General features: G+C 51.7%; 2 protein-coding genes across 3 annotated transcripts; both read right to left on the reverse strand.

Moving 5' to 3' along the window:
• Window positions 1-2,794: 2,794 nt before the first annotated feature.
• On the reverse strand, window positions 2,795-25,148 carry LOC119104645 (glutathione S-transferase 2). Of its 2 annotated transcripts, none has more exons than XM_037228365.1 (3): window positions 24,907-25,148; window positions 6,189-6,383; window positions 2,795-3,563 (listed from the first exon to the last, which is right to left on the reverse strand). In XM_037228365.1, exons 1-3 carry the CDS (start codon window positions 25,009-25,011, stop codon window positions 3,210-3,212), a joined length of 654 nt encoding a protein of 217 aa, XP_037084260.1. In that variant the 5' UTR covers window positions 25,012-25,148; the 3' UTR covers window positions 2,795-3,209. The 2 variants fall into 2 exon arrangements, with proteins under 2 accessions (XP_037084260.1, XP_037084259.1); XM_037228364.1 differs by lacking the exon at window positions 24,907-25,148 and adding an exon at window positions 6,960-7,214.
• Window positions 21,937-24,248, reverse strand: LOC119104646 (glutathione S-transferase class-mu 26 kDa isozyme 47-like). The gene is made up of 2 exons (XM_037228366.1): window positions 24,142-24,248; window positions 21,937-22,520 (listed from the first exon to the last, which is right to left on the reverse strand). The coding sequence occupies exons 1-2, from the start codon at window positions 24,241-24,243 to the stop codon at window positions 22,167-22,169; spliced, it is 456 nt and encodes a 151-aa protein (XP_037084261.1). The 5' UTR covers window positions 24,244-24,248; the 3' UTR covers window positions 21,937-22,166.
• Window positions 25,149-72,089: the final 46,941 nt, after the last annotated feature.

Genomic DNA, 72,089 nt, shown 5'->3' on the forward strand with positions numbered 1-72,089 from the left:
CAGCGCTGGTCTGGTGCCGCCCGACCGCCGCCGGTCCCTACTGACCAGCAGAGCATCAGCGGAGCTCAGCTGACCAGCAGGACTACTTCAGCCAACGGAACCGGCCGCTGGCCAGCAGGGCGCGGCGCGGCGTGTCAGCGGAGTGGTGCGGCTGAAGAGCCCGGCCCAGCAGACCAGCAGACCAACGGACCAGCGGACCGGTGGACCAGCAGACCAGCAGACCAGTGGACCAGCAGACCAACGGACCAGCGGACAAGTGGACTAGCGGGCCAGCGCACCAGTGTGACCGCGCAGTCCTGGCCGCCACACAGTTCACTGACCCAGCAGCAGGACCAGCGCGGCGACCAGTAGCAGCGCCGGCGGCCAGACGGCAGCCGCCGCGTTACACAGATCCGTGGAGCAGTAGCACGCCTTGTCCTTGCAACTGTCGCGCGCCAACGGGAAGCAGGAGCGCAAGGCGTTCTGGGGGTCCGCCGGGTCGGTGACGAAGAGACAGCCACGGTCTCCCGGCTGGCACGTCCGCATGAACCGCTCGTCGTTCTTGTTGAACTGCTCGCACGAGGGGAACGTCTCCAGCACGTGGGTGATATCAGCCGCCAGGGAGATGCCCGCGATTGGCGCCTTGCTCATACACGTGTAGCACTTCAGCGCCTGGGCGGCGCCCAGCAGCGGCAGCAACAGCAGCACGGAGGGCAACATGGCGCACGGGGAGCGGCCGAGGCGTGACTGACGCGGCGGCGGCGGCGGCGGCGCGCGCGGCTGCAGCGTGACCTTGGGCCGGCAAAACCAGAATTCTGACGACTTCAGGTTTACGACCTCATTACGTATACGCCACATTACTACCAGTGCAACGAGTAAGTTACGACGAGTTAGGTGACATTAGTTCGACGCAAAAAGCTTAAAATGTAATGAAAAACTTATCTTTAAAAAAGCCTTTGCCCGTCATTGTGTCTGCTGTAGAAGCCCGTGAGGTATAAAACGCGGCGTGCCCTGAATGTGACAAGCCTTCATACCACAGATGAGGTGCGGGTAGGGTCCCCGACTGAATACGAAAGTGCACTCCCGGCTTGTTGTTCACTCATATGCTACATTGTTTTTTTTGACGTTGACTTACGTGAGCTCTAGTTCTTCACGACAAAATTAATGCTTCAAAAAGAAGTATCCGTCATTGTGACTGCCGCTGATCTTCCATTGCTCACATGTTTATCTTGCCACTACGTCTTTGCATGCTTATTGCAAGTGATTGCACTTTCATGACCATCTGGACTTGGAAAAATTACCGCTATACGGTCTGCGGTGGAGCCAAAATTTCCACAAACAGGCCAACAAACAAGTTTAAGACGTTAATCTTGTGTTTAGAAGTCTTCAATTTAGTGTTCTTCGAATAATGCAGTTGGTTGCGGTGGAGCCAGGTATGTTTACGTCTTAGTATAGGAGTTATGGGATACAAATCGAGGCTTGACTCAGTTCTCGTTGATACCGCCAGCCGCGTGTGAGTGTGAGTGGTGTCACTGATGGTGCTGTCTTTGTTCTTACGGGGGGTGCATGGTATACCGGGAGATGATTCTAAGGGCGCATCATTTATCCAGTCCGGTAATGTGACAAGACCAACCAAAAAAAGTTTTCTGATCCTGTTCGCCCCGAAACGAGCCGCAGATTCTTCTCGTAAAACTTACTTTATCATCTACCACACATTCCAGCAGGAATGTCAATGCTTTGCAGTCCCCGCATTCTCCAGTTCTCGGCTAAAATACCCCGACATCGAAGAAATACCACCAGATGGTCTCCGCGTCCGTTGGTCCCTTAATTTTATAATATTACGGCATTTACACAAAAAGACCTTCCCTCCAAAAAGGCTTTCTTTGAATAAGATCAAATGATGCCAAAATAGAAAAGAAAGCAAATGGAAATAAACAACTCAGAGTAAGCCGTATGTTTTGGCACTGCCCACATCAGCGTGAGATGCGTGTCACAGGTGACAGGGACGGTGACCATCTTTTCAGCAGCCCTTTGGTGACCACTGAGTGTGTATATGTGACGGCACGCACAATAGAATCTCTCACCGCTCAAGTGTTTTTAAAACAGCTATTTACGTTGCTCTCCCTGCTCCAGTCATTTTAATGACGTTTCCCAAAGATATATTTCAAATTTGTAAGTAATCCCCGCTGGTTCTTTCAATATTTGGACGCATTTTCTTCGGAGCTGACAAGTCCGGAAAAATGCAGCCTTCAGTGTACCGCGCGGCGTTTAAAAGCTGTGTAACTACAAGGCTAGGATCCGAATAAGCAAGTCTTCGGTATGCGATAAATGTGAAAAGTCCGTGATAAGCCCGAGCGTTTTTGTAACCAATTAAATAACACGATAGCAAAATACCTATTTAGTATACCTGGTCATAGAGACCTGACGTGGAGACCTAACATGGTCGACAAGACTAGTACAAGCAAGGTACGATGCAACTAAATTTGAACATATGAACGGGTGATCTGTTTCGTTCTCTGGTGATCCGACAATGTCCGCGCTACAGAGTTTTACTCGGATCTGTAGGAATGAGCGGGCGTAATGACCGGGTGGTTAGGGCATCGGATTCCCTCGTGGGTGGCCAGGTTCGAATCCTGGTCGCGCCATGGCCCTGAGCGCTAATACGACGAAGGCAGTCGCTGGCGCCCCATGAAAGGACGTGACGGCGAGCGTCATATTCCCTTTAACAAAGGAATAATGAGTCATACGGTACTGTCCTCGGACGCCCTTGTTTCAGAGGGTTTACGGGCGTGCAGCCACATCCTCAGGAACGGGACTCAAGATGCTTTTCTTATTCGCAAGAGTATCGACAGAAATGTGCTACAGTGTTGCAGAGGAACATATTAAAGCCGTTTTACACTTTGGCATCGTATTGATTCAATGTAGCATGAAGGGGTGACAAACAAAGCAATTATATCATAGGTTCGGCATGCTGGAATTCATGTCCATATTCGTTTTTTCGATACACAATTTCATGCAGTTTCATTTACACATAACAAGATCTTTCACATAAACAGGAAGTCGACAAACGTAACACTAGAAGCCAATCAAAGCCACTTCCCTTCCTTCGGGCGGTCAATCGCGAGGCTGCCTCCTCCTCCCTGGCAGCGTCCCCATCCCACCCCCGGGTGGCCGGCGGCTCGTCCCCGAAGTCGGCGAGTGATCAGCCGTCGCGGCGATCCCGGCCAGCCCTACTTGCCGCCCCAGAAGGCGGAGGGAAGGTTGATGGGCCACTTAATGAACCGGTCCGAGGTCATGTAGCTTTTGATGGCGGGTAGAGCCTCGAAACGCTGGCGGAAGGTGCGCAGGTTCTCAGTGGCATCCAGCAGGTGCGAGTCCAGGTCGTGCCAGTTGGTGAACACGTCGTAGAAGAGGAAGTCCACGTAGGTGATGCGATCGCCGAGGAACCACTTGTTGGAGCCGAGGTAGTCGCTGAGCTGCTTGAAGCAGTTGGAGACGCGCTCTTTCATGGCCGGCAGCGTCTGGTTGAAAGACTCTTCGGTGCCGTAGCAAAGGAAGGCCAGCCACACGCGCAGGTCCCAAATCTGAAAAGCAACAAATTTTCAGTTTTACAATTGTTTTTTGTTCGTCAGCAAATACATCAACAACATTGCCGTATACGTTGGTTATTCTGAAAGCAGTCGTTTTTTTAATGCCTGTGGGTTCCTAAAATGCATGTGGTAAAATGCATGCATGTGACAGTGTAGGACAGCCTCCGCCCACTCCTCCACATCAACAAACACAACGACACAATGAAATCACTTTTAGCTCCGGTCGGGTCAGCCCAACCGAACCCATCACAATTGTCATGTTATTAGTCCTGGGAGAAGCTGCCTCTTTTGCAGAGGTCGTGCCGTCGACACCTCTTCCAATCCGCATTCCGGTAAACAGACTGGCGTAACTGATTATATCTATTCTCATTTATGCATACTACCCTGAAGAGCTAAGACATTGCCTGGCACTTCACAGCATATGTGTGACACTTTGAGCTGTTTTTTTTTTGTTAGGTCAGGCGGCGTGTGTGTCAATCGTATGATTTTATCATATTTTGATCATTTGGCTACACTGAGTAAGTTGCATACGTCGTGTTCGGACAAGTTCCATGCCTGCTGGAGCGTTAAAATGCAAATAGTGCACGAAACGTGAGATTCTGGAGCTGATACAAACCGACACACACGTATTTACTCGTACAAGAAGTATGTTCACACGGAAATAAGTTTTGCGGGTACCTACAACCCTTCCTTTCTCGGCCACTAAACATGTGCTCGGATTCGGCTTGGTCTGAACTGCCCGGACGACGCACATGCGGCAGCTGACCTAGGTCAGGGAGGAGGGCGTCACACGACATTAACATCACAAGCACACTAGCGTGTCGTTCAGTTGGATCGAGTTCTCGTCACGGCCTGCATCGCATGCACGGACGAACGACCTGCATCGCATGCACGGATGAATGGCCTGCATCGCACGCACGGATAAACGGTCTGCACCGCGTGCACGGATGAACGGCCTGCATCGCATGCACGGATGAACGACCTGTATCGCATGTACGGATGAACGACCTGCATCGCATGCGCGGATGAACGGCCTGCATCGCATGCACGCATGAACGGTCTGCATCGCACGCACGGATAAGCGGTCTGCATCGCGTGCACGGACGAATGGCCTGCACCGCATGCACGGATAAACGGTCTGCATCGCGTGCACGGATGAACGGTCTGCATCGCATGCCGACCTGCTTCGCACGCACGGATGAACGACCTGCATCGCGTGCACGGATGAACAGCCTGCATCGCGTGCACCGATGAACGACCTGTATCGCATGCACGGATGAACGGCCCGCATCGCATGCAAGGATGAACGGCCTGCATCGCACGCACGGATGAAGGGCCTGCATCGCGTGCACGGATGAACGACCTGTATCGCATGTACGTCTGAACGATCTGCATCGCATGCACGGATGAACCATTGCATCAACTTCCAGCCGAAGATGCAAAACAAGTTGCGAGTCAAGTGGGTTTGTGGCCTTGGAAAGACACTGGGCTCCTGGACCAGTGGCGACGGGCTGTGATCATCGAATGGGCGTATTGTCGGGCCCATTCGATCCGCTTCGCCCCGTCTCACATATTCCCGGCGGCACAGTTCGGCCAACATATCCGTAGACGACGACCTCTGACGCGTACTGCATTGCTCTTGGTTAGCCAGAGACGCCAGCGTCAAGTCCCAGCAGCAGATCAATCGGGGATGGATTTGGGTGTCGGGGTGAGCGGAGTATAGAAAAAGCTGCCAAAACTACAGCGTTATCATATTTGTCGTGCCCCAAATGCAACGCTGTCAGCGCTGGCAAAGTGGACGGGGTTTAGCAAACGATGGCGAAGGCAGCCCAAGCAGCGCCTCAGCAACCGCGTTTCTTCAGCGCAAGCGCACAGATCCGGCGATAAGCGAGATTCATGCCCGCAGTGTTTTGCTTTTCTATCGTATTACGCAATCAAGCGCGAGATGCTGGTTGCCAGGCAGATCAGATATGCTATCCGACCACCGATCCGGTCCAACAGTCGTCGCTATCGTTGTCAAAGTGCAGCCATGGCTGAGGGTATTTCAGAGCGGAATTGATGCCGTTCTGGTTACGTCACAGGCCATACGAATGAATCCCGAGTTCCATTCAGCCGAGCTGCCAATGAAATCAAGTGCCAATCCGATTAAGTCCGAAGCCTTGCAAGGCTTAACAAGCGTAGTAAGGCGGAATAACCTCGGAATCTGATTCGATTCCGCCTAAAGCCAAGCAAAGGTTTGACGGGAACGTAGGAACGTGCATGTGCGAAAATACGAAGCCCATTTTGAAGGGAATTCTTCCCACGCATCACGTTAAGGTTCGATCAACTTCCACGGCAGACGTTAGCTTTGGCTCTTTCACCCCACGCCCCGACTTTTCCTGCGCCTGCGTCATTCAGTCACACTAACCAGGACCACCGCCTGCACACACGCCTGCCCGCACTGCCGCACACACACGTACACACACGACAGACCCGCCGCCTTCGCCACACGTTCCAGCCATTCGTACAGCCAGCCAGAGGCACGCGAAGAGTAAGGCCCCGTCGCAATCCTGTCGCCGCCGCCCAAGTCACGAGCCCACACATCTGGCCGGACCAGACCAGGGTCACGCTTTCGCTCACCACTCCCTCGAGCATCTCCAGCTGCCGGGTTTCGTGGTCTGAGGTGCCGACCATGTCGTTCTTTCTCGCCAGGTGGCGTATGATCGCCGCACTCTGCGACATCTTCACATCGCCGTCCACGTAGTACGGCAGGTTCGGGAACGCAAGGCCGTGTGGGTTCTTGGTCTTCACCTCCTGCCACTTCTCAGGGTTGGTCTGCAAGCCAGGCGTAAAAAAGCATAAAGGAAAAGGTTATTCCGGCATTGCAGCCCACTAGAGTCATGATCATACGGGTGCCGTAGAAGCTCGGGCGCCAAGGCTATGTATCTGATCTTACACATTTACCTTTTCCTTCAACTACATTTGTTATCTAGTCCCCTTCCTGAGCAACTCGGCACAAAAGAGGGAAAGCTGAGACTGCTAACATAGGCCTACGTTACAACCTGAGGTGAGCCACATACTTGCCGCTAACGGGCTTTGTGCGTTCATACTTTGCATGCAAAACCGCAGACCTCGTATCATTTTTGAATTGTTGGGGATACAGCGCAAAGCCCACTTATCATACCTCACTGACACAGTAACAGCTAACTGTACAAAGCAAACAGTTTAACGATAAAGTTCAAAACTGTCACACCGCTCTTGAGAGCTGTGCGAAACCACGATCGATATCGCGCTAGCGCGGTGGATAGCCTCATTATCAGCACAGAAAAACAGCGACACAAGAGATCAAGTCTGGATGGCACCGGATGGCAACACGTGGAGCTTAAGGGAGCACAGTATTCTCCGTCTTACCGCGTCATAGCGGTCGTCCTGGTACTCCTCGCCGGTGTACTCCAGCATGAACCTGCAGACCTGGCCCAGACCCCGTATCGTCCAATATCCAAACACGGACGGCATGGCTGGAGCGTCAGACACGAGCACGGATCAGCAGAGCTCAGCTGGCACCAGTACCGGTGAGCAGGCGTCGCACGGCGTCAGCACAGGCCGACTCCCCACAGCTAGGAGCAGCTAACAGCGGCGCCTGCCCTCACGCCCCTCGTCCACGAGTGTGGACCTGGGCCGCGCGGCGGAGAGCGGGCGCCGCTCAAGGTCACCTTGGCTCTCGCCTAGCACGCCGACTGGCTGTTTCGACTCCGCGAGCGGGAGATACGGCTGTCGGCAGGAAACGATGCTGCTCACGTGGTTACTTTCCCCAGTATTTGAAGCTAAGAAATCTCGCTCACTGGCTGTGCGCCCCAACCAATGACGTCACGATCGCTTGGACGAGTCTATTTTGCAATATGGGGAAATTTTCGCCAGCTTTCGTCCAGCACTTTGACGTCTTTCTTCGCAGGCGGGGAGCCATTGACGGCGTATTCATTTGGCGTCGGGGATCATAGGACTCTCAGTGTACCCTGCGCGTAGCAAAAGAAAGAAGCTCGCTCATTCCACGATTTCTTCTCAAGTATCTATGAATGTCTTCGCGCTTTTTGCGATTTATCAACATTTCGGGGTAAATAGGTCATTCAGAGGCCCAATAGGTCATAGGTCATTCACCATATCTGGACGGTGAAACGACACAACCCGAACGGTATTTTTGTAAGCGTCCGCAATGATGTCCGGGGGAGGTATTCCAAGTCCCAGCGCGCCAAAGTTCGCCGTTTAAGCGTGTTTCATGTACATGCTGATGTGGTTCTATCAGACCGACCTCGAACGGTATGGTTGAATTCACGATACCCAAGCAAGAGTCCACGCTTTTGGCGGAAAGTTGGCAGCCATGCACGCATGCACACCAGTGAGCTAACCCTCTTAGCTTCCTGGTACCGGAGTGAATTATGATGCTCCTGACGGCTTAAGACAGATGGAGGCAGACACAGGGCAGGTGCACGGTACTTCTAGGACACAGCAGGTGCTGGCTTAAGGGCCTAGTATCAAAGGGGTGTTGATTCTGTTCATCTGTGGGCTGATTTATGCAGTATTCTATGGATGAGGTTTTCTGTTTGTGCGCGACCAGAGTCAAGCATCAGGCCTTAGCTCTCCCTCCCCCCTCCCCCCCCCTCCCATTGCTCGTCAGAATGAAGCGCAGCTTTTCGCTCACCACGGCGAACAAGTCACATAAGTCGGTCTGTTGCTCACCACTTAAGTAGGTCTATTACCCACCACATAAGTCGGTCTATTGCTCACCACATAAGATGGTCTATTGCTCACTTCTGGTGTGTTGGTATTTGCACAAAGCTGCCGCCAGTTGACTTTCCTACCATCGTCAGGTGTTATGGAGTCCTGATCACCTGTGGATGATGTTTGGCTTTAAGACATGTACGAGTCACAGCACGAATTTTTCCTCATCATTGCTGACATTCGAACCAGGGTCTTCTAAAACGGTCCAGTGCCTAGGCGTAGGAACGCTCAAAAAGTGTGTTGGGGGGGGGGGGGTGCAAGCTCAGGGTGTACTTCAGGAACTTTTTCTGGAAACCGTGTCCGATGGCCGGGGGAGGGGGGGAGGGAGGTAGGGATGGAGATTGTTATCGCTCTTTATTCAAATGTCATGGCTGCTATGCTAGCTATGCATCTAGAGCTGTTTATCACTGGTGCACAATCTTGCCTATTCGACTCATCTGTCATTTGGCAAATAACGCTATCCAGCTTCCCTAGATTATCCGTCCATTTTAACATTGTCTTTCGTGGCGAGACGAAATTCCACGAGCGGGTAGGTATCTTGGGTCATTAAGGAAGCATTTGTCTCCACAGTGTAGATGCCAAAATACGGCATGGATATAGGCTGGTGAGAATTTTGAAAGTGGATCGATGGCTCACAGTTCGCCAGGTTTTTCATGCGCCTTCATTTCGCTGGCTGCTTTTCAAGAAATAAGACTTGTCGCAGCATTTTAAGCGGAAACAACTTCGTGAGCTTGAAACTGCTAGAAACAATGTGACAAAACCCACAAATCTGGCGATTCTCTTTTGAGAATCAAGCCACATTGTTAGCGAGGGTCCGTACCATATTGTCCAAGGTACAGAATGTCCAAAGGTACATAATGTCCAAAGAACGAATTGTCCAAGGTACAGAATGTCCAGAGTTTATAATGTCCAAGGTACAGAATGTCCAAAATGAGAAATCACTTCCAAAATGGCTCGGTGTGGAGGTGTTCATATCGTCCAAGGTACAGATCGCCCAAGGTGCACAATGTCCAAAGTACACAATGTCCAATGTACAGAATGTCCTAAGCCTATAATGTCCAAAATACACAATGTCCAAAGTACGTATTGCCCAAGGTACGGAACGTCCAAAGCACACAATGTCCAAGGTACACAAGGTCCAAAGTACACAACGTCCAAAGTACAAAACATCCAAAGTGCGTAATGTCCAAGGTACAGAATGTCCAAGGTACAGAATGTCCAAGGTACACAATGTCCAAAGTACGGAATGCCCAATTTAGTTTCCAGGAAGACCGTCAGGATCCGAGCCCTTGCCCTTACTGACAGGCAACAGTATCCTGGGCTTCGTCGGTTGCGCATATATAGTCAACGCCATTACCGCCACTCGGCGTGTGATCAGCCGTCTGCCGCCGGCCGGTAACGTGCGCGGTAGGCAAGATGACGTAGGAAGGTATTTATCCAATGAGAGGTCGGCTGATGAGGGGCGGCACACCGTGAGCTGCTGCGAGCGGGCGGCGCTGCATCGCTACCGACACCTTCAGGACCGCTGATCGACACAACGCCGCAGCCCTGGCGTCAAGAGCAGAGCCGCCGTTAGTGAGCGCCTGGGTGGTACCCAAGCCCGTCGTATCCATCGCTGTCCATTGTGCATCATGTTCTCCTCCGCCCCTCCCTCCATAACAGCTGCTCGGCTTTTGCTGCCTGGTTATGATCAGCGCCATCTACCGAAGGGCATGAAAATACAAGTGCACAGAAAGCCCGGCATGCAGTCCGGCTGTTCATACCCAAGGTAACAGGTACCGTTCATTTCCTTTTCGACTCTGCGTCACGACCAATATGTGGGGAGGCCTGCAGCGTGCCGGCCCGCGCTTTCTGCATTCTCGTTGCGCCTATGTGAAGGCAGTCGTGGATCGGTGGCCGGAAAGGGCATAGCGCCGCTCCACGCACACGCTGTGTGGGATCCACCTTCATCCAATTGGGTCGTATCTACGTGCAGGGTCAAAACGTCAATACATGTGCAGTAAGGATATCTGGTTAAACGAAGAAAGACGCAAGGCCCCATAGTGACACGAGGCCGGATGTTCAGTTAGCAACGTATTTGTTTCCCCTGTTGGGACCTCTTGACTGAGCTGAACCCTGCATGTTCTTACTGCTGGCCATAACTCCATGTTGTCTGATCAGGCCAGGGAGGGGGCACGCACGTCCTTTCCCTGGCGTCTCTCGGTCATGACCTACCCCGATCCCTTCCGACCGGTGGCAGGACCTCGGCGCGGCGTCCACCATCCGGGAACCAGCCACCAGTCGGAAGGGACCGGAAAGGACAGGCCAGCAGAGCTGAACTAAGTAAGGCATAACTTTAAGGAGACACACGACAGGGGACTGGTTTACAAAAAGGCAAACCAAGTAAATTCAAATTTGTCCGGAGCACGCCGGCTGCTGAATCAAGCTGTGGAAGTGCTAATCTTTACACGGAGCTGATACAAAACTAAGTGATCAGTGCCGCGGCGGATGATGAATGCGCCGCTTCGGGGGATCGTTCGCCAAGCCTGGCCAGTTTTGAGTAGGCACGTCAGCGGTCAACAGCCCAGGCCCATCGCGGGGAATGAATCCGATTCATCCGTGGGTCAAGCCGCAGCGCAGCCAGCAGCTGCGGCCACACCTGTGGAGGCCAAACCGACATCCATCGCACGAGCCGCGATCATCAGCTGTGTGCAGTGCTGCAGACAGCCAACATTGTGTTACGGGCGGGAGCTGCTGATCTCATGGTGCGGATAAGAAATTCTGTCCGCGGATTTTGCAACTTCATTTATCCGCAATGGTGACGGGCGTCGATACGCATTCTTGAGTGATTCACTTGCCTCCCCAAGTCCAATGTGGCCTCTGCCCTGGCTTCTAGTGATAGAAAGAAACAGGATATTAAAAATTGCACGTCAAATTATGCCAAATTTCAATAAGGCTTGTGCTAATGGTTTCCAGCTAAAATGAACACACCAAATTATGACTGATATGTTATGTTCAGTTTTGTGCAGCTAGCCGGGGTTGTTACACTTTAAGAGCTCCGCTCCTGCTCTCGGCTGCGGCTGGCGGTCGTTCCTGGGTAGCCAGCACCCGCTCCAGCATGAAGGTCAGCCGCTCCTCCCGTTGCGCTGCCTGCTCGGACTGCTGCATCATCAGCGCCGCCGAGCGCTCGACCTGCTTGCCGTCACTGATCAGCTCGGGCCCACGGGATGGGCTTGGCTGGACTTCGGTTGGCTTGGCCCGCCTTAGCGTGGTCTGCCTTACCTTGGTTGGGCCGGGCCGGCGCCAGAAACATAACCGGGACTGTCACAGTAACCGTACGTCTGGACCGAGAGCGGACTGGAGCAGGGCCGCGGGAAGGCCCAGGCCACGTCAGCTCGGATCGGATCGGTTCGGATCAGATCGTATCGGATCAGGTAGGATTGGATCAAATTGGGTCGGATCGGATCGGATCGGATCGGATCGGATCGGATCGGGTTGGATCGGGTCGGGTCGGGTCGGGGTAGGGCGGGGCGAGGTAGGGCGGGGCGGGCCGGGCCGTGTTGGGTGGGGGCCGGGGCCGGTGCCAGAGCCAGGACTAGGATGGCGACCGCGACGACGGCCGGGACCTGGGCAGGGTCAGGTTCGCTCCAGAGTCGGGGCGGGGACGGCGGCTAGGGCCGGGCTGTGTTGGACATGTAAGATGTGATTTGATCTGTGGTCAGACCACTTCGTGTTCGATGCTCCAACCAGCCTTGGTCATATCCCCTGTCAACCCGCTTCTGCCTAGTTCTGCAGATCACACACCATATCACAACCTGACTTGATCTGATCTGTCCTGACCTGTCCAGCCTATCCTGCTCCAGCCCAGTGTAGTCCAGCCCCAAGTTCAGTCCATCCCCCATCCAGCCCAGCCTCAGGGCAAGCCTGTCCAGTTCATCACCCATTCCAGTCCGAGCCCCCAGTCCAATCTAGCCCCCAGGCCAGTCCAGCCTCCGGCCCAGTCCAGCCCTCAGTTCAGTACATGCTAGCCCTGAGATGTTTTGCATGCAGTATGGCATCATCATGTTTGACTGATGCCGTTCAGGGAAGGAACACCCTGAGACTACCAATTGTCCCTCCGTTGCAGGAGCGCCGTTGTTACGCGCTGGCTGCTGTTGGCGTCCAGAGTAGAACCCGGCAAAGGGCGCTAGTTGGCAGCCTTCCCCTGCCGGCGGCCGGCTGTCACCAAGCACACGAGCACCGTCGCTGGCCACCGCCCAATGCAGAAGTGATGCTGTTGAACGCCGGCGGGTCGTTCAACAAAGGGGCTGGCAAATCAAGCTGAGAATGTGAACGCGACTTTGACCAGATGGCAGAGCTAACTCCGTGAGACTCCGATCTGGCATGGCATGGTCGTTGTAGTTATGATGCTCGGTAAGCCGGATTGATACGTGATAATACAGATCGCCATAGTTCGGGGACGACTTGTGCCAAAGGTTACGTGCTCTGTATGATATCTGATTAGCCTTAATTGTGTATTTTGTGCCCGGGCTTGCTAGCGAAGCGGTCTTCATTCATAGGCCGATCCTGGGGGGGGGGGGGGGGGTAGGGGGGGCACGGGGCCACGGCCCCCCCAAAACTCTGAGAGTATGTTTTGCCCCCCCCCCCTAAACGTTCCCAGAACCTCATAAAAGTTTCCTCTACTTAACGTCTCTTTAATTTTGATGGTGCGGTATCAAACATTTCTTTGCCGTTTGTGAAAAAACTTGATGAGGACAAGTTGGCAGCGATTTTAATATCAAACAAAACACATGCTGACGCGGCTTAGTCATACTCCACGCAAGCATCGTGTTTGATAAGTGCGCTGGACCTCGGATCCCACACCAGCCAGCTGGCGACAAACGGTTGCCCCCCCCCCCCCAAAAAAAAACAACTCTAGTCCAGATCCGCCGTCATCTTCATTAACGTTTGTTAATTGTTGTATGCGAGGGCGCTTGGCGTTATATTTTGTGTTGTTTTAACGAGCGCGCAATGAATGAGCTTCATAAAAGTTACGGCGGGAATATGGACTGTGAAGGTGCATCTCGTGTGGCAGCTCCCATCTTAACCCATTTTCTTGTACGGTTTCCCGCGTCCTTCTCCCGATCGGAGCATACAGCCAACTGGTCGTTGCGAATCATTATAAAAATAATTCGGTGTCTTAGGTTAATGCTGGTTTCAGACTGGCGCATAGAGCGTCGAGCCCGCGCATGAGCCATACTTACGTAGCAAGTCTGGGACCTCCTGGCACTTCCAACGGAACACATACGCTTGTCATCCGGAAAATGCCACCTGTGTCGTTTGCCTCATGGGTGTATACACCTTGGTGTATATGGAACATCTTCGGATCGAATATACGCTTACATACATACATATATATATATATATATATATATATATATATATATATATATATATATATATAAATACGTGTCCTTGTGACTTTATTGCGATGTAAGTCAACGAAATACCAATAAAAAACTGCTGGGAGACATGTATAGCATGATTCAGAAACAGTCATGCTTCACGCCACTTCGACAGTCTCCTGGGGAGGTGAAATTCTGCAAGCAGGCAGGCATTTTGGGTCACTGGGGAGGCATTTACCTCTACGGTTTCGATACCAAAGTACGCTCTGTGCCCGGCTACTCACAGTTTGCAGTGTTCATAGTGCGGAAAAGTTTGTATGCATCAGAAGTTCACCGACTTCTTTTCAAGCTCCACTTAAAGGGAAGGTTTTACTGTTGAGGATATTAAAGCAAGCATCAGATATGAAATAGGCTCACTTATAACTACTGTTGTACTTTGAAGTGGAGGACTGCTCTAAAGAACAAAAAGCTACTTAATGTGCCCGCAATTACGTCAGTGGTTGATTGCGTCTTTGTACATTGGACAACACTGATTGAGCGCCAAATGACGGCCTTTGCATTTAGAAATTGTGCCCACGAACACCAAAAATGAGCGACTCGACACCTAAATGTCTTTTTTTAAATCTTGGTGGTCTCATGGTCAATGGAATGAGAGGATTTCAATGAAATTAATATAGCCTCATGGATGCCTGTGTCACCTTAGAATAACCTATACCAAGCAGTCTGCTCGACTGTGCTGGCGCGTAGCTCAGAAACTAGAGAGGTTCTTGTCTTAAGAAGGACAAGACTGTGAACTGCACCGAATGATCTTCAAGACGGCTATTTCAATTCAAAACCCCAGACAAATATGGAGCATCCCTGTTAAGCTAGATAAGTTTTTGTTGCAGCATTACTGGCAGGCAAAATTCGTAGGTGTGAAAGCAGACATGTCCACATGTCGTCATAAAGTTGTAGGTGTTTCTCGTTGTCTGATATTTTAGGGAGAAGCTAGCGTTTCTTAAAAGAATGGCTTTCCATGCTAGTTACGTAAAATGCACACAATTACAGCATCTGACGTGAACCTATGAAGCACCCTAAATCGAGGCCTGACGGAATTACAACGATGAAGACAATTTTCAGCGACCGAGAACCACATGGTGGTTAAAAGGAAAATTTCAAAACTCACCTTATATCAGCATGTCTGCCGAAATATATTGAACTTTGTGACCAATTTATTGCATTGCCTGAAGTTCGAGACTGCAACCGGTAGTGTACGGTATAATGTTAGTAAAGACCACCAGCCACAGAGATGGTGTTCTGTGAATACATAAGAATAAAGTGGACTTTACTGTGCGCAGCCGGATCTGAATTGCCACCTAATTTTTGAACTATATTTAATGATCAATATTCGGTGATGATGACACTCATCACTTTCAGTGATATTTCGCCGCATAGGATAGAACGAAATGCACTCTCTCCTCAGGCTTCGACCAGTGGTCGCTCATCGAAGTATATATTGTCAACATATTCATATTCATACTGGTTCCCCCAGTCGTGTCCGAGTGGTTCAGACTCCCCACTCAAACATGTGGTAGGCACCTGTGGTTGGGTTTCTGAAGCAGAGTGTGCGACGCCGCCCTTCCAACGCCTCTCTTACCTTCACTTTGCAACTCTTTGACTAACAGCGACTCTTTCTTTTCAACGTCTGTTTTCGAATCAAGTCGAGGGGAAGGAACATTCTGGTCCTCCGGGCCGGATGTAAGTGAACTGGTGAACGGGTTACAGTGTTCAGTGACGACGAAACGCAGTGTTATCAGTGATGTCTGACAACCGGTCAGGACAACACGGTGATGCAAGATCACAACGAAGCAGGACGTCCTACCGCACCCGGAATGAGGCAGGTGCCAGTACAGCCTCCTCTAGCGTCGGCGAAGCTCGCCGCCGAGCTGCGCTGAGCAAGCTCCAGGCGGAGCAGGGGCAGCGCGCGGTGGCAGTTAAGGCGGAGCTGGCGCTGCAACAGGCGGAGGCAGAGGCGGAGCTGGCGCGGCGACAGGCGGAGGCAAAGGCAGCTCTCGAAGCTCAGGAGCTGAAGGATGAAGCGGAGCGCCGCCAACTGGAGCTGGAGCTGCTGGAGCAGGAGGAGCGTGGATCTCTGCACGCCGGCGACGCAGCGTCATTCGTCAGAGGCCCAGCGGCAGCTGCAACTAAGCCGCCCGTGCAGCTGCGTGAGCAGCCGTAGTCGGACATCTCAGCCGCACGCATCAGGGATTGGCTCTCCTAGCTGCAGCCGAACGTGCGACCAGTCGGTGCAGAGCCTGCCAATGCCTCGCCTGCACCGGCACCTCTGCTGCAGCGCCCGACCGGTGCTGAGAGACAGGCAAATCGCTATCTGCCGCGGATAACGCTGGACAAGTTCAGCGGCTCCGCTCTCGAATGGATGAGATGGGTCGCCCTGTTTAAGGCGCTGGTGCACGAACGCGCCGACCTCACAAACGTCGAGAGGCTGACGTATCTGCAAGCACACCTGACCGGGCCGGTAAGAGAGGCGGTACGTGAAATGCTCTGTGACGCCAGCCTGTACGGCGCAGCCCTGCGTGAGCTGGAAGAGGAATCTGGCGACGCAGCGCGTGTGATACGCGCAACTATGAAAAAACTCCTCTCGGCACGACCGGTCAGAGATGGCAAAATATCTGCTCTGGCCGAGCTGTCACGAGACCTGCGCACTGTAGTGAGCGTCCTGCAGAGTTTGCAGTACGAAGCAGACCTCGCCACCGCCACAAACGTCACGGCTGTTGCCGGCAAACTTCCTGCCAGTCTGGCGTGGAGATGGGAGAATATGTCGTGGAGAACGGCATCACCCGTCCCACTCTAATCGGCCTCGACGGGTGGCTGCGTCGGCATGTCACTGCTGGTCGTGTGGCCTCGACACAGACGTGCCACAAGCCGTCACCTAAAGTCGAGTGCAACACCCCAGGAGGCCGGCTGAGGCGAGTGTTCGCCACAGCGTTAGCTGTAACGGCCGTAAAATCGCGGAAGATTGCGACCATAAACCCGCCACCGGCCGCGAGATGTGATGCGTGTGCCATGTGCCAAGGTACGCACAACATACAGTGCTGTGACGCATTCCTGGCGTTGACGGTGAGCGAGAGGGCAGAGTCTATCGGCAGAAGCGGACTCTGCTTTAACTGCCCGTCTTGCGGTCACATCAGCGCCAGCTGCCCGCGTAACAAAAGATGCGAAGCCGAGCGCTGTGGAGGACGGCATCACACGCTGCTCCACAATGGCATGCGTGTGTTCCCACGGCGCAATAAGATTGACAGCTCGCCGCCGGCTACAGACGCTAAACACGTCGGCACAGCGGTGACTGAGCCACGCAGCCAGGTTCTACTACAAGTAGTGCCCATCACCGTGCACTGTCCCTCAGGGAGTCACACATCCACGCGCTCCTGGATCTCGGGAGCCAGGTCACGCTGGTGACCGACGACCTCTGTGACCGGCCCGGTATCTCGGGGCCCTCGGACGGGCTGGTCCTGAGCGTCCTAAAAGGAAGTGAGCGACTCCAATCACGACGCGTGTGTTTCTCAATCCAGCCTGTGGGCAGCGGCGACAAAAGGCACGTTATTCGCGACGCTCAAACGACGCCCACTCTGAATGTATCGAATCATTCAATGGACTGGTCAGTCGAGAAAAACAGTTGGCCTCATCTCACCGAGCTCGACATTCCGATAACGACCCACGGAACGGTGGAAGTGCTGCTGAGCACAGACATGCTCGAACTAATCGTGCCGCGGGAGGTCGTAGAAGGGACGCCAGGGACGCCGAGCGCGGTGAGGACTCTGCTCGGCTGGACTGTGACCGGCCGCACGCCGTGGCGGTTGATGTATGCACCAGGTGATAAGCGTGTGCACCACGTCCGAATCAGTCACAAAAGGAGTGCTCTTCCGGACCTTCAAAACCAGGTCAAGCATTTCTGGACGACAGAAGCCTTTGGCACAAGGTAGAAAGCACAGCTGCACTCAGAAGCGGACCAAGGAGCGATGTCCGTCCTGGACATCCGCGACACCGCGTCCGTCCTGGACACCGCGACACCGAGCGATGTCCGTCCTGGACACCGCGAAACGGGCCAGCGATCGGTATGAAACCGGTCTCCTGTGGCGTGAAGACGGGGGGCAACTTCCAGACAACCGTGAGGCAGCAGCTACCCGTATGAGAGCGTCAAAGGTGCGAGTCGCGCCCATCAAACACAACAGCGGGAGCCGGTGGTGCAACATGTTCGTCGCCAACCGCATCTCCGAGATCCAGGACTCGTCTGAGATGCCCCAGTGGCGTCATATACCAGGCTTACTGAACCCAGCTGGCATCCGCCGCCGCGGCTGTGCCGTTACGAGCCTGGCGCCCGGCGGCGTATGGGTTCAAGGACCCGCCTTCCTGTGGCGCTGCCCTGATGACTGGCCAGACGCGCCTGCCTGCCTGACAGCCCGCCCCGGAGACGAGGAGGCGGCCGAAATGAGGGTGACAGCGTGCGTCACTGTTCCGGCGGCGCCGGCTGTAAACGCCAGCTGGTACTCATCGTGGCAGAGACTGCCGCGCGTGACAGCGTGGGTAAACCGCTTCGCCCACAACAGCCGTACCAAGACGGATCGACGATCGGGGCCACTGACCGTCCACCAGCTGCGTGACGCTGAACAAGTCTGGCTCCGCAACGCCCAGGCAGAGCAGTTCGGCCCCGAAATCGCCTCTCTGCAACAAGGAAAACGACTACCAACCGGCAGCCATCTCCACCAGCTAGTGCCCTTCATGGACTCGGGCGGCCTGCTGAGAGTCGGAGGGCGACTGCGTCATTCCCAGCCCGACTACGAAGCCAAGCATCAGGTAATACTACCTGCGAAGGGAGACGCCACACTGCTGATCGTCACCAACCATCACAAGAAGCTAGCACACGCGGGCGCCGAACACGACCTGACTCACATCCGGCAGCAGTTCTGGGTCATCTGTGACCGGGCGCCGTAAAGCGATACACCCGCGCCTGTATGGTGTGTCGTAAACGGTCAGCTCGGGCAATGCCACCATTGATGGGCGACCTGCCAGCCGCGTGGACTTCTTCGGACCTTTGGCGATGAAGAGACAGCGTAAAAGGGAGAAGAGATACGGCTGTCTGTTCACCTGCCTGTCCACTCGAACAGTTCACATCGAGCTGGCTCACTCGCTGGACATCGACTCATTCATCATGGCGATGAGACGCATGATGGCGAGACGCGGCAAGACCAAGCTGGTTTGCTCGGACATCAGGACAAATCTCCGAGCCGGTGAGCGCGAGCCGCGCCAGTCACTGCAACAGTGGAACCAGGCCAAGATTGCTGACACGCTTTCACAAGAAGGCGTGGAGTGGAAGTTCAACCCTCCGGCTGCGCCCCACATCCGCGGCGTGTTCGAGCGTCTGGTGCGCTCAGCAAAACGTGCCCTGTCGACCGTGCTGAGTGACAGGGTTGTGGATGACGAGACGCTTCGGACGGTGGTCACCGAAGTCAAGGCGCCCCTCAACGGCCGACCGCTGACGCATGTCAGCACCGATTCCGACGACTATCAGCCACTAACGCTGAACCACTTGCTCATCGGAAGGGCTTCTCCTCAGCTGCCTCCTGGCGTGTTCGAGGATGGTGACCTGTGCCGCCGACGGCGCTGGAAGCACACACAGGTGCTGCCAGATCACTTCTGTCGGCGCTGGCAGCGAGAATATCTTCCCACGCTGACCACGAGAGCGAAGTGGTGCAGAGACACGGCCGACATCGAGGTCGGCGAACTCGTGCTGTTGGCGGACGATAACGTGCCCCGTGGGCACTGGCCAATGGGACGAGTGGCCCGCGTGCTCCCTGGCGCAGACGGTCGGGTTCTCGTTGTGGACGTGGCGACACCCACCGGGCAATATAGGCGGCCTATCACCCGTCTCTGCCGCCTCGAGCATGACGCAGCCGAGCGCTGATGTGACGGGACGGTGACCGTGCGCGCCCCGCCTAGTGAGTAGTTCATGGCGGTGCCGTGCGACGCTGCCGCGCTGTGACCATGTGCGCCTCGATACTGCAGTAAATAGTTTATGATGTCGTTTGGGACATTGTGATTCCTGTTCCACGCGCGCCGCGAGCGTTCGTGCTGTAGAGTGTAGACGTAGTTATAGCCTTAGTTTATGGCCGTTCATTAGCTCTAAATGTAGCTGGTGCAAAAAGGCCCGCCTGCCGCGGACGAACAGTGCTCGTTAGTTAGCTGCTGATGTTTATAGTGCTATAGTTATAATGTTACGTTTATTCGACATGTGTGAAGTTTATGACCATGGTTTGCTCCCCTGTAGTTTGGATTTTCCGTGAATGGCGCGAAAAACCGGGCTGGCTACGTTAGCGGACAAACGGGCCGTCGCTGCCGACGCGGCGGCGGCGTCTCCGCGTTGGTGTGGGCGGTCCCTCGGCCGATTGGTCCCCACCATCCGGAGCCCATATGTGGGCCACGTGGGTTTATGGAACACGCGGGCAGGGACGCACGGTCTCTGCCTGTCAGCCCACGTTCAGGCTCCAACGGCGCGGCTCGACGCGAGCCGTGTCAGCGCTTACGACGACGACGACATCGGAGTGTGCGACGCCACTCTTCCAACGCCTCTCTTACCTTCACTTTGCAACTCTTTAGCTAATAGAGACTATTCCTTTTCAACGTCTGTTTTCGAATCAAGTCGATGGTCGTCCGGAAAGCTAACAAACTCTTTCACACGAACACATAATAAGGTACATCCGTCATATGTTCCTTATCTGGACCCTGCTCCTGTCCGCCGTCGGTGGTCACTGCCCTGGCCTGGATGTCTCCCGCATGACTGACTGCGAGCTGATCGTGTGGCTACTTTGTTGCATACTTTTGGATCAGCGTTACTTCTACATGGTGTATGAAACATGTGATGGACACCTGCAACAGTATTTTCCCGAATTATCTTCCCTCATACCACACCATCGCAGAAAAATAGCCTTCGCGAAGCTGTCTGCCTCAGGAATGGAATGGGCAAACGGACACTTCACTGCCCATCATGCGACGTACGCGACTGGATCCGCTTTTGTGTGTAGGCAGGGGCGTAGCCAGAGCCTTGCCATGGGGGAACACAGGGTCGACAAAAGCCCACCTTATGGTGAGCCCCACCCCCCCCCCCAAAAAAAATCTCCGGATATCGCTTACTTCTTAACAAGAGACACGGTTTTCTTGGACTTATTGTTATTTTTACCTTGTAACCACAACAGAAACCAGGAGCTACCATAAGCTCAATTATGTTTGCATTTTGAGGTCAATAAGCTGCAGAAGCCCGTCCTTTGAACCAGATTTTGACCTTGAAGGTCACATGATATAGCAAAATAAAGGTCATTGTTGGTGTTCTCATTTCACAATTGACCCCAAGACCGTTTTTCAGGGAAATCGGAACTCGTCACTGACAAAATCGCTGAATAAATCGTTAACTTCACGGACACGGACTAGACTAGACTAGCCTCTAGTGTACCGGGCCGCACTTAAAAGCTGTGCAACTACAGGGCTAGGATCCGAATGAGCAAGTCTTCGGCATACGATAAACGTGAGAAGTCCGTGATAAGTCCGAGCGTTTTCCTAACCAATCAAATGAGACGATGGCAAAATGCCAATTAAGCATACCTGATCATGGAGACCTGACGTGGAGACCCAACATGGTCGACACGGCTAGGACAAACAAGGTAAGATACAACCAAATTTGAACATATGAACGGATGAACTGCTTCGTTCTCTGGTGATCCGACGATGTCCGCGCTGCATAGTTTGACTCGGATCTGTAGGAATGAGCGGGCGTAATGACCAGGTGGTTGGGGCATCGGATTCCCACGTGGGTGGCCGGGTTCGAATCCTGGTCGCGCCATGACCCTGAGCGCTAATATGACGGAGGCAGTCGCTGGCGCCCCATAAAAGGGCGCGACGGCGAGCGGCACATTCCCTTTAGCAAATGAATAATGAGTCATACGGCATTGTTCTCGGACGCTCTCGTTCCACAGAGTTTACGGGCACGCAGCAAGATCCTAACAAAACGAGGCTCAAGATGCTTTTCTTATTCGCATGAGTATCAACAGAAATGTGTTGCAGTATTGCAGAGGAACATATTAAAGTCGCTTCACACTTTGGCATTGTATTGATTCAATGCAGCATGAAATGGTGACAAACGAAGCAATAACATCATAGGTTCGGCATGCTGGAATTCATGCCCATATTCGTTTTTTTCGATACACGATTTCATGCGGTCTTTATTTAGACATGGCAAGATCTTTAACATAAACAGGACGGAGACAAACGTAACACTAGAAGCCAAAAGAGCCACCCACCTCTCTTCTTTTGGGCCGTCAAGCGCGGGTCTGCCTGCTCCTCCCTGGCAGCTTCCCCACCCCACCCCCGGGTGGCCGGCGGCTCGTCCCCGAAGTCGGCGAGTGATCAGCCATCGCGGCGATCCCGGCCAGCCCTACTTGCCGCCCCAGAAGGCGGAGGGTCCGTTGATGGGCCACTTAATGAACCGGTCCGAGGTCATGTAGCTTTTGATGGCGGGTAGAGCCTCGAACCGCTGGCGGAAAGTGCGCAGGTTCTCAGTGGCATCCAGCAGGTGCGAGTCCAGGTCGTGCCAGTTGGTGAACAGGTCGTAGAAGAGGAAGTCCACGTAGGTGATGCGATCGCCGAGGAACCACTTGTTGGAGCCGAGGTAGTCGCTGAGCTGCTTGTAGCAGCTGGAGACGCGCTCTTTCATGGCCGGCAGCGTCTGGTTGAAAGACTCTTCGGTGCCGTAGCAAAGGAAGCCCATCCACACACGCAGGTCCCAAATCTAAAAAAAGTTCATTTTCACAACAGTTTTTTTGTTCGTCAACAACTACACCAACAACATTGCTGTACATGTTGGTAACAACGAAAGCAGCTGTTTTTTAAATGACTGTGGGCACCTAAAATGTCCGTGGTAACAGCGTAGGAGGTCGGCCTTCGCCCACTCCTCTACATCACCAAACACGACACAATGACAGGACTTTTAGCTCCGGTCGGGTCAGCCCAACCGAATCCATCACATTTTTCATGCTCTTAGTCCTGGGAGAAGCTGCCTCTTTTGCAGAGGTCGTGCCGTCGACACCTCTTCCAATCCAAAACTGGTAAACAGAGTGGCGTAATGGATTTGTTCTTTCTTTTCTCATTTCTGCATACTGTCCGCAAGAGCTAAGACATTCCCTGGTACTTCACAGCATATGTGTGACACTTTAGGCTGTTTTTTATAATCAGGAGGAATGTGTGCCAATGGTGTGGTTATATTATATTTTGATCACCTGGCTACACTTATTCAGTTGCATACGTCGTGTTCGGGCAAGTTCCATGTCTGTTGGAACGCTAAAATGCAAATAATGCAGGAAATGTACACTTCTGGAGCCGATGCAAACCAAACATGCGTATTGAATCGTACAAAAGGCACATTCACTCCGAAAAAAAGTTTTACGGCTACCCACAACACTTCATTTCTCGGCCATCAAACATATGTGTTCGGAATTGGCTTGGTCTGAACTGCCCGGACGACGCACATGCGGCAGCTGACCTAGGTCAGGGAGGAGGGCGTCACACGACACTAACATCACAAGCACACTAGCGTGTCGTTCAGTTGGATCGAGTTCTCGTTACGGCCTGCATCGCATGCACGGACGAACGGCCTATATCGCATGCACGGATGAACGACCTGTATCACATGTAGCGATGAACGACCTGCATCGCATGCGCGGATGAACGGCCTGCATCGCATGCATGGACGAACGGCCTGCATCGCATGCACGGATGAACGACCTGCATCACATGTACCGAGGAACGACCTGCATCGCATGCGCGGATGAACGGCCTGCATCGCATGCATGGACGAACGACCTGCATCGCGTGCACGGATGAACGGCCTGCACCGCGTGCACGGATGAACGGCCTGCACCGCGTGCACGGATGAACGGTCTGCATCGCGTGCACGGATGAACGACCTGCATCGCATGCCGACCTGCTTCGCACGCACGGATGAACGACCTCCATCGCGTGCACGGATGAACGACCTGCGTCAACACACACACACACACACACATACACACACACACACACACACACCACACACACACACACACACACACACACACACACACACACAACACACACACACACACACACACACACACACACACACACACACACACACACACACACACACCACACAACACACACACACACACACACCCACCAACACACACACACACACCACACACACCACCACACACACACCACACAGGCCCGCCGCCTTAGCCAAACGTTCCAGCCATTCGTACAGCCAGCCAGAGGCACGCGAAGAGTAAGGCCCCGTCGCTATCCTGTCGCAGCCGCCCAAGTACGAGCCCACACATCTGACCAGACCAGACCAGGGTCACGCTTTCGCTCACCACTCCCTCGAGCATCTCCAGCTGCCGGGTTTCGTGGTCCGAGGTGCCGACCATGTCGTTCTTTCTCGCCAGGTGGCGTATGATCGCCGCACTCTGCGACATCTTCACATCGCGTCCACGTAGTACGGCAGGTTCGGGAACGCAAGGCCGTGTGGGTTCTTGGTCTCACCTCCTGCCACTTCTCGGGGTTGGTCTGCAGCCAGGCGCAAGGCAAACACAGAGGCAAATGTCATTCGGGCACTGCAGCCTACTGCAGGCATGATTCACGGGTCCCGCAGAAGTTCAAGCGCCAAGCCCATGCGTCTAACCTTACAATTTACCTATTTCATCAACTACATTTCTTATCTAGTGCCTATCCACTAGCAACTCGGCACAAAAAAGGGAAAGCTGAGGCTGCTAACATAGGCCTACGTTACAACCTGAGGCGAGCCACATACTTGCCCCTAACGGGGTTTGTGCGTTCATACTTTGCATGCAAAACCTCAGACCTCGTGTCATTTTTGAATTGTTGGGGATCCAGCGCAAAGCCCACTTATCATACCTCACTTACAGTAACAGCTCACTGCATAAAGCAAATGATTTAACGATGAAATTCAAACCTGTTTACCGCTCTTGAGAGCAGTGCGAAACCACGACAGACATCGCGATATCGCGGTGGATAGCTTCAATATCAGCACAGAAAAACAGCGACACGACAGATCAAGTCTGGATGGTGCCGGATGACATCACGTGGAGCTCAAAGGAGCACAGTATTCTCCGTCTTACCGCGTCATAGCGGTCGTCCTGGTACTCCTCGCCTGTGTACTCCAGCATGAACCTGCAGGCCTGGCCCAGACCCCGTAGGGTCCAATATCCAAACACGGACGGCATGGCTGGAGCGTCAGACACGAGCACGAATCAGCAGAGCTCAGCAGGCACCAGCACCGGTCAGCAGGCGTCGCACGGCGTCAGCGCAGGCCGACTCCCCTCAGCTAGGAGCAGCTAACAGCGACGTCCGCCCTCGCGCCCTTCGTCCACGAGTGTGGACCTGAGCTGCGCGGCGCTGCATCGCGAAGCGGAGACCAGTCGCCGCTCAAGGTCACCTTGGCCCTCGCCCGTCACGCTGACTGGCTGTTTCGACCCCGCGAGCGGGAAATACGGCTGTCGGCAGGGGACGGTGCTGCTCACGTGGTTTCTTTCCCCAGTAGTTGAACCTATGCGAACTCGCTCATTGGCTGTACGGCTTTACCACGGTCGCCATGGTCGCTTGGACGAGTCTATTTCGCACATATGGGGACATTTTTGCCAGCTTTCGGCCGGTACTTGGACGTCTCTCTGCCGGCGGGGAGCCATCGACGGCGTTTTCGTTTGGCGTCGGGGATCATAGGACTCTCAGCGTACCCTGCGTATAGCAAAGAAAGAAACTTGCTCATTCCACGATTTCTTATCAAGTATCCTTGAATGTCTTCGCGCTTTTGCGATTTATCACCATTTCGGGGAAACTAGGTCATGCAGAGGCTCACACGCATTTGGTCGGCGAAATGGCGCTACCCCAACTTTATTTTGGTGAACATCCGCAACGACAGCTGGGGGAGGTATTCCAATTCCCAGCGCGCCAACGCTCGCCGTTGAGACGTGTTCCATGTTCATGCTGATGTGGTCGCCTCAGACCCACCTCGAACGGTGCGGTTTAATACACGATATCTAAGCAAGAGTCCACGCTTTTGGCGGGAGCGTGGCACGCATGCACGTATGCACACCAGTGAGCTAACCCTCTTAGCGTCCTGGTACCGGAGTGAATTATGATGCTCCTGGCGGCTAAGACAGATGGAGGCGGACACAGGGCAGGTGCACGGTACTTCTAGGACAGAGCAGGTGCTGGCTTAAGGGCCTAGTATCAAAGGGGTGTTGATTCTGTTCATCTGTGGGCATGTTGGCGATTTATGCAGTACTTTCTGGATGAGGTTTTCTGTTTGTACGCGACCAGAGTCAAGCATCGGGTTTCAGGCCCCCCCCCCCCCTTCCCCATGGCTTGTCAGAATGCGGCGCAGCTTTTTGCTTGTCACGGCGCATAAGTCACGTAAGTCGGTTTACTGCTCGCCACATAAGTCGGTCTGTTGCTCACTTCTGATGTGTTGGTATTTACACAAAGCTGCCGCTAGTTGACATTCCTACCACCGTCAGGTGTTATGGAGTCCTGATAACCAGTGGGTGGTGTTTGACTTTAAGACATGTACGAGTCACAGCACGATTTTTTCCCTCTTATTGCTGAAATTTGAACCAGGGTCTTCTAAAACAGTGCAGTGCACCGCCAACTAAGCAAACTGGAAAGACGTGTCCCCTTCTTGTTCCTGGAAAAAGTAGCATCTAAGGTAGGCCTCGGTTTGAATGCCTGCAATTCCATGAAAATAATTTTGGCCGTGACGTGAACATGGCTGAAAGACGAACATCAACCCAAGACTCCGTAATATCTGACAACGTCTGGGCAATCAACTGGCCGACACGTAGCGTAAATACTAAAACACCAGGCGAAGTCAAAGGTCTGAACAATTGCTTACACTGTGGTGCAATGCCTCGCCTCGATCCTTCCGTAAAGTGACTGCGATTGGGACTACGATCCTAGCCTTCCCTCGTCGCCTGTGTTGGTAGCCCCCCCCCCCCCCCCCCCGTCTCAAAGTCTGGCTGCGTCCCTGGCGTGAATGGATGGCAACATGGGTTCAATTTCTACATTCCATCTCTCTATTTGCAGTTCGTACTGCAATCTGGTGGCAATGACGCATGGTTGACGATGGGCTGTTTAGTAGAGGGGTGCGTAACTGATGTCCTTGAGGAGTGTATTAACACGCGCCCGGGTGGTTGGTTATATACCCTCTGTTCGGGTGTGGGTTAGTTTAAGCCCCGCCGAGATCTCAAAAACTAAGAGAGCTTAAGACACCAAATTCACCGGGTGTGTTGGGCTGTACGTGAACTCATTTGAATCAAAATTGGAGGTTCCAAAGTCATTATCTTCAGGTCAAATAAGGTCGAACAAGGTTAAAACTCTAAATTGGTGACTAAAGTGCCCCTAGGCCATCTCATGCTACTACCGTGAACCTAGATGCCTGTTCTTAGTAAAACATCACTCGTGCTTATGTAAGGTAAATGGCCTTGTTTGACATTTCCAGAGTCATGGTGACCAAAATAATAAAAGACTGCCTTGTTTTTGTTTTTTTACTTGAATGAACGCCAAATATTACACTTAACAGTGTGCTCCAAAAACCAAGCTGTCGACCTGGGACATTTTAGGTCAATGACCTATTCTGACCTTTACGAAGTCCATAGAAGATGTGTGATGTGGTTCTTGTCACCAATAAATTCAAAATATAATACAATAAGCTGCAGAAATATAAGACAGGTTTGGTTTGACCTTGACCTGACCTTCATACCTGTCTCTAGGTCAATGGAATAGGTTCATTCAGTTGTTGTGTTGCCTAAGAAACTATCTCAGACATGCATGGCTCCGTCTAACCCTTAGTTGTTGCATCAGATTGAACAATGCCCTTGAAATTTTTTTCGTTAAATCCATGGTCTGACCTTAACCTGCTGAAGGTCAGCAACCTTACAAGTTGCCCTTAAATATTCGATACCAAACGACTCACTGTTCAATTGTTTGCATGTGTGTAAAATTTGGCGCGGTTACGCCGCGCAATTTGGAAATCATTCCGGATAAACGATCTTTAGGGATAAAGAAGAAAGGATAAAAAGGATGAAAAGGATAAAAGAACCTTTGGGGTATCAAATTGGCCCAACTCCACCTGAGCGCATATAAAGCTAGGTATTGCACGCGAAGTTGCATGCATGTAAAATTCCTACCAAAGGCGGTTGTTTCACGGAAGGATCGAGACGAGGCACGGGCTCCGCGGAGTGAGTAATTGTTCGGACTAGTGTCTTCGCCTGGTGTGGTACTTCTTACACGTTTCAGCCAGATAATTATTTGGCCGTCGTCAGCTCAAATTACCTCATTGGAATTGCTAGGATTCGAGCCAGGGTGTTCTGATCGGCAGACCATTGCTCTATCAGTTGAACTTACCAGGACGATGGGTCATGGGTCATGTCACCATGCAGGCCGAGGTGAAGGGTCATGGCCCGGGGCAGTGCGTCGCTGGTAAGTAGGTTTACTGGCGTGCCCGCACAGATGCGTCCACTCAGCATGTCCCCCGCACCATCTCTCCCGCGCCGCAGGCCGGCCCGGCCAGCCCAGGCGGCTGCCGGGGGCGGTCATCGGTCACAGAGGCGCCTCAGGTTCCAGATTATCACACCTCGCTCAAAAACGCTGTGACGCTACCATTAAGGTACATTTTTATGGGCAAATCATGCACGCCACATACGCCGCATACACATTACAGCGAACTGTTACGCATGTTGAAATACTCAACATTTGACATGCATACACAGAGAGCGATAACAGGCTAGTAGATCACAAATACAAACTGACTACGACCTACGGTCGACCTCAACAGGGTGACAAAAGCGTTCGGCAGGCTTGGAAACAGACGTCAATCTTGGCCACCAAATCAGTCGCACGATTGCAGTCGGGGATCCACAACGAGCCGATGGGGGGCGCGTCACTGCACTGCTGCTGTTTCTGTTACTATACCGCTACGTCACTGCTGAGTCTTTCACCGCGGAGTAAAGACGCCGGCACACATGCTTTGTTGGGATCTGTGGCACGGGGAGCCACTGAACCGTCGAGATTGAACGTCACATGCCGTGGAACTTGACCGTCACGGCCGTGGCGCGGACTTCCGCGCTCTGTAGACGGGTTCGCACTCACTAGGGGTTTCCTTGCCATACAGGACACACGAACACGGTAGCAGGGGGCGATAAACACACAGAAATCGTCAGTTGCGCCAAAGAATGCGCCCACGAGGCATTTTCACGAGATGGCCATGGTGATCACCAACCCCGATGACCGCACCAGTCCGGTCCCACCGGCCTGTGCGTGGATTCATCACCGTAACATCACATGTCACACCACATGTCACATCACTGGCAACTCCGGCCCGAATGCTGTACGGGGGTTTTGCCGTGTTGTCGTGCCGTTCACGAGCTTGTTGGGCTGCTTGAGCACGGATCTGCTCGCGCTGTTCGGCGGCTCTCCGCCACTCAGCGGCAAAGGCTCGGCAGCGAGCTGGAGCTGACGGCTGCAGAGGATGGCCAAACGGTATCTGAGCTGGGGAACGCCCGTGCGTGCCAAGGATGTTCCTGAGCTCGAGAAGACCCCTGGCGAAGCGGTCGCTGTCGTGGTCGCCGTGCTGCGTCGTCTCCACAATGAGCCGCTTGACCGACCTCACTGCAGACTCAGCGTATCCATTACTTCGTGAGTAATTGGGGCTAGATAAGACAAGGGATGCCTCCCATCTGGACAAAAAAATATATCGTTCTTTTGGCTCTGAACTGAGGGGCACCGTCAGTTTGGCACCCAGTCGCCACACCGGTGCCAGTAAACACGTTACGCAGCACACCGATCAGCTGACGTGATGTCGCCTCTCCCCGACACTCAGCGACGATGGGTCAGCTGGATAAACGATCAACATGCACAAGGTAGGTCCTGCCGACATGTTGAAAGCAGTCAGCTGAGACGGACCCGAAAACCCTGCTTGGTAGTGGGTCCGTCATCAGTGGCTCCTTCTGGTGGCTGGGCAGCAACGTCCTGCAGGCACGGCACAAACTGACGATGTTGGGCACGTCGTTGTCGATGCTTGGCCAGTACTCGGTTTGTTTCGCTCTCATTTTCGTTCCATTGATGCCTTGATGACTGCTATGTAAGCCACGCAGGAACCCCGCCCTCAGGCTGCGAGGGATGACGAGCCGAGGCCCACACACAATGCGGTCATCTTCCACGATGATGACCGCATTGTCGGTCGCGAACACGCCAGTAGGGTCGCATTGCGACACTTAATTTTCCCTTTGTGCCAGGCAAGCCAGTGGCAATGAGTGCCCACAGCTCTTGGTATTCAGCGTCTTCCTCAGATGCTTCGCGTACCTGCTCTAGCGGAACTCCGTGCAGAGGCACGAGACGGGAGCCGTCGTCCGTGACTGCGCTGACAGCTGTCATGAGAATCTGACGGACGTGCTGACCCAACTCCACTGCTGCTTCCTCATCCTCGAGAGTCGGATCGTCGACTGGAGCTCTGGAAAGCGCGTCCGGTATGGCGAGAGCAGTACCGGGACACCATTCAGCTGTGAACTGGTACATGACTTCTTTCTCACGGAGGAGCAAAACGCGGGATTCTCGATGTCGCTGAGCGATCAGAAGTTGACGATCGGGATCAGCGGTCTATGATAGGTGATCAAGGTGAAGTTGGGGCGGCCTGTCAGATAGACACGACGCTTCTTCGTCGCCCATGCTATCGCCAGTATCTCCAGCTCCATGACAGCGTATCTGTTCTTGGTGTCGGTCAGGAATCTTGACTCGCACTGAATCAGCTTCCATTCTGCTCCATGTTGCTGCATAAGGGCGTACACGAGACCCTGTCGCCCGAAGGTGTCTGTTTGCAGCGCTGTTGGTAACTCTAGTGTAAAGTACGCCAGAAACGGTGAAGAAACTAATGCCTTCTTGACCTGGGCTAAGGCCTCTTCGTACTGAGATGTCCACAGCCACTCATTCTTTGGCTTGAGAAGAGCGCGCAGTGGCTCTGTGGCATCGGGTATCCATGGTGAAAATTCGTTTAGCTGTCCAACCAGTCCCACAAAGCTTCGCAGATATGTGATGTTGGTTGGTGTCGAAAACGATGCGATGGCTCCCACCTCCTGACTGACGGGGACGAAGCCTGCTGGGCTGAGCTTGTAGCCGCAGAACCCAACCTCCGTCCTGGTGAACTCCACCTCGGCAGGATTTAGTGTGATGCCGTTTTCATCACACCTCTCCAGTATCGTCTACATGTGGTCTAGATGAGTAGCGCAGTCGTCATCATGCGCAAGGATGTCATCCACGACTTTGTAAGTCCGTAGTGCACCGTCCAGAGCCTGGTCTCCTCGTCGGCCGTGCTTGTCGCCACTCGTAATCAGTTCCTGGGGAGCCCGATTGTGCTGCTACCGTTTCCAGGGCGTGACGAATGTTGTGAGATGCTGATCTTCAGGTGTGGTGGTCGCCTGGAAGTATCCTTTCTTGGCGTCAAATTTAGATAAGAATCGTGCGTCCGTATTGATACCGGACACGGCGTCGTGCGGTGTGCAAACGGGATGAGGTCTTCTCTTGACATACATGTTCAGTTCGGTCAGGTCGCAACAGATGCGAACATCTTCCAAGTTCTTCTTTGGGACAACCACTATGGGATGGCACCACTCTGTAGGCTCATGTACAGGAACAATGATACACTTGTCCTCAAGCTCGTCCAGCTGCCGCCTTACCTTGTTTCGCCAGCCCAACTGGATCTTACGAGCAGCAACAAGTTTGGATAGCCTCTCGGCTTCCCGGAAATGCATTTTCATTGGCCCGCCTGCCATCTCGCGGAGTTTGGATGTGTCAAACACACGCGGGAACGCTGTCTTCATCTGCGCCAGATGATCTGTCCGCTGCTGTGGCGAGGGGTCACCCATGTCGGGAGACCACATCTGTATACACGTCTTGTCACTATGGCTGGTCGTGGATGCCGCTGATCGGTCGCAGGCACTGGCGCGCGGGTTCTCCAGCGCAGCCCGCTGCGCGCTGATGACATTAGGTGGCGCCACCCGTTGCGAGTCCTGGAACATAGGCGGTGTTACTTGCTGCCCAGTCTTAGCCGTGGGCAGCGCCACCCACGATCCGCAGCTGGTGGATGGCGGTGCCGGATGCGGTTGTCATTTAAGGGATAGAGACGATCGTCGGTGCGCTGAGAACAGGGTGGGCAGGGGCATAGCCAGAGCGCCTCCCGTCGGATGGTGGCCGGGGCTGTACATTAAAGTCGGCGTTGGTTTCTTCAGCTTGCACGTATGAAATCTGCTTTGGAATACACGCCGGAAGGATACGCAGTTCCATGGAACGAAACCACGACAGGAAAGCCACACGGAGACCTTCGATAACATAAGTGTCACTTACAGCTGCCTGCTGACCAATGAGAGGAACGGGACTGAACAATCCGAGACGGTGAGGTCGCTTGCCGTCTGCAAAGAAACAGACATTTTTTTGCTGCGGCCAGGTTGCAGAGGTCGACACCAATCGCATTTGCATTTTCAGGACTGATGACTGTGGACTCAGCTCCGGATCAGGGGTCCATGACAGATGGTCACTACCGTGGAAATGCTCAACGGTGGCTTGAATCTGCGGCGTCTTACGAGGCGTGGTGTCTGATAATGATGCATTATGATACAGTTTCCGAGGGGTTAACTGCCATGGTGGTACTATTAAAGCAGGTGGCACGGAAGAAGCCGGTAAAGCAAGCTGGAGAGTGGTACAAAAGACAGTGGTTCGAAATGCCATTGTAAGTTCTCACCGACGTTCTGCCGGCCCTACGTAGTTATGGTAAATGTGAGGTAAGATATGTATAGATTCAAATGCTGGGTAATTGGGATTTTGCTGCACTTCTGTTATGTATCTCAATGTGTGCTCCATTCGTCGAAGGGCAAGAGGCGTAACGTGAGCGTCCACTTCAAGTGCTGACATCGGGGAACTACTCAGAACTGCTTGGGCAATTCGCAAGAACATATTTTGTATGGTGGATGGCTGTTGCAGAGTTGGCTGCCTCCTGCATATGCCACGGAACGACAGGGTGCTGTCTTCACGCTTACAGCGTCTACGTAAACCCCGGTCTGTCTCACGGACACGTGTAATAGCATGCGTTCGTTTGAACGGCATACACATTACACATTCACCACGCGCATTTGCATCGGCACACCAAACAGCAGCACACGCGCAGACGAGTGAAAATCTCCCGATGTTGAACGCGACAGTCACCAACCACTGCCTCGCCCTCCAAGCCGCGCCCACCCGCGAAAGGCACCGCTCATGAGAACGTACCTCTCTGGTCCACCCGTCCCCCGCCCCGACATAAGCCCCGCCATAAGGCCAGCAAAGAAAAGTTTCGTTTCCACCGAATCAGCTCCTAAGCCACTGTACAGATCGGTGATATCAGACCGCCAAACACGAGACACCTATCGCGTGCCCTCGTCCTCGACTGCATACACGCACACCACACTCTGCCCGCCGCGGAGAGCCAGAGCCTCGGGCGCAATTTTCGAGCATGCCCACACACGGCGGCCGTCACACGCCAGCGACCGTCGCACGGCGACCGTCACATTTCTGAGAGCGCACCTCGGCGCGGTCAAACAGCCGGTCAGCGCGAGCGCGCGCCGGGGCGTGGCGCCTCTCCCACGGCACTTCGGCGCGGTCAGACGGCCGGTCAGCGCGAGCGCGCGCCGGGGCGTGGCGCCTCTCCCACAGCACTTCGGCACGGTCAGGCGGCCAGTCGGCAGGAGCGCGCGCCGGGACCTCGGCACCTCTCCCCGCCGCCGGGCCGGAGCCGCCCGTTGGGACCCGAATCGGAGCCGGAGCTGTCGGCGGCGCAAAACCAAGCGGCGGCCGGCCGCGACATACGACGCTTAAAGGTCAACGCGGCGCTTAACGTAATCGCCGGCGGCCCGCCGTCGGCCGGCCGCCGGCGCCGCTGGCGGCTCAGCGGCCGCCCGGCCCGCTGACGTCAGCCGGTCGCTCGGCCCGCTGATGTCAGCCGGTCACTTGGCTGATCCGGAACCAGCACCGCCTTCTGGCGGTTGATCGCCTAACGCTGCACTGGAACACGCTGGCCGGATTCCAACGACGGCCGCTGCTGTTCTGGGCATGTCTTTGCGAAGCGATCATTACCAATGGCGGATCGCAACGATGCTGGGTCTCATTCACATACCTTTTTCCAGCGATGCCGCCTGCGGTACCCGGAAGACTGGGTGATGCCATTCGCATGGACCTGCCGAACGACCATGCCTTTAAAAAAAAGCCCGCATCTGCTGGGCGAAACTAGTGCCTAGGGCACGGCGGGTGTTAGACCGCGCGATACAATCATTTCCCCTATTCCTGGGCAGCTCGTGATAATCGCGGCGGATCTGAAATTCCATATAATGTGGGTGAGCTACCGTTACTGGGTGAGCATCATTTATGCCTGTTTTGCTCAACGCAGCACTGGATCAAAGCAAACGAGCTCTCCGAGGACCAACACAGACGCAGGAGTCATACTAGGCCCAAGGCTACTAGAGAAGACTACGCAGACGTGACGTCACCATGGAACTGAATCTTGGTAGCCCGCAGTGTGGTTTTTGGTTGCTACTACGAAAAGGTTGGTAGATGCTAGTCACATGATCTAAAACGGTGATTTCACGATTGAACTGGATGGCAACCCTGTTCTACACCTTTATTTTAATGTTCTATGAATGAATATAATAGTTTTGCATTTCAACCCTTCTAAATACAACTCAATACCAGGCTCTGACTGCAAAAAAAATCCTACCAAACCACGTTTTCTAGTTGCAGCACCCACGCCATATTCGTTGAGGCCAATGCGCGTGAATATCTATATGTGAAGCGCTTTTGAAAAAGGAAAGTTAAAAGGTAAATTAGTAGATATCGTATGTAATATCTGCATTTAATTAATTAATGGGCAATGAGACAGACCAGCCCACGGGAACGTCTTTATTAAAAACGGACAAGTGATGAAAAAGAGGTTCAACACAACAGCAACAGCCTACAGCGTTTCAGCGAACATGAAACACCAAGCACAATGAACACTATGGGGCCGTACTGAGCCACCTCAGGTGTTGAATCTGATGCACACATTTCACTCTCCTCACTTGCACATAGTCCCACGAATCATGAGCGATCACCAGTTTTAAAAACGGTGGGGCAACCCGCTCCCACGCCCGAAACATGAGGCCGGTGCATCAAAGTGAGCGCAATAAAGACGCAAATTAAAGACAAGACGGGATGCACTGTTGCACGTGACCCCCTTCCTGTGACCATGTATTTTCATGCACGCTCAATGGATACGATAGGATAATCAACACATTTACTCAGATCAGCGAACCATTTTAGCTGTGCGATGTGTGCAAGATTACAGCGTTCATGATGTTTTCAGTTTCTACACTCACGCTGACGCTATTTCAAGGTTTTCACGCCATTTCAAGGTTACGCAGGCACTCATAACGCCATAACAACGACATTCAAATCCTACTTTTCCACTGGCCATGCAGCGTGCAAGGTCAAGCACAACATAACTGTCAAGTCGTCCGTAGCTGGTGCTCGTGAGCACGAAATCCAGGTGTAACGGCCGTCAATGGGGTATCAAGCACTGTTGTGTAAACTGTGTAAGATTCTGACACGATGATTAACTGGTTGGATTAGGGGCCTTTTAACCAGACATGATCACTCTAGAGTCGTGGAATGAAGGAGAATGGATGACGGATGACGGGGGGCAGGATAACATGTTCCCGTGGGGGGGGGGGGGGAGGGAGCACCCGCCGAGCCTAAGCCCGCGCACGGAGCCCTAGAGGCGTGCGCTGAGCGCCCAGTCGGGGTCCCACTCCAGGGTGCCCCTCGGCCCACTCGTGGCTGACGCATGCAGCCTGCCTCTGATAAGTGGGGTGTCGCGAGGACTTAGAACAAAGGAAAAAAGAAAAGAAAAAGAGAATAAGTGGACCGAAACTTTAGCGCGAATTACGTTTCGCGTACATTACATTTGGTGCTACATTATACACAAGGATGTGCATTCTTCCTTGTGATTACAAAAATAAGACTTGCAGTCGAATATTTTGTTCAGCACACATCCAGCACCACTGCAGGCCACCTATCAGTAGATTGAAGAACTACAAGTGAGCGCTGTCATGCAAGGGTTCCATGTCGCGGTCAAACAATGACGCGTTGAGGAACATGCTTTCTAAAGAGATAGATGGTGTTCTTTAGAGCAGTCTTTTACACCTTCAAATATAAGCTCTGCAAACTGAGTGCAAGATACCTCAAGTGCGGCGAAACCGCTTACGAGGCGTCCACGTGCACATCGTCCATAAAATGTGTAAGGTGTGGAAGTGCTGACAACAGCGCCAACTATTCCCAGTGCCCGACATGGAGAAAAGGAAAAAAAATCTGCTCCGAAATGGCCGAGACGGGTGTCTTATACCAACAAGCACGACGCACTGTCGAGGCAAAAGTGTCTTCGTCTTCCTCGAAGTCATACGCGCAAGCAACAAAAGTAAAAGTAGCGGCATGTGGCACACAAACAGAACCGATTCCCAGCTACCGCCGTTGAAAATTCCCGCTCCAGTCAAGACTGTCTCAGTTACATCAGACACACAAACCCAGGAAACTTGTTCCCTCGAGCCGACCCTGGCCACGCGTTCGGACGCGCAGCCCTCCGTGCCCTCTCGTCCCCAAGTGCGCCGTTCTTCATGACCAAATGGAAGCCCATTCCTTACTTCGAGTAAGCCCAGTCGATGGATGACGTAGCTACCGATTTACCTATGACGTCGCGACCCGAGCCCATTCCTTACTTGGCCGAGAGGCAAAGTAAGTGCGGTTACTCGTGGTTATTTACATAACAACGCATAGCAACGTCCACGACGCACGTGCGGATGGGGTAGGGTGGATGTGGAGGGTTTTCTCGAGCTCCCTAGATATGCCATTTATAAGTAACGCTATTGCCATAGAGTAGTGAACTACTGTTAGTTGAAAAATGCATCAGTCAGACTCATTCGCTTTCCCTTAATGATAGTTCGTCAGAGGTTGCAGGTCACGACATACCTGGTCGAGGCGCAGTAGGTACACTGATGTGTCAGCCATCATTGCCTGCCTAGTGATTCGATCGCAAATGCACACTTACATGCATTGTTACCTAACTCCTATGACCAGGTGCTACTGCATCAGTGAAAGTATTCCTGTAATGCAAGCTGATTTGTTTCATAGGTCTGATTGATTATTTTTAATAATCAGACCATAGGCATGGGGTGGTAGAGGTTAACCAAACAAGCTTGCAGTTGTGTGACCTGAAAGCATGATTGTTATGCTGCATGCAAATTATATTATTGATATGGTTGCAGTTATTTCCCATGTCATTTCTTCACTGACCTGGGCCTTCACTGCATGCCTCACAGATTATGAGCAACATGGGGAGGGTGGAGTTTTGGAACCCCAATGTTGAACAGCGTGTCATGGTGACATTACCTAAAATTTGTGTTAACAGATAAAGGACTGGTATGTATTTCAGCATACATTTTTCACAGGTAACAGGGATGTGAGGTTAATTTCACTGATAAATTGCTAGTGGTATTGAAGCATGTGGAAGTACCAGACAGGAGTATAAAATTGTCATAGTTGAACATTTTTAGTGATGATAAAGGTCACGTTCCGTACAACTCTGCCTTTACACGGTTCCCCTTCTTTGTGAAATGTCTGCTTTGCTGTCCCGTCTCTGAGCTTCTGTTTTATCTCCATTTATCGGTCCCCTGTCGAGTTTCCCTTTAGACTTATGTTTTGTTTAGTTTACTGTCCCTGCGACCCCGGCCCTACGGCCAGCCCGGAAACTGCGCCACATGCGTCGTGTCCTGTGCGGGGCCGCGCCGCCCGGTAACCGGGCAGTCGTCTCGCGAGCGCCGCCAGGGAGAGGAAGCGCATATCCTCTTCCTGGTCCGATACCCAAACCTCAAAATACGGCATCAGCCAACGGATGCGTGTTGACGAACGACCGAACGATACCGAACAGGTCATATGCATAACTTTGAGCAATTTGTTCTCTACACATGAAGCTATGGTCTGTCCTTATCTTAATTCCATTGAATCTTCTTAATGTGTCCATTATATATGCATACTTTGCCAAGGAAACATTCAATATGGTCATGGTCTTGTTTTCTGTGTTTGGCAAGGTGGGTGCACGGTAAAAAATTGATGCATGTCATAGATGTCATCATTTTGTATTTAAGTATTGTTTGAATGAGGTTTTACCCTTATGATGTAACCTAAATAATCAATTATGGAAGGCAGTGAGCGCTGAATTCTTAAAATGCTATGTACCAAATGCTAAAATGCTATGTGCCAAATGTTAACACCTGTGGATGAGATTTGACATGCACTAGCCAATCAAATAATGGAATTGCCATACTGTATGTTGCCCAAAGTAGTCCCAGTAACTGGGAATGCACAACTCGCTGTCTTTCTAGATGTGGAGAGTCTCCAAGGTTTTCAGTCTATGTTCCTTTCAAAGACACCCCTGCTGCTCACTAACTGTTGTTTCCCAAAGTGTGTTTGTGCTCATTTGAATGTAATGAATTGACTGTTCTTTCTGACCTGCTTTTATCTTTCTCAATCTTCACATTACAAGATTTAACTGGAGCAAGCTGCATGCATCATCTTTCCCATGAGGTGGTCAGCCATGTGCTGTCACTTTGTGATGCCCATGCACTGCACTTGCAGGTTATGTATGCTAGAAAGCAACAGCGTACCTATGCCGACCGGTTCCACGGGATCTGCCTCATGGGGCTCTGCAGGCACTATGTCATCCCCCACCCCATGCTCATGATGCACAATGCAATGATTGATGCATGATGCAATGATCAATGCAATGCTAACCTCAGGCGCATTGCCCATGTTTTTCATTTCTACATGTTTTAGGTGCTGCAGTTTGTTTTTCAGCATGCTGAAAGCATTTTCAATTTCGACGTGTTTTTTTTTTGTATGGTCTGTTGAAGTCACGCTGAGTGGGGTTGAGACGATCGTTGCCTTGGGAAGGGGTGATGATCTCCGGGGAAAGGGGAAGCTCCTGTCCTCGACGAGGTGTGTGTTAGATGGGAGAAGCTGCCGCCGACGCTCCCTGAGGTCGCAGCAGAGGGGGGCCTTCTCCGAAAAAAACACGAGAATTGTGGGCGGATCGCGGAACCCTGCAAGTACATCAGTGAGTGCGCCGTGGCGATCACAAACAGCCCGTAGATGTTCTGTTTGGCGATGCTTGTGTATATTATGAGCAGCCGCTATCTCCTTGCTGGGTGCATCCATGAAGAGAAAGAACCCGTCGATGGCTGCAATCATGCCAGGGGAGCCGGCGCACGCTTCAAAGAGTGCGATGGTTTGATGTAGCCGCCCTCCTATTGGCCACGCGATGGGGTCACCGCGCGCGGCGGCAACGTGCTCGCAAAATGTTGCCAGATACTAGTGTGACCCACATTTTGAAGCTCCAAAGTTGTCGTCAATAGAGTGTTGGGGTAATGGCTCGGCAAGATATTGCAGCACAGGCATGACATTTTCCAACGGACGCTTCTGGTTGCCTCTACGCTGGCCATGATTGTCATAATAAGGAGTCAGCTTTGCCTATAGATTTCGAGGAGAAAACTTGCGCGAGATGCGAAACTGTGATTTGAAATATTTGTCATTATGTGCTGAAACCACGTCATGTACATAATTTTCTGATTTATTTAGGCGACGTTGGCGCTTTGGAAAGGCCAGAAGCGCTACGTCGGCGAGTGCACCAATGTGTTAGTCACTTTCTGGATCCCGTAACATAAATAGTTTGTCTAGACAGTATGATAATGGGAATGTTTAACTATGCCTTGAATGCTTCGGAATGTAAATATACTGCATAATATGACCTCATATGTTTCCATGGAGATTGTTCGTCTGTGTGTCTATACGTAGAACTCTCCTTCATGCGACTTGTCACAACATGAGATTTCTTCCTGGACACGTGCTCCGAGCAAAGCTGTATCCCGGCTTGCAACCACACGCGCCAAAACTCGTTCATGCGTGACAAAATATATAGACGACCTCAAGATACACTCATGATGATCTTAGCTAGCATAATGCGTTAATTTACCGGTGCCTGTTTAACTTCGTGTCCGTCGGATGATCGATTGCCTGTGGTCACGCTCGCGCAACACTTGAGATAATGCAACGTCTTTCGGAGTCGAGGGCGATGATCTGCCTTTCTCTGCCCATAATATTATCGTTGAGGTAAGTCGTCATGGTGTAGGCAGCTGTTGTGATAAATACACCTGAAGTATTTGTACATTTGTACTTTGAAGCACATTTGACTGTCCCGACTCGTCAATATCATCTCTGCTGCGCGTCCAATATGTTTGTTGGGAAACAGCCGAATTTACTAGCCACTATGTCGAGTTACTTGAGGCGTTCTCCATGACGTAGATGACGTACCCGTGGAACGTCATAGGTTGTTACCTGAGGTGGCGGAGCATCTGGCAGCATTTTCCCATCAAGAACGAACCCCAGGCCGGCCGGTGTTCCAGCCCTCCGGCTCCGGCTACGAAAAGTTGGCAGCCGGGTCCCTCTGGCCGCAGCACGAACGGCCCCCCTCCCCCTCCCCTCCCCCGGAAGAACACCTGCTGCAACACGCCCGAGCGAAGACCGCCAGTCCCCCCCCCCGTGAGGATGGCCATGAGCCGACCTCGATCAGGTTCGTTCGGCCGATTCCCACCTGCCGGTGGGGATGGGTCAAACCACCATTAAATGTCTGTCATTTGCTGCTGCTCCCTGCTGTTCCTCTCCTTAGCCAACTCCCCATAGCCAACTTAGCCTCCCCTCAGCCAATACCTCTTATCACCAATGCTCTTGCTAAAAGCCTTTCTCAGTGTAGGCCCTCCAGAAATAACCAGCCAGGATTGATGGATATTGCGCAAGACCGTGTGTTTTCTCGTGTCGGCTGCCGCTCGGCTGCTGACAGCTTACCCGGCCCCATGTTAGACTGCCGTAATGATCCTTTAAGCTGACGCCAGCGGAGGCGCGTGCTCATGAATGTGTTCGGCCGGGGTCAGCCCGCCCGCCATCTGCCGGAGAGCAGAGGCGGTGTGTGGTGAGAGGTGCGGCCCGGCGCTCGCGGCGTCGCCAGCTCTCTGGAAACGGCGCTGTTGTGAGGCGAGGGCTCTGGGCGGCGGCGCGCTCTCTCAATGCACTTTCGTCAGCTGCCAGCAGAAAGTTCAGGGTAACGGCCACAAACGGCGAATATTAGCACGTTAGAGCAGTTTTTAAACGTAAGAACAAGTCACAACGTTAGAAAGTCGCCGGGGCCCACGTCTGTGCCGTCTCGCTCTCGTGCCGGTCACCTGTCAGTGGTGATTGGGCTTCGGTGGTCCGGGACCCAGTCTGTTGGGCCGGCAGACCGGGCCTGGGGATCAGCGATCAGCCCGCGCCCGCGCCGGCGGTCCGGAACGGCCCATCCCGCCGCCTCAGCAGCGATGGCAGCTGCCGCCGCCAGAGGGCGCGGCCTTCAACGGGGCCGGACGGGTCCGGCCGGGTCCGCCGGCCGGAAACTTATTTTTACCGCCACTTTTGCCCTCTTAAACCTTCCGTTAACCGGTTTCTTCGTCCATGGTGGCGCTCAATAATGATATATCCAAGCCTTACGAGTGTCTGACTCACTATGCTACCTGGCAAGGCTGTCAAGGCAAGGCAGGGCTGCCATATAGAGCCTTCGGACAGACCTGACGCAGGTAATACAGAAGTGCTTGATGGCGAAATTCTGCCTTCTGGAGGTGCTTATCGTGCGCACCTCTTACTTGTTTCGCATTTTAATCTCGATGTTTCCGTACCGCGCGCTGTGCATGCCTAGGGCCCGCACTGCTCAGGCTTGGGGACATGCGCCTGATGCAATAAATCATGGCAGCCGGACCAGTTCTTCTCCGCCGGCCGGATCTTCGGCAAACCATGACCTTTCGTCGGGTGCAAATGTCGCCCGGGCCTGCGCAGTTAGCGCCGAATGTACAACTGGTCGTTGCAGGCTGCCGTGCTTTGTGTCGGACAGGTGGCCGCTGGCTTTGATGCTCTGTTTTGGACCAATCACGGCTGTCGTATCTGTTTCATATCGGACAGATTCTCGCTGCGCCCCTTCTTGTTTGTGTGACTGTTTCGGGCATCTCATGCTCGGTGCTGAGCTGGTGCCAGCTGTCCCTGCCGAGTGCCGGACTGCCTCCCGCCGTTTCGGTGCTGACGTTTGGGCTCGCCCAACCCTCTGCATTACTGCATTCTGGGTAGTGGTGTTGTGACGTCATCATGGGCTAATTCATGTGGCACCAACGTTATGGCGGCGTGGAAACACTGTTCTTTGCGGGATGATCTGAACATAAATATGTTCGAAAGCCGAATTGTTTTTGACTTAGCACATTCAGTGAAACATTTGCAGTTGGGAAATGGCGTTGGTTCGCACCAGAGCCACAAAATTATTGCTGAAATGCGCTTCCAGCCTGCCCCGACAGACAGATGGGGTTACCCATTCACCAGGGATTTATCCCGAAGAACTTTTCCCGGAAGTACTTGTCTGTGTAAAAGAGAACAATATGCAGCAACAACAACATATGTTGGAAATGAGATACGGCGGGCCAGACGGGCTCGCAGCACCCTGGGACGAGCATTGAAAAGTTGGAATGTATATCCTGTAGCCTTGCGGGGAGCGTTGTCGGGGCGGATGCAGGGTTGGCCTGCCCTTATGGGGTTAGTGAGTGGTGAACCCCGGTGGGTTAAGTACAGCACGTGCCATTTCAGTTCAAGATAGCATAACTTTCCCGAAAAATGGGCCGATTTCTGGCAAGTTTTGCAATTACTGCCAATCAAAGATTCGGGGCCCATATATCAGCTCCGAAATAGCCTAATGGGATATTTTATGGTGGTGGAGGTATTATTCTCTGTCCACCATTTTTATCCAACCCATCCGACATGATAAATTTGGAAGTAAAGCAACACCTAGGAAGATCATATCACGGCAAGAGCGAAATTCTTGGCACCTGCCTTCCTCACATTACCTTATGCTCACATTTCACTCCACATAGGTACTGCAGCGCAAAGATACATGCGTAATCATTGCCCACTAATTAATTCAACGCAGATATTACATACGATATCTATTGATTCACCTTTCAATTTTCCTTTGAAAAGCGCTTTACATATAGATATTCACGCGCGTTGGCCTCAACGAATATGGCGCGAGTGCTGCACCTAGAAAACGTGGTTTGGTAGGATTTATTTTTGCAGTCAGAGCCTGGTATGGAGTTGTATTTAGAAGGGCTGAAATGCAATACTATTATATTTATTCATAGAACATTAAGATAAAGGTGTAGAACAGGGTTGCTATCCAGTTCAATGGCGAAATCACCGTTTTAGATCATGTGACTAGTATCTACCAGACTTTTCGTAGTATCAACCAAAAACCACACTGCGGACTACCAACATTTAGTTCCGTGGTGATGTCACATCTGCGTAGCCTTCTCTAGTAGCTTTGGGCCTAGTATGACTCCTGCCTCTGTGTTGGTCCTCGGAGAGCTCGTTTGCTTTGATCCAGTGCTGGGTTGAGCAAAACAGGTATAAATGATGCTCACCCAGTAACGGCAGCTCACCCACATTACATGGAATTTCAGATCCGCCGCGATTATCACGAGCTGCCTAGGAACAGGGGAATGATTGTATCGCCCGGCGTAACACGCGCTATGCCCCAGACAATAGTTTCGCCTAGCAGATGCAGGCTGTTTTAAAAAGGCATGGACGGTCGTTGTGTGGCATGATATGGCATGCTCATGGTATGCATGGCGTGGCATGCATGGCACGACATGCTCAAAGCCCGCGCCCGAGGCTCTGGCTCTCCGCGGCGGGCAGAGTGTGGTGTGGGGGAATGCAGTCGAGGACAAGGGCACGCGATAGGTGTCTCGTGTTTGGCGGTCTTTTATCACCGATCTGTACAGTGGCTTAGAAGCTGATTCGTTGGAAACGGAACTTTTCTTTGCTGGCCTAACGACGGGGCTTATGTCGGGGCGGGGGACGGGTGGACCAGAGAGATACGTTCTCATGTGCGGTGCCATTCGCGGTATGGGTGCGGCTTGGAGGGCGAGGCAGTGGCTGGTGACTGTCGTGTTCAACATCGGGAGATTTTCACTCGTCTGCGCGTGTGCTGCTGTTTAGTGTGCCGATGCAAAGGCGCGTGGTGAATGTGTGACGTGTATACCGTTCAAATGAATGCATGCTATTACACGTGTCCGTGAGGTAGAGCGGTGTTTTCGTAGACGCTGTAAACGTGAAGACAGCACCCTGTCGTTCCGTGGTATATGCAGGAGGCAGCCAACTCTGTAACAGCTATCCACCATACAAAATATGTTCTTGCGAATTGCCCAAGCAGTTCTGCGTAGCTCCCCGATGTCAGCGCTTGAAGCGGACGCTCACGTTACGCCTCTTGCCCTTCGACGAATGGAGCGCACATTGAGATACATAACAGAAGTGCGGCAAAATCCCAGTCACCCAGCACTTGATCATGCAAATGGTCAAGTGCTGGTATAACCTGCCGCGACCGCGACGGTGACACAGTGACGTCACGACCGCGCTGGCGGTAAAATGACGTCACGACCACGGAAGAAAGCACGCCGCACTTGATCAGGAATCATTTCCTTTGCTGACTTCCAGGAGCACGCTGGGCAGTCATGGGTGAAAAGCAGACATCGGCTGAAGAAAAAACATTTATTTTAAAAGAGAGGCTACATCCAAGTGGCGTAGAACGAAACTATTGCGCATGAGCTTGCACTCGCCGGTTTTCAGTATGGAAGTCTTGCTTTCGTCAACGCACTTGGCGGCGAACAAGCCAAAGACCGCGCTGGTACGTCCGTCATGACGATCTCGCAACGTCGGGAGGGCAGCCACCCTTACCCGCGTCGCGGCGTCGTTCGTTCATTTTCTCAGAACTTCTGGGCACCTTGGAAGGTCTGGGTCAGCGACAGCATGATGACGTCAGGCGGGTGCTACTGGGGGCGGCCGGGTAGATACAATATTGATTGGGTAGCTTCTTGGCCTTGCGGCCAAATTGGGCGTCGCAGAGACGGCCAACAGGAGCAGACCGGCGAGCAGGAGGAGCTTCATGGCTGGTGTGTGATGCCTCTGGGCCGGAGACATCTTTTATACCTAACTTGCGCTTTTCTCTGGCGGTTCTGCTTACCGCAACCTAGTTAAGACAGCAGGATTCTTGATAAAATCGGGGGATTTAGGATGATCCACAACTGCCCTTTCACGACGGGGGAAAATCAGCCAGTAAAAGTTAGAAATGTCGCTCCAATACCCATCGTCGTGCAAATCACATCATGAATATATTTGCAGCCGTGCCGTTGTCGCAGGAGCACGTGTCCGCACATTGCACGCGACTCGTTGAATGGTTTCAGCGGTTGTTTGCGTGCGATTGCGGGTGTTTTGACTGAGTTTGCGATGGACCTGTCTTGATCAGAGACGGGCCCTTTTGAGTCTACAATAGGGCTTTCGAGACCGGAAAAGTGCCCTTCCCGTGCCTGAAACTGTGTTAGAGGTTTCCTGCATTGAAATTGACCTTTTCCGGACCTTATATTTGCTCTTCACGTTTACTTTGATGACACACAATACACAAATGTGTGTGGGTGGGGTGGGGTGGGGGGGTGGGGGGGGGGGGGGGCAGCATTTGCGCCGCCTGAAATATGGGGAAATGATAGTTTTGACCCATATCTGACGCATGGGGGACAGACTGCCCCGCGGGTACACCGCCACTGGCTTTCTAAGCGTACGATGGGGACATTCCAGGCCACAAATGGGCTCTTCTCAGTCTCAAAAATTGAGATAAGCCTTTTCCGCGTCTTAAGTTTTCCGTTTCTCAGTCTACACTGGGCCATTACCTGTCTTGGGACGAGCCGTTTTTGAGGTTATGATGGAGCCTTTCAAAACTTGAGAAGGCCTTCTCTGAGCTTAATGTGGTCCCTTTTCCAACCTGACATGGGCCCTGTTTGAACTTACGATGAGACCTCTCTAGACCAGGAACGGGTGACAGTGAACCGTGGCAGGTGAACCGTGGCAGGAAGTGACATGAGTGTCTTCACGTCTTAAAATGCACCAGTTTCAGCCTAAGACGGGCTCCCCGCGGACACGAAACGTTCGCCTTCTGGGCACAAGATGGGTCCTTTCCGGGCCAGACATATGCTCTCTACGCTTACTATGGTAACACAATGAGCAAGTACCAGGACATACCCCAGGGAGGTTCTGGGCCACCTGAGACTATGGGGGTGGCGGGGGGGGGGGGGGGGGCAAAAGGATACTATTCTCCCCGCCTCAAAAGACGTGGGAGTAGTTTGTACTCGCAGCCTTCTCCCCGGATACGCCACAACGGACTGGGAAGCTGTCCCGCGTGCAATGCAGCGAAGACCTGTGTTTACTCGTTGCTTCTAGGGAATAGGCTGACATTTACACTTTGAACCAAGTAAGCCGGATTTACAATACTCAGAACCCTCCACACCATCGGTCTTCCCAGTTTCGTCGGGTATCTCAAGGCAGCCCGACCTTTACAGACCTCCTCCCACCTTGCCAACATGTGTCGCATCAAGAATCGTCATGACGCGTCTCAGTGGCTGTCCTTGACAATACCCTCTCCCAGAAAGTGCTGCGCTCCAGTTTTCGGTAGCACACGTTCCAAGATGTTTAGGTGATTTTAATATTCACCTAGTTCACGCGGATAGGCGTCCAGAGAAGTCGCACTATTTTCCCGTAAATTTGGACACACCCACGCCTTGGTATCGATGATCATCGATGATCATCGAACCGACGATCATCGATGATCATTGAACCGACGATCATCGATGATCATTGAACCGACGATCATCGATGATCATCGAACCGACGATCATCGATGATCATTGAACCGACGATCATCGATGATCATTGAACCGATGATCGTCTGGTGCCCTGGAATGCGTGGGTATCGTCTGGTGCCTTGACACGCATGGGTATCATCCGGTGCACATGCATGGGCATCATCCGGTGCCTTGATACGTATGGGTATCGTCCGGTGGCTTGACATGCATGGGTATCGCCTGGTGCCTTGACACGCATGGGCATCGTTTGGTGCCTTGACACGCATGGGTATCGTTTGGTGCTTTTGCATGCATTAATATCGTCTTGTGTCTTCGCATGCATGGGTATCGCCTTGTGCCTTCGCATGCATGGGTATCGTCTGGTGTCTTGGCATGCATGGATATCGTCCGGTGCCTTGGCACGCATGGGTATCATCCGGTGCGTTGACATGCATGGGTATCATCTGGTGCCTTGACACGCAAGGGTATCGTTTGGTGCTTTTGCATGCATTAATATCGTCTTGTGTCTTCGCATGCATGGGTATCGCCTTGTGCCTTCGCATGCATGGATATCGTCTGGTGTCTTGGCATGCATGGATATCGTCCGGCACCTTGGCACGCAGGGGTATCGTTTGGCGCATTAGCATGCATGGATATCGTTTGGTGCCTTGACGCGCATGGGTATCGTCCGGTGCCTTGACACGCGTAGGCATCGCCCGGTGCCTTGGCATGCATCGGTATCATCTGTACCAAGCTCGGCATTGTGAAGGTTCGTGTTCATATTGGAGTAAGAAGACATATACACTATAATGTTTACATGTGTCTGGTTAAGGCATATATCTGATAAACAGCATGCGCATTGGGCTCTTTGCCACTCTATAGGTTTGGAAAGTCACGAGTAAGACACGAATAGTAAGAGTTTTATTCGTCGTAGAGACACCAGGATAATGGAGATAGAGATGCGTTGATATTTCGACACATGCCCTTACCGAGAGGCATGGTAAAAGTAATTTTAAAATAACCTGCCGATGCGTGCACCGTCGCATCCAACGATTGACGGGCATCAAATCCATACTTTTTATAAATTCTGCAACGTTGCTCGTAATAGTTGTTTGATATCGTGGCGAAATATCCAATTTAATATCATCAGGCAAACAAAACACATAAAAACGCCGACATTCAAATTTCTGGCACGAGACACATGGACGCTAAGAATAGCAATCCGCAACATATCCACGGTGCAGACATGTAAAAAAAAAATTGGATAGGTCTTAGTACTCAAATCTTATGTCATCTTCTCTCAAATCATCTTATGGCTCAATTTGCTCATGCAGCGAAACGTCACCGTTTCGACATTAGCCCACGGTGCAAACGACGATTACGAAGTCTTCTGGGCTCAGCCTGTAGCCGCAGAATTCAACCTCCGTCTTGGCCATCCCTACCTTGGCAGGATTGGGTGTAAAGCCGTTTCCATTGCACCTCTCCAGTATCGTCTACACGTGGTCTAGATGAGTAGCGCAGTCGTCATCATGCGCAAGGATGTCATCCACGACTTTGTAAGTCCGTGGTACACCGTCCAGAGCCTGGTTTCCTCGTCGGCCGTTCTCGTCGCCACTCGTAGTCAGTTCCTGGGGAGCCCGATTGTGCTGATAACGTTTCCAGGGCGTGATGAATGTTGCTAGATGCTGATGTTCAGGTGCGGTGACCGTCTGGAGGTATGCATTCTTGTCGTCAAATTTACATACAAATCGCGCTTCCTTATTGCTGCCGGACACCGCGTCGTGCGGCATGCAAACGGGATGAGGTATTCTATTGACGTACATGTTCAGTTTGGTCAGGTCGCAACAGATGCGAACATCTTCAGAGGTCTTCTTTGGCACAACCACTACGGAATGACACCACTCTGCAGGCTCATGTACAGGAACGATGATGGACTTGACCTCGAGATCGTCCAACTGCCGTTTTACCTTGTCTCACCAGCCGAGCGGGATCTTGTGAGCAGCAATTAGTTTGAGTGGGTCCAACGTCTTTCCGAAGATGCATTTTCATTAGCCCGCCTAAAATATCACGGAGCGTGGATGTGTCCAACGCACGCGGGAACGTCGTCTTCATCTGCACCAGATGATCTGTCCTCGGCTGTGGTGAGGGGTCGCCCATGTCAGAAGACCACATCTGTTTACACGACCTGTCACAATGACTGGTCGTGGATGCCGCTGATCAGCCGCAGGCGCTGACGTGCGGGTTCTCTAGCGCAACCCGCTGCGCACTGACGACGTTAGATGGCGTCACCTGTTTCGATTCCTGGAACATAGGGGGCGTTACTTGCACACCAGTCTTAGCCCCCGGCAGCGCCACTTGCGGCCCGCAGGCGGTGGATGGCTGTGTCGGGTGAGGCTGCCGTTTCGGTGACATGCTATGAGAACAGGGTAGGCAAGGGCATAGCCAGAGCGTCCTCCGTCGGCTCGTGACCAGGGCTGACATTAAAGTCGGCGTCTGTTTCTTCAGCTGGCGCTTATGCCATCTGCTTTGGGAACGACGCCGGAAGGATACGCAGCTCCATGCAATGAAACCACGACAGGAGAGCCGCAGGAACACCTCCGATAACATAAATGCCACTTGCAACTGCCTGATGACCAATGCGATGAACGGCACTGAACATTGCGTGACACTGAAGTCGCTTGCCGTCTGCAGGAAATAGCCGTTCCTTTGCTTGGGCCAGGCTGCGTAGGTCGACACCATTCGCATTTGCATGTTCAGGACCGATGACTGTGTACTTAGTTCTGGTATCAGGGCTCCAAGACAGACGGCCACCGCCGATGAGATGCTCGACGATGGCATGAATCTGCAGCGTCTTACGAGGCGTGGTGTCTGATAATCATGCATTATCATAGAGAACATGACATGACACTTGACGCATCACATGACACGACATGAAATATCCATCATGACACCATGATACCATACTACACATGGTCGCTCCGACAGCGTCTCACCCCTCCTTCGTGCCGGCGTTCCGAGACGTCCCGTGGACTCTTCCTTTTCCCGTCGGCCGCTGTAGAACGACTGGGACCCGGCGACCGCTGACCCTTAACCTGACGGCCTTGAAATCGATCTCCACTTCTACAGACCTCCGTTAGGTGGCCTCAGTGGTCGTGGGCTTAACAGATGCTTCCTTGAGAGCGACATTCAGTCAGATTCACGTGCCATGCGTTGCCACAGAAACTACACTTTCTCGTCGGCGGATTCCTGATCTCGTGGGCTGTAGAGACACGAGTGACTGACATGGCTTGGTCTTGCAGTTCGTCACGCCCACACGGAGCATATTCACGGGCGCGACAGACGTTAACAGCTTTCTGTGTCGTGAGCGATTCATCTGCCAGAAGTTCCTCCAGCACACCTGTGTCTCGTATGCCAGTGACTATTTTATCGCGGAGCTGGTCGTCTTGGCAATGGTCACAGAAATTAAAAAAATTGTGAATTTCTTTGACTGCGATCAAGTAATCATTAAACGCTTCCCCAGGCTCTTGCGACCGCAAAACAAGCCGCGGCGATCCAGGATCACGCTCACCGTACCAACGCTACGTAATTTGAAAATGGATGAGGATTCAGTCGCTTAATCAAGCGCTCACTCAAGCCCAAACGTTCAGTCGCAAAATCCAGGTCACTGGCAAGCGCGGCGACACCAATTTTTGATAACGAGAGGGAGGAAGGGGGAAAACGAGGTGGTAAGACCATCATAACAATACTTAATTTGAAAATGGGTAACGATTCAGTCGCTTGATAACTAGCATTCTTATTAGTGATCAGTGCTATGCAAATTCTTCATGTGCCTTGCGCTGCACCGCCGTAAAGGAGGGGGCGCGGGACCATGAATAGGGGCAGAGGCTGGGACTCACAACTTGCTGAAAGCGTAGCATTGGCCCTGAGGGCGTTGAATAGATAGGAATGACCCAAGCGGCTAGCACCCCCTTCCCCTCCAATTGTGGTAGGAGGTCCGTTGTCCCATCTCGCCGGGTGTTTTGTCATCACGGTGCACGTGTTTGTACCGTGCTTCTAGACCAGCCGCCACGCAATGTTTAAGTGTATGAATCGGTAAACGTATGGTGGCAAAAGCTTCATAGGGAAACATTTAATGCCTATTTACCCCGAAGGCATGGCTTGGACGCCTGATCCCAAAATATTTTGTTTGCTCATGAAGAAACAATAGCAGAGCAAATCCAGCTATTGATTACGGTGGTAATACGAGCATTCAAACGGCGCGATGTTTGAGGATTACAGAGCTCAGGTACTCCTTCGAGTTTCGCACCAATACCGTTTGTGATGCGTCCCCAAGCGCAGTCAGACGTTCCCTGACTGCTAAAACGTGATGCATTTAGACTGGCAAGGGCGACTGAGGCATGAGATGGATTCACTCGATCCAGGCGAATGCGACGCACGTGACGCACTGCTGCTGAGCTGATCCTCCAATGTATCAAGATTAAGCGAAGCAAGTTTTCAGCCCATGTCGCGCACTGAAACTGCATTCAGTGGTGGCCGAACTGGGAGGCGTGATCATGAGAATAACATCAGGTTTAACGAATTCCAGGATGAGTGCCCATGAGTTGCGCCTTACATTGCAGAGAACGGGCGGGCGGGACTTATTTGGGGGGGGGGGGGGGGGTAGGGGCAGTTGGGCAGGGGCAGGGGGCAGTTCAAAGGGGGCAGTTGCCAGCTTGTCTCTCTGGCGGCGCTGGCCCTGAGTGACTCCGTAGGGTTGGCATGCGCAGTTTCTACGCGACCAGGAATGAGGATGTTACGAAATTGAAAAGGGGATAGAAATGGGTGAAAAAGGTCTCTAGGCCAATGTGTTAAAACATAATGGAGGTAAAACAAAGCGCATCTGAACTACGTTCCGATTTCTCAGTTGGTTAAAGCCCCTGCCTTCCGATCCACCCACCCGTCGCGAAGTGAGTTCGAATCGCTACAGACGCTCACTGTTTGCCCTTGACAGGTATGGTCGGTGGCAGCGGCCGCGCTAAAGGTCAGGTGGTGTCAGACTACCTTTCAAAGCCACGCGAACCGTTGCAAGAATTTGTTGGCAGAACTAGACAAATGAAGGAAGGATCCCTATTTTCGTGTTGCTGTCGGTGTTTGTCCCTTCAGATAGGCTCAAAATAATTCATGCTGAACATACGCCGCTGTCCAATTTCTGAATGGCACGAATTGATTTTAAAAGACTTTTGTCAGTATTAGTTCACGGTGGCCGTTCTCGGGCGCCAAGCGCCCACCCCACCACCCGGTGTCAGCTGCACTGGCCAATGCCGCTCGGTCTCATAGAAACTGCAACCTCGGCCATTGGTGCTCTTGCTCCTAAGATTGTGAGCACCCAAGCCCAAAACTGTTTCATGCAATATGTTTCACACTGATGATCCCAGGACAAGGATGGACGCCTCGTTTGCGTTGGTGTTTTTCATTTTTGACCTCATTTGATTCAGTCTTGTTGAACGTGAAAGGAAGCACCTTTTTCCTGGCCAAGGAGTCCAAGTGGGTAGACCAATAGGGGCACGTTATATATATCGGCCAGGGGCCTCAGGGCCGATCGGTTACAGCGTGAGGTGCCTGCTGGCTGTTCATGCCGGTGACACAGGGGCGGGATCCCCTGGTCGATACGGGAACCCTTAGAGGGAGAAATTGGCGGTCTTCGTGACGTCCGGAGGCCCGCTGGTCCGGCCATTTGTACCCAAAGAGGACACAAGGGCCCTCAATGGTACAAAAGATCCCTCATCGTTGCAGGTCTCCAATGACTGGCATGGAGACTAACGTTCGTTTTCTACGGGCGCTTGGCTGACATGGGATGGAGATCCCTCCGTTCGGTACCGGTGCTCTGCCGTGTGCGAAGTGGTGTCATTGTCATTGGTGTCATTGTCATTGGTGTCACTGTTGTGTCATTTTCGCCGTGTGGACTCATATCGTTAAGTCTCATCTCCACTTTCATTGTCAGAGGGTCTCGACCAAGGCAAGAGGCCCCTGGCTTCGGGGTCCCATCCCTGTCCCTGTCCAACATCTGTGCCCTGGCCGACCCGAGGCCCCTTGCAAACAAAAGTCCCGACCAATGCAAACAACGGGTTCCCATCTCGTAAATGGAAATGGGCCCACATGGCTCAGACCGACACGGAACCGGCTGTTTGGTGGCAACGCGACGGATCGTGTGGCATCATCAATTTAGATATAACTTGTAAGCTCGCTGACCTCTGGCAGGTCAAAGTCAGGCCATGGTTTCAGCGAAGGCAATTTCTAGGCAATCATTCAATCTGATCCAACGATGGGGTGCTAGACAAAGTCATACATCTCTGAGATACTTTCTTGGGCAACACAACAATTTAATGAGCAAATTATATTGACCTAGGTTCAGGTATGAAGGCCAGACCAAGGTCAAAACTAACTCGTTTTATTCCTCCAGGGCTTGCTGTGCGGGGTAAATTCTGGCGCCCATTTCGAATTTGTTGAAAACAGAAACCGCATTATACACCTTCCATGGACACCTTTAAGGTCACGATAGGCCACTGACCCAAAATGACCCAGGTGAACACTTTGTTTTTAGGAACATACTGCCTAGCGTAATCTTAGTCGCTTATTCAAAGACAAAACTCAAGGCGGTCTTGTGTGATTTTGGTCACCATGACCTTCAATACGTCAGATAAGGTCACTGACTTCAAATGAGCATGCGACCTTTTACTTACAAGTTATCTAGGTTCTAGGAGCCCTTAGGACACCAACCCGGAATTTGACCTTGTTCGACCTTATTTGACCCCAAGGTCATGACCTCGACATATCAAAATTTGACCTAAGTGAATTTACGCACAGGTCAACACACCCCGTAAATTTGGTGCCTCTGGCTTCCTTAGTTCCTGAGATCCCAGGGGGGAAAATTAACCCCCACCCGAGCGAAGGGCATCCAACAGGCTACGCGGGCGCGTTTTAAGGACACCGACCAATGCAAATCGCGGATCTCGGCCCTGTCTTTGCTTGGGAAGTGGGTGCTAGTCTCAGACCTGAACCTCGAGTGTAATCTGGTGACGCATCTTTCACGCGTCATGATCGTTAAGACTCTACCACAGTAGTGAGTTTCGCAAAATAGGATTGGTGAGGCCGAGCGGGAAAAAGCTAGCGCCAAATACTCTAAAAATTAGTTTTCACTGGGATTTGGCATAAGTTCCTCTCAGTGACGTTGCAGAGTTGGAGTCCACCCAAACAGAATAGAACAATACAGACTTGGTGCTATAAGTTTGCTCGCTCTGTCTCCGCGAAAGATGTTGCCGCTGGGCACCATTATAATTTTGTTTGGCCTCGATCGTCGAAACCAGGTTTCGGTAATCGATGTACAGTCGATGTGATGTGGCTTCAGGCTTTGTGTGACGTGTACGTCTTCGGGAGCAAAGAACGTAAGTTTGGTTGCGCGACTAACAATGTCTGGCATGGAAATCGCCGCTGATTGCCGTAATGCGGGTTGCAGGGTCATCACACCCATTAGTCTTGCTCTACACGGCTTGTATTAGTGGTCACGGTCAGACGATTACCGTTAGTCGGTTAGTGTCGATCGTCAGACTTTTGCAACCGCTTCATCGAATATTCATGTTGAAGTGAAGATCGACAGATTTCAAGGGTTCCTCCGAATGCAGACGGCTAATACCTCTATAACGCTTTGTTTTCATTCTCCGATAAGACGTCGTAGCAAAACAACGCAACAACTTGCTGTGCTCTTCACGTGACATGAGGCTCTCTTCTGACTCTCTGATTTGAATGACCTATGAATCGGTCATTGACTTAATCGCTTCCATTTCCTCTTGACATGTTTTTCTTGCAATGTGAGTCCTCAATGTTTTTGACACGTGCGTCATGTTCTTTCTCATCTTCAGGTCAGAGGGTTCAGATCCGACGTGTTTCTCTTCGATAGAGTCAAACGGTGTCCAGCCCAGGAGGGTCAAAATTGCCACTGGGTCAGAGGTAGCGCCTTTCACGGTGCTAAGCGGCACAAATAGCTGCGTTGTCTCCGCACACAGACCGATGAGGATGCCGGCACTGCTGTTCTTCATATTTGGGAATGGTACGGTCTTCATATGCGGCCGCCGCTTCTTCACTGTGTTCCAGTTAGTACCCACTTATGCACCATCGAGACTTTGTATCACGTAAACATTCACTGACGCTTCGTAGCTGCTAAGGAGACTTGACAACTCCACGATGTCCGTCTTCATGGTGACACCTTCTGTGCCGCCGACAGTACCCACTTGTAGCACTTGCTCTTCTCCATCGAATTCTAGCTCACTCGCGGCAGCCTTCGTCATGAATTAGGCATCTGAGCAGGGATCAATCAGTGCGTTAAGCACAACCGAATGGTGTCCATATTGTATCACTACAGGCGCAGTCTGGAAGGCTATTTTCTCAAGCGTCACTTTCGGTTCTGAGGTGGACGTGTTGTAGCTTGTGCTGGGATTATTCAAGTTTCTCGGTGCACCGCTGGAACTGATCCCACTATTTTCACGTGCCTGTCGAGATGGGTAAAACTATTTTACTTCAGTGACATTTTACCATTGCACAGACTGGTCTCCGCTCGGCATACGATGCGGCATCCGGGTTACATGTACCAGATGTTGTTGTGATATGTCGTCGCGTTGTGTTTTACGTTATAATTAACTGAAGTGCTTAATAAATGAACTCGTCATGTTCTAAAATGACTTAATTGGTCTTATTATTAAAACACGACAAATTATTGTCTTCATCTCTCCAAGACAAAAAGTGCGAAATAATGCACATCGGGAACTGCAACCCGAGACTGACCTTCTTGGACGGTGCCGAAATCGCGGTCGAGTCCAGCGAGAGGGACCTCGGGATCTTCGTGGATTACCGGCTCCAGTTCCACGTGCAGACGGCGGAAGCGATCTCCGAAGCCAACCACGTGCTGGCGGTCGTGAGGCGGTCTTTTGCCAATATCGATGCTCGCACGTTGCCATTGCTTTTTAAGGTCTTAGTACGTCCGTACTTAGAGTATGGCAACATTTTCTGGGGCCCGTTCGGCAAACTGGGCCAGAAACGGCTGGAACGGGTTCAGCGACAAGCTACCCGGCTTGTCTGTGAAGCAAGGCGCCAGCCATACCCTGAGAGGCTAAGACTCCTTCAGTTGCCATCACTGTACTATCGTCGTCGCAGGGGAGACATGGTAACAGTGTACCAGCTGTTTCACGGAGGCATGTCGCTATCGGAAGAGGAGTTCCTGACAAGGCACAACTCGGAGGTGACGAGAGAACACCAATGGAAGCTCAGAAAACCTCGAGCTAGGACTCTCGTCCGTCGCAACTCATTCAGCACGCGGGTTGTCAACGACTGGAACGCTCTTCCACACCCGGTCGTGTCGTTGACCTCAGTTGAACAGTTCAAGGCTAGGCTTGATACGCACTGGGCTGACATCATGTACGACGTCCCACACTGAATCTTCCCATAATTTGAGACTGTTTGGTTACGGGACCGGGAGCCTGACGAGACCGGAACCTACAGGCCTAGTGGCCTTTTACAATTCCCGATCACCATAAGGTAAGGTAAGGTAGGTAAGACTGTTCCATTTCCTTTTTTTAAAAATACACCGTCGCGAGGCCAACGCTCATGTACAACACACAACAGATGCTCCTTAACAATCTTGGCATGCTTTTAAACTATTAAATCACTAAGTTTCATTACTTTTAAGCTGTTTAACTAATAAATGACATGCTATTAAATTTCCGAAAAAATATCTTCGAAATTTGAACAACCAATTTGTTCCAAATGATATACCTCACGCCCTCCTCTGTGCTGACATCTGGTGATAGACATCACAGTTTCTCGATTTTTTGCATTGGAATAGCACGTGTGATATATATTTTGTGATCAACTCCACGAGACAGATCAACTTGCGGGAACGTCTTTCTTAAAAACGAACAAGTGATGAAAAAGAGGCCCAACACAACAGTAACAACCTACAGCGTTTCAGCGAACACGGAACACCAAACACAATGTAAACTATGGGACCGTACTAAACCACCTCAGGTGTTGAATCTGATGCACACATTTCACTCTCCTCACTTGCACAAACATAGCCCTACACGTCACGGGCGATCACCAATTTAAAAAAAAAAAACGGTGGGGCAGCCCGCTCCCACGCCCGGAACATGAGGCCGGTGCATCAAAGTGGGTACAACAAAAACGCAAATTGGGGACAAGACGGGACTCCCTGTTGCACGTGACCCGCTTCCTGTGACCATGTTTTTTTCATGCACGCCCCTGGTCAGCCGAAAAGGTAAAGATCTGCTGCCTTGACTGCGTTGGCATGAGTCTTCTGAAAAGCAGAATGGACACGATAGGAAATTCGGCACATTTGCTCAGTTCAGCAAACCGTTTTTAGGTGTGCGATGGCGGCAAGAGCACAGCATTCATGATGTTTTCAGTTGCTACACTCACGCTGACGCTGTTTCAAGGTTTTCACGCTATTTCAAGGTTACTCAGGCACCCATGACGCCATACTAACGAAATTGAAATCCTGCTATTCCACTGGCCATGCGGCATTCAAGGTCAAGCACAACGTGAATGTCAAGTCGGTCATAGATGGTGCTCGTCGGCGCGAAATCCAGATATAAAGGCCGTCAATGGGGTATCAAGCACTGTTGTGTAAACTGCGTAAGATTCGGACACGATTGACTGATTGGATTAGGGGCCTTTTAACCACAGATGATCATTTCAGGGTAGTGGAATGAAGGAGAATGGATGACAGTGAGGCAGGATCACATGTACCTGGGGGGGGGGGGGGGAGGGGGGGGGAGAGGGGCAACCGCCGAGCCTAAGCCCGCGCAGGAACTCCTAGAGGCGTGCCCTGAGCGCCAAGCCGGGGTCCCACTCCAGGGTGTCCGAGCAAGGACTCAGAACAAAGCAAAAAAAAAAGAGAATTAGTGGATCGGAACTTTACACAAATTACGTTTCGCGTACATTACATTTTGTGCTACATAATACGAACAGATGCGCATTATTTCTTGTGATTACGGAAATAAGACTTCCAGTCGATTATTTTGTTCAGCGCACATCCAGCGCCACCGCAGGCCACCTCTCGGTAGATTGAAGAACTACAAGTGAGCGCTGTCATGCAAGCGTTCCACGTCGCAGTCAAACAATGACGCGTTGAGAACCATGCTTTCTAAAGAGATAGATGGTGTTCTTTAGAGCAGCCTTTTCCACCTTCAAGTACACTTCTGTTTATAAATGAGCCTATTTCACCATAGCTAACGTTCGCTTCAATATCTTAAAATGTGGAGACTGACTGACTCCCTTCATGGCGTGCTCATACAAATGAGCTCCGCTTCACCGATCACGAGATCACTCACGAGAGATTGTCGATCCATTCGCTGGCTACGCCCGACTGGCAAGAACTCTACCGATACCGAACGGTCGTTCCTATTGCGGCTTTCCGTCAAGGAGTCCTTTTTTCTCATCGTCGTTTTCGTCGCTTTTCCGCTCACGCTCGTTCCAAACACACACCTTTCACTTAGTTTTCGTTGTTCCCTTTCGCCCACCCATCATGGGGAAGCGCGGTAACCGCAAGAAGAATGACAAAGACACGGACTCGAACTCGGCTCTGATAATGATTCTCCCTTGGATGTAGCCGACGGAAGTGCCGCTAGCCCCGTTTTGGCGACCACCTCGCCCGACGACCCCTGCGCGCATCAGACACAGCCCATTACCTCACACACGTACACCGCGGTGTTTGGACAGCGCTCGTCCAACACTTCTGGTTTCGACCCCCGTTCGTCTTTGACCACCCCTGTGTCTGCCCATTCTGATGCTGACCTTTGCTCGACCATGACCAGCAATCGCCAGAACCCCGAGCCCATTCTCGATCCACTTGGCTCTTTTGTTGTAGTGCAGCCCACTGAAAAAATGTCTCCTTCAGAAAAAACAACATCTTATGGCCATCGAAACAAATCTAAGCTATTTGTGATCCATGCGCTTTTGAAATCGAGGCGCCACAAATGAGACACTCGTGATCAAAACAACCTTTCGTGCTCAGACCATGGCTCTTCTCCAGACCACTGAATTCTACGGCAAGAAAGTTAAAACCTCTCTTCACTTTGCAAGAAACACCACCAAAGGCACTGCCTTCACGCCTGGGCTCCGCTTCATGACGGAGGATATTCTGGCGGAGCTCAGAGCTGACATTTGTCCTATTCGACGACTGACCACGTTCCGCAGCGGACAGCGTCAGGACAAAGGCTTACTTGTTTTGATTTTTGCAACCACCCGCCTCCCTGAGACTCTCACAGCCGGCTATCTCCATTATCAAGTCAGGGTATCAATGTCAAATTCACTGCGGTGCTTCAAATGTCAACGGTTCGGGCACGGCAGCAAGTTCTGCAAGCAGACTGCAAGATGCCTCAAGTGCGGCGAGACCGCTCACGAAAGGTCCGCGTGCACGTCACCCCAACAATTTCTAAGATGTGGAAGTGCTGACCACAGCCCCAATGCTTCTCAGTGTCCGATATGGAGAAAATAATAAAACTGCTCCTAAAATGCTGAGATAGGTGTATCTTACCAACAAGCAAGACGCATTGTTGGGGCAAAAATGTCTTCATCTTTCTCAAAATCATACGAGCAAGGAACAAAAGTAAAAGTAGCGACATGTGGCACACAAACAGAACTGATTTCCCATTTATCACAGTTGAAAATTCTTGCTGCAGTGAAGACTGTCCCAGCCACATCAAACCACCACTGAGTGTCTGTCGTCTCACACTGGAATTGTCACGGCCTCGTTTCAAAATGGTATGAAATGAAAACATTTTTTGCAGTTTTGGCTTCCATCATTAAAGCTGTGTAGGAAACTTGGTTTGGTCCAACCGACCCACATAACTTTAAAATGTGAAATTATTCCTTACATCGTAGTGACGACACAGCCGGTGAGCGTTGCCAAGGTGGAGTGGCGCTTTATATAAAAAATGAAATAACACACATGCACCTTCCACTCACCACGCCCCTATTCTCTCACCCTCGGCGATCTTAACGATCACAGCCCGGCTTGGAGTAACAACACTCAGGCTGTCAATCGCCGAGAACATTTAATTGCAGACTTTGTTGATGCTCATAGCAGTCTTTTTAAACAAAGGCCACGGCACTTACCACCATTTACCCACTCGTACAGAAACCGCCCCCGACCTGTCGCTGTGCTCTCCTTCAATAGCGGCATTCTTTCATTGGACTGCTGAGGGAGCTATACACGACAACGACCATATTACTTTTGATTCAACCGCTAACGAAGTTCCGCGATTCATAGCCCGCTGGAATTTACGAATAGCAGACTGGGCCAAGTTTCAGAAACTTTTCTATGTCAACTGAGATTGCTACGAATCACCAGAGCGAGGTGTTGACCTTATTACACATATTATTCATGCTACAGCGATCGCGCCAATTCCCCCATCACGGCGCATCGCAGAACCATGGTGGACAACCGAAGTTAAATAGGCTATCGCACGTCGAAAACGTGCATTCCGCTGCCTTCGTCGCCCCAAATTATGAGCGTGCTCGAACCAGACGAATTATAAGGAGTGCCTAATGTCTTTCTTGACAAACTCACATCCAGCACCTCACTGCTGCTACTCCCCTAAGCCAACTATGGTGACTGGTTCGAGCTCTTTCCTGGAAAACGGACTTCATTTTCGTTGCCCGCTGTACGCATTAATAGCCAAATCATTTCGGCAACACCTCTATCACCAATGCTCTGCTAAAAGACTTCTCAGTGTAGCTCCTCCAGAATTATCAGCCGGGATTCGTGGACGTTGCGCAAGCCCGCGTGTTTCCACGTGTTGGTTGCCGCTTAGCTGCTGACAGCTGACCCTGCTGACAGGTGCTCGACGTGAGCGCGGCGGAACCGGCCGGCCCGGCGACAGTGGCCGGCCCCTCACTCCCCAGACTTTCCAGGCGGGTGTTGCCCGTACCATATCAGAAGCGACTGCAGCTGACCACTGCCGGGTTCCAGAGCACCAGGCAGACAGGGAGATAGCGGCCCCACCATCGCTCGACGCGGGCACGGCGGGCCGTCCTCGCCAGCAGCGGTCCTCCGTGTCGACGGCGGGATTCCTGGACCGCGTGAGAAGCGGGATTTGCGTGGCATTTGTTGTTCTAGAATCAAGGGATGCCAGACCCATGGGCTTTGGATCTGGGTCATGGGTTCGGGGGCATGAGCATGAAGCTAAAACGCATTTTTGCACCCTCGTGTTTTATGATGGGTAAACAGAAACCGCTAGTCAAGATTTTATGGAGTAATTTACGGTCATCCTAAAATGTAAAAAACTGCATCACGTGAGCTTGTGCCCGTCAGTTTTCAGCATGGAGGTCTTGCTTATGCCACTTAACTTGACGGCAAACAGGCTGAAGACCGCGCTGGTACGCTCACCATGACGATCTCGCAGCGTCGGGAGGGCGCCCACCCCCACACGCGTCGCGGCGTCGTTCGTTCATTTCCTCAGAACTCCTGGGCATCCTGGAATGCCTGGGAGTCCACGTCAGCGACACTTGTTACAGCACGAGCCCTTGCAGCAGATGCCCTTTTGCCGGCAGAAAAGATCGTCGTTGTGGCATTCGTGCGGTAGAGAGTTTTGCTGGGTGCAGCCAACGGCCATGTACCGGTCATAGCAATCGGGAGATCATAGCTGGATCCTAGCGTTCACTGAGCCGGCCACTAATTGATAGGCACTAAGCGGTGTAAAACATAACACTAGGCACGTTGACAGTGGTATGCATGTTTGGTGTTTAATGCCGCGCGGTTTACTGCTGCCCTATCACGCGATTGGAAGAACCAGCCAGAGCAGCTAGAAACAGCCGCACCAGTACTTATCGTCGGGGCGCATCACACCATGACAATATTTGCAGCTGTACCCTCAACGCAGGAGCAGGCGACTATATATTGCGTGCGCGCAGCGCGCGCGCGCGCGCGTGTGTGTGTGTGTGTGTGTGTGTGTGTGTGTGTGTGTGTGTGTGTGTGTGGTGTGTGTGTATTGTGTGTGTGTGTGTGTGTGTGTGTGTGTGGTGTGTGTGTGTGTGTGTGTGTGTGTGTGTGTGTGTGTTGTGTGTGTGTGTGTGTGTGTGTGTGTGCGTGTGTGTGCGTGTGTGTGTGTGTGTGTGTGTGCGTGCGTGCGTGCGTGTGTGACTATGTGTCAAGAAGTCCATTTTAACACACAATGTCAATCAAACATTTAATACAGATCTCAAAGATGTGGCCAGTAGTCTACGTGAAATGTGGACGGTCCTAGACATGAGTTGCTCAGCTTTTCCTTGTGCATACATTTTGCTTCAGTATTTAATAATTTTTCGCGGTTGGTGTCCTCAGTGCCAAACGTCACGTAAGTAGCAGTGATTGTTGGACAAAACGTTATTGCCATCCTTGTTTGCTCACAGAATCACACACCGCTCGGCGATGGTCGTCGTGGAAGGGAATATGTAGTGATAGGGAAGAAAATGCAGATAATTTCAAAGCTGACATGTGATATTTTCTCCTTGGTGTTGCGTGATGCACGCACATGACGACAACCAACACTATTCACGAGAACCCGCGGTTGGTTCTGGAATACGAGATGTGACATTGCGGCTATTGCGACGAATTTGAATGGTCTTTTTGTCCGTGCGCAGTGTAATGAAATGAGGAGGCATCCCATGGCTTTAAATATCCACCGCCCAGTGACACATGTCCATAAGTAAAGAGTCATTAGTTGACACCCGCAATTTTATCATAACCAGCCTGTGGGTAACTGAAATGAGCCATAGGGAAAAAATCTTCGGAATATTTTGGCCATTCTAAATTTCATCCTCTCTATCCTCGTTTAAAGTCATCAAGTCTTATTGCAGTGTCCAAGGTGTACTTATTACTAGAGTGCTGCCTCGACCAGCTTCAGCTTCACTTCCGCTGATGGGCCAGCCAAACACAACACTTTGGCATAGCGCGTCGATTCGGGTCGTGGTATTTTAGCGCAACGAATAGTAGCGAAAACACATGTTTTGTGTATCTGTTGCGTGTTATAAAACGCATTGCTATGTCGCCCCACCTGGGTCCCCGGTCCACGTCTGACTCGCCCCGCCCCGGCAACATGGGTGCCTGCCATTGTTGCGATTCGCACTAAAGCAAGGATTATCTTGCCACGAAGCACCATTACCGATATCCAACATAACATGTAAGATGCAGTGAGAAAAAGCACTTAAATCTATATACATGCATATATCCGTGAGACAATACTCATGCAAAAGAAATATCACCATAAACCATATATTTCTGAACATGATATATGAATTCACACATTCGCGCTGAAATGTCTGGCTTACGTATACTTTCCGTCATATAACTGCGTTCATAATTCAACCAGATCTTACGGAGGCCAGAGCACCTTAACAAGAAACAGATAGTTGCACAACTGCTGTCACCTTCACCGAGACATGCATCAGAGAAAAGCTCTTGAGTGTACATAACGCATTTGAGCATTAGATGTGATATGGTTTTTGGGCTATCACCATTCTTGAAAGGTAAACACCTTCTATATTGGCAGTGGCCTGTCATGGGGTTTAAAGGGATGTTCCACATTTCTATGGTGTTTTGAACTGAAATGCCATCTTGAAGGCCTTTTGATGCAGTCCACGGCCATGCCCTTTTTAAGACCCAAAACGCTCTGGTTCCTGAGTTACGCGCACTCAAAAGTGCGCAGAGGTTTACTGGAAGCTTATTTCAAAATCGCCATTGCATTAATGACGTCATAGAAACGTCATGCAAACGCAGTCATACTACAGGCTGTTTTCTGCTTATGGTAAGATGATGGCTGTGAGTAAGATTTCGCTGCTAAATACGTGTCGGGAACGTAAGCCTGAGCACTTTCGGGTTGTGCGGCACCGTCATGAGCGGGACATTTTTCTTCATTTCTAGGCCATAGGCCAGCAGCAAAGCAGACAACCAATAAGTGACATTACTTGGTCAGCCTACTTGGGAAATCCAGAAAACGCAGGTGAGAAACATGCAAACACATCTGTCACTTCCTTGGTCATGCAACATGTTGCAGCCATCAGGCTGCTTTACTAAAAAATAACAGGAAAATTTTACATACGGTGAAATGACTGCAAATGTGCTGACCTTGCACAAGGCTGGAAACATGACAAGTGCGTGTAGCTATGGTTGCATGGGCAAAATGCAACGAAAGTGATGAAGCTGTCGGTGCACAGAAGGCTCATGATTAACATATCATTAAGTGCTGTCCAAGACACCAACGGCAATACTTTTCCACCTTTCTCAGCGCCCAGCATCCCACACAAGCTGCAGTGACTATGACATTGATTACTCAGGAGCAATGCTCGCCTGCACACAAGATTTGTGAAGACAGTGCAATGTGCATCACTAATAATAAAGCTCTATATTTTCAAAATTATCTAACGAGACAGTTTTGAAAAGCCATATGTGAGCATATACTGAGCATGTCCATTAATGAGCTACACACACCAGCCCCTACTGCCAAAATGAATTGCTGATATAATGACATGCAATGGATTAATTACATGCTGTAATACCTCAATAGGTTCACAAAGTTGGCAAGATCATGATGAAGTACCGGCACCAATACTTGCCTTGTACATCCCTGCAACATAAGTGTTATTGTTTCTCTCAGTTTGCCAGCATTCCTTTGTCATGTTCAAACACAAACTTAAGAGTAGAGGCAGGCATCAATATCAATAGTCATCAATATATCAGGCATCAATATATCACATTTTCTTGGGAGTCAGTAGACTGAAGAATGCCAAAACAATCTTCTCTCTCAAAAGGACAAACCTCGCACGCACATTCCCCATCACGTCATTACCAATACAAGCCACTGGCACACACCACCAGTGATCACAGGCATTTCGAGCCCCCGATTCACACTCTTTTGTCAAATAGGGGTGGTCTCACATTTGCACAGTTCGTGAGACTATCGAATTGCAGGTTTTCTCACAATTTCCGCACAGCTCTTCAGTACGACACCGAACTTCACCGTGACCTCCTTTCGAAACAAAGTCCCAGTGGGGGTTCATGGTAATGCCGCTCAAGAGGTTCTTCTTGTAAAACTAAATTTTCTGCTCAGGATCTAAATTTGTCGTACCATGTGTGTGAAATACTTAGAGAAAAATATATCTAAAATTACTGTATTGTTTCCCTTATTTCATCACGCCTTGCTAGCCCATCAACCCGTGCAAGGTTCTGTGTTCCGGTGCACAAGGCGCCAAACGAGCTGTCTGTAAGAGATACGCTAGTAGAAGAAGAAAAAAAAACGCCAACAGGAGAAAAAAGACAGATTTGCCGTCGCGTCTTCTTTTTTTATAACTCCGGGAGTGTCCATTTTTTGGGTGCCGTACTTTTTTGCAGACAGTGGCGTTCCTTTTAATAACATTGACCTGTGGCCTAAAAATGAGGAAAAATGACCCGTTCACGACGAGTGTCGCACGACCCGAAATTGCTCACGCTGGTATTCGCGCAACGCATTCGGCAGTAAAATCTTACTAACAGCCAATCAGCTTCCGCGGACTGTACCACATGTGCGGCGTCATCGCCTTTGCGAATGTAGCAGTGGTCATGCTGTTTTGACCATAAACAAAAAACAGCCTGTGATATCACAGGGATCTAATGACATTTCTATGACGTCATTAATCAGAAGGCGATTTTGAAGTTGGCTGTAAATAAGCCTTTTCGTACCTTGCAGGCGTGTAACTCAGGAACCAGAGCGTTTTGGGTCTTAAAAAGGGCATATCCGTGAACTGCATCAAAATGTCCTCAAGATGGCTATTTCATTTCAAAACACCATGCAAATGTGGAGCATTCCCTTTAAGTAGCAAAACCCATTTACATATATATATATACATATATATATATATATATATATATATATATATATATATATATATATATATATATATATATATATATATATATATGTACATAACACGGCTGGCTGCAGAGTGGATTTTTGTAAGCGCTCCAATCATTCAGGCTGGTTTGGTAAGCGCCAAGGTGGTGTGAAAATGTGTTAAGGTGTTTTTCTCTTGTTTCATTACACTGCTCTGTGGAAAAATATTCAATTTGATTTAGTTCGAAGGGCCTATATTTCGTGGCATTTTGCTTCTTCTCCGAGCAAACTGCACCGAAATATTGTCCTCTAGAAATAAGCCACAACGAGTATTTTTTCGATAAGAACAGAATAATAGCATCTTGCCAACGTTAAAGACACGGCTCTCTAGTGACATATGCCTTAAGTTCGTTCGGCCACCGTAATGATCAGTTCGAGTTGTAGCAGCGATGTGGTCTATCCTCATTCACCGGCAATGCTGGCGAAAGTAACGCGTCTGCCGAGGGACATGACAACCCTTGACGTCATAACGCTAGAGCATTGCGAGTCAACGGAGAAGGTACTATAGGTGATATTAGGTTCGCTGTTGCGCATGCACGGCCAGTGCCGGCCTGTGGATCTGCAGGCATCCAACATTGCTGCTTAGCTCAATGATATCAGCTTTATTTTCAACAAAATAGGTTCCTCATATTCCCTCTGATCTGGATCCATGGACCTTTGTCCATTACGGGTGTGTACATATAGGGGCGCAGCCAGAACTGACGACGGAGATGAGGCTACCATGATTTGGGATGAAAGAGGACTTTTTACGAGCGAGTCCCAGATCCATCGACAGTGCCCTCACACTGCGAACACACTAACAGGCTCCACAATCTCTCATAGGTACAGTAGAATATCATTGAGCTGTCGATGCTGGCTTGTCCTGGTGCCTTGAACAATTGTTTCAGCTGCGTACTGTATCTATCCATTCAACTATTTGCTGGTATTGTTACTAAATGACGGCCATGGGCCCGCTGGAAGCGACTGCACCCATTGCCTCTCCTGACTGGGTCTGCTGCGGGAGCTCACGGCATGGGGTGGTGATACCGGCGCCCCGAATGCACTGAACTGCGTGAAAACTGTTCATGATGGCTTTCCATTGCGAGAAAGCTTCTGAATTCGGTAACCGGAGTTGTCGCTGAAATGCTGTAGCGATACCTATATCAAAGGCACAAAACAAAGGCTGTCGTACAACGCTTTGCTATATTTGTGCAACGCGTACCTGAAAGGGCCTGGTTACTTTCTACCTGAAAGGGCCTGAAAGGGCCTTTAGGCTATACCTGAAAGGGTCTCATTCTCCTGGGTTGACAAACACTTTATTTCGCCGACTGGCTGCGCGCTGCCTACAAGAACATGCTGTCCAAGAACAGTGTCCGCACTCGACTTTCATCTGTTTGACAATATGATTTCGAGTCGTGGGCGGTGCAGAAAGGTCGAACTCCATGACTGAAGTACATTCTAGATAGAGGTGGTGTGCAATTAAGATATGGGGTACGCCATGGCCTAAATAGTCCGGTTTCCCGACAGAGCGCCGCTCATAAAAAGAAAGTTTGGGTATGACGAATTAAATCGGCAGGCTGGTCACGCCAAAAGCTTTACGCAGGAAAATCTCTATCTATACCCTCATTCTCCCGGGTTTTCTCCGAGGAATAGGGCTATTAATGCTGCCTTACTTGTGTGAATAATGTTCCTCGCAAATGCACTGAACAATTTACGAAAAAGGAATCAGGCCATTTCAAGTATGGCTTGCCCGGGTAAGTCCTCTCGATCAAATGAAATCATGAAAAAGGCTCGGAAAATGCCGTCTTAATTCTAACACCATCAGGAAGACTTCCAGTCAAAAACCAGGTCACTGACAGCGCGGCGACACCAATTTTTGTTGACGGTGGGGGTGGGGGGCGAAGGGGGAAACGAGTTTGTAAGACTGTCATAACAACAATTAAAGCGAGTGTTCCACATTTGAAGATATTGAGATAAGCTTCAGATATGATGGGAAAAGCTTACTTGTAACTACTGGTAACCTTTCAAGGTTCAAAGCTCAAGGAAATACGAGGGGGCCCTTTTTGATCCAAAGCTGGGACCTGGCCCCTGTCTCTTCCGCGCAGTCAAACTGCCGATACATGGTTTATTTGACTGGCTGAGCAGGGCAAGCTTCATCTCCTCTTCTCATCCCCCTCTCTCCTCGCCCCCATTTCGGCCACACCTCTTATCACCAATGCTCTTGCTAAAAGTCCTTCTCAGTGTAGGCTCTCCGGAAATTACCAGCGAGGATTGGCGGATATTGCGCAAGCCCGTGTGTTTTCTCGTGTCGGCTGCCGCCCGACTGCTAACGGCTGACCCGGCCCCGGGTTAGATTGCCGTAATGACACTTTAAGCTGACGCCAGCGGAGGCGCGTGCTCATGAATGTGTTCGGCCGGGGTCAGCCCGCCCGCCATCTGCCGGAGAGCAGAGGCGGTGTGAGGTGAGAGGTGCGACCCTGCGCTCGCGGCGTCGCCCGCTCTCTGGAAACGGCGCTGTTGTGAGGCGAGGGCTCTGGGCGGCGGCGCGCTCTCTCAGTGCACTCTTGTCAGCTGCCAGCCGAATGTTTTGGGTAACAGCCACGAGCGGCGAATATGAGCGCGCTAGAGCAGTGTTTAAACGTTAGAACAAGTCACAACGTAAGAAAGCCGCCGGGGCCTACGTCTGTGCCGTTCTGCTCTCGTGCTGATCACCTGTCAGTGGTGATAGGGCTTCGGTGGCCCGAGGCCCGGTCTGTCGGGCCGGCACACCGGGCCAGGGGATCAGCGATCAGCCCGCGCCCGTGCCGGGGTCCGGACGGCGCGGCGGGGAGCGGTCTGTCTGCCGCCTGGGGTGGCCGCCGTCGGATGCGGGGGAGGCGACGGCGCGTCCCGCCGCCTCTGCGGCGATGACAGCTGCCGCCGCCAGAGGGCGCGGCCTTCATCGGGGCCGGCCGGGTCCGCAACGCGGGCTGTGCATGCCAAGGGCCGGCGCTGCTGAGGCTCGGGACACGTGCCTGATGCCATTAATTATTCCAGCCCAGACCAGTTCTTCTCCGGCGGCCGGATCTTCGGCAAGCCATGACCTTTCGTCGGGTGCAAATGTCGACCGGGCCTGCGCCGTTAGCGCCGAATGTCCAACTGGTTGTTGCAGGCTTGCGTGCCTTGTGTCAGACGTGTCGCCGCTGGCTTTGATGCTCTATGTTGAGCCAATCACGGCTGTCGTATCTGTTTCGTGTCGGACAGATTCTCGCTGCGCCCCTTCTTGTTTGTGTGACTGTTTCGGGCACCTCATGCTCTGTGCTGAGCTGGTGCCAGCTGTCCCTGCCGAGTGCCGGACTGCCTCCCGCCGTTTCGGTGCTGGCATTTGGGCTCGCCCAATCCCCTGCATTACTGCATTCTGGTTAGCGATGCTGTGAGGTCATCATGGGACTAAGCCATATGGTACAAACGCCATGGCGGCGTGAAAACACTGTTTCTTTGGGAGCTGATGTAAACATATATATATATATATATATATATATATATATATATATATATATCCGAAAGCCGGATTGTTTTCGACTTAACACATTCAATGAAACATTTAGAGATGGGAAGTGGCGTTGGTTTGTAAAAGAGCCACAAAATTATTGCTGAAATGCCCTTCCAGCCTGCCCCCAACAGACAGATGGGGTTACCCATTCATCAGATATTTATCCCGAAGAACTCCTGTCTCAAGAGCTCAGTCTAAGAGAGTAAAAGACTACAACATGCACCAACAACAACAACAACCTATGTTGGAAATGAGATACGGCGAGCCAGACGGGCTCGCAGCAACCTGGGACGCGCATTGAGAAGTTGGAATGCATATCCTGTAGCCTTGGGGGGAGCGTTGTCGGGGCGGATGCAGGGTTGGCCTGTCCTTATGGGGTTAGTGATTGGTGAAACCCGGGGGCTTAAATACAGCACGTGCCATTTCAGTTTAAGATAGTATAACTTTCCTGCACAATGGGCCGATTTCTGGCAAGTTTTGCAATTACTGCCAATCAAAGATTCGGGGCCCATATCTCAGCTCCGAAATAAAATGGGAATATTTTAGGGTGGTGGAGGTATTATTCTCTGTCCATCATTTTTGTCTAACCTATCCAACATTATGACATACGAAGATCATAGCACAGCAACAGCGAAATTCTTGGCACCTGCCTTCCTCACATTAACTTATTTTCACATTTCAATCACTATAGGTACTGCAATACAAAAATATATGCGTAATCATTGCCCACTAATTGATTTAATGCAGATATTACATACCATGTCTATTGATTCACCTTTCAATTTTCCTTTTCCAAAGTGCTTTACATATAGATATTTACGTGCGTTGGCCTCGACGAATGTGGCGTGAGTGCTGCAGCCAGAAAACGTGGTTTGGTATAATTTATTTTTGCGGTCAGAGCCTGGTATTGAGTTGTACTTAGAAGGGTTGAAATGCAATACTATTATATTTATTCATAAACAATTAAAATAAAGGTGTAGATCAGGTTTGCCATCCAGTTCAATGGAGAAATCACCGTTTTAGATCATGTGACTAGTATCCACCAGACTTTTCGTAGTATCAACCAAAAACCACACTGCGGACTACCAACATTTAGTTCCGTGGTGAGGTCACGTCTGCGTAGCATTCGCTAGTAGCCTTGGGCCTAGTATGACTCCTGTGTCTGTGTTGGTCCTCGGAGAGCTCGTTTGCTTTGATCCGGTGCTGTGTTGAGCGGGACAGGTATCAATGATGCAGACCCAGTAAAGGTAGCTCACCCACATTATATGGAGTGTCAGATCTGCCGCGATTATCACGAGCTGCCCAGGAACAGGGGAATGGTTGTATCAACCGGCGTAACACGCACGATGCCCTGGGCACTAGTTTCGCCCAGCAGATGCAGGCTGTTTTAAAAAAGGCATGATCGGTCGACAAGTCCATGCGAATGACATCACCCAGGCTTCCGGGTAGCACAGGTGGCATCGCTGGGAAAAAGTATGTGAATGAGACCCATCATCGTTGCGATCTACCATTGGTAATGGTCGCTTCGCAAAGACATGCTCAGCACAGCAGCGGCCGTCGTTGGAATCGGGCCAGTGTGTTCCAGTGCAGCGCTAGGCGATCAGTGGCCGGCAGGCGGCTGATCAGCCGAGCGACCGGCTGACGTCAGCGGGCCGAGCGACCGGCTGACGTCAGCGGGCCTGGCGGCCGCTGAGCCGTCAGCGGCGCCGGCGGCCGGCCGACGGCGAGCCGCCGGCGATTACGCTAAGCCGCCGCGTTGACCTTTAAGCGTCGTTTGCTGCGGCCGGCCGTCGCTTGGTTTTGCGCCGCCGACAGCTCCGGCTCCGATTCGAATCCCGACGGGCGGCTCGGGCCAGGCGGCGGGGAGAGGCGCCGCGGTCCCGGCGCGCGTTCACGCAGGCCGGCCGTCTGACCGCGCCGAGGTGCGCTCTCAGAGCTGTGACGGTCGTCGTGTGGCATGACATGGCATGCTCATGGTATGCATGGCATGGCGTGCATGGCACGGCATGCTCAAAGCCAGCGCCCGAGGCTCTGGCTCTCCGCAGCGGGCAGGGGTTGGTGACGGTGTGTGCAGTCGAGGACGAGGGCACGCGATAGGTGTCTCGTGTTTGGCGGTCTGATATCCCCGATATGTCCACTGTCTTAGAAATTGATTCGGTGGAAGCGAAACCTTTCTTTGCTGGCCTAATGACGGGGCTTATGTCGGAGCGGGGGACGGGTGGACCAGAGAGGTACGTTCTCATGTGCGGTGCCTTTCGCGGTATGGGTGCGGCTTGGAGGGCGAGGCAGTGGCTGGTGACTGTCGCGTTCAACATCGTGAGATTTTCACTCGTCTGCGCATGTGCTGCTGTTTGGTGTGTCGATGCAAAGGCGTGTGGTGAATGTGTAGCGTGCATACCGTTCAAACGAACGCATGCTATTACACGTGTCCGTGAGATAGAGCGGTGTTTTCGCAGACGCTGTGAACGTGAGACAGCACCCTGTCGCTCCGTGTTATATGCAGAAGTCTGCCAGCTCTGCAACAGCCATCCAGCATACAAAATATGTTCTTGCGAATCGCCCAAGCAGTTCTGCGTAGTTCCCCGATGTCAGCGCTTGAAGTGGACGCTCACGTTACGCCTCTTGCCCTTCGACGAATGGAGCGCACATTGAGATACATAACAGAAGTGCGGCAAAATCCCAATCACCCAGCACTTGAATCTATACATATCTTACCTCACATTTACCATAACTACGTAGGGCCGGCAGAACGTCGGTCAGGACTTATAATGGCATTTCGAACCACTGTCTTTTGTACCACCCTCCAGCTTGCTTTTCCGCCTTCTTCCGTGCCACCTGTTTTAATAGTGCCACCATGGCAGTTAATCCCTCGGAAGTTGTTGTTTCTTTTTGATGATCCCAAACGACTTTTCGCAGCAAGTTATGTTCAACAGACATTTAAACGTCTGCAAACA

The sequence above is a fragment of the Pollicipes pollicipes genome, unplaced genomic scaffold (assembly GCF_011947565.3).
Source record: "Pollicipes pollicipes isolate AB1234 unplaced genomic scaffold, Ppol_2.1 Scaffold_6052;HRSCAF=7182_pilon_pilon_pilon, whole genome shotgun sequence".
Classification (NCBI taxonomy): domain Eukaryota; kingdom Metazoa; phylum Arthropoda; class Thecostraca; order Pollicipedomorpha; family Pollicipedidae; genus Pollicipes; species Pollicipes pollicipes.

What these genes read in the sequence shown, in the direction of transcription:
- LOC119104645 (XM_037228365.1), bottom strand. Translation starts at nt 25,011, where the DNA reads ATGCCGTCCGTGTTTGGATATTGGACCCTACGGGGTCTGGGCCAGGCC. An exon ending in AGGACGACCGCTATGACGCG is followed by an intron (nt 6,384 to 24,906) that starts GTAAGACGGAGA and finishes CCTGGCTTGCAG; the next exon opens with ACCAACCCTGAGAAGTGGCA. An exon ending in TGGAGATGCTCGAGGGAGTG is followed by an intron (nt 3,564 to 6,188) that starts GTGAGCGAAAGC and finishes GTTGCTTTTCAG; the next exon opens with ATTTGGGACCTGCGCGTGTG.
- LOC119104646 (XM_037228366.1), bottom strand. Translation starts at nt 24,243, where the DNA reads ATGTCGCAGAGTGCGGCGATCATACGCCACCTGGCGAGAAAGAACGAC. An exon ending in TGGAGATGCTCGAGGGAGTG is followed by an intron (nt 22,521 to 24,141) that starts GTGAGCGAAAGC and finishes AACTTTTTTTAG; the next exon opens with ATTTGGGACCTGCGTGTGTG.